Source organism: Ammospiza nelsoni, chromosome 5, assembly GCF_027579445.1.
Source record: "Ammospiza nelsoni isolate bAmmNel1 chromosome 5, bAmmNel1.pri, whole genome shotgun sequence".
NCBI classification, from domain to species: domain Eukaryota; kingdom Metazoa; phylum Chordata; class Aves; order Passeriformes; family Passerellidae; genus Ammospiza; species Ammospiza nelsoni.
This window is the reverse complement of record NC_080637.1, coordinates 66,023,924-66,092,991: the sequence shown is the minus strand read 5'-3', so window position 1 is coordinate 66,092,991 and position 69,068 is coordinate 66,023,924. Positions and strand designations below refer to the sequence as shown.

Genomic DNA, 69,068 nt, shown 5'->3' with positions numbered 1-69,068 from the left:
CACACACACAAAAAAGCACCAAAAAAAGGCATAACCATGAGCACGTTGTTTGGAAGGAAGTTCTTTCAGATTCTCTCAGGATGTTCAGACTTTCCGTCTCCTCCACTCAAAAACTCAACTTGACAGGTAGACCAAGCTGGTATAGTTTTGGGATGATGAATCCAGGGTTGAAACCACCTCTCTAGGAAATAGTAGAAAACCTCTCTGGTATCTCTGTCAGCATGTCTGATGTTTTGAGACAGTCCGGAAGACATTTCATAAAACAAACTTCCGTGGCTCATTGCTTTAGGTTGATTATTCATATTTTCCCCTTGTTATAATGTTTTCCTAAATGCATTTCATTCAACACAGTGTTTCTCTGGCAACAAATGGCAGCTCATTGTTGAATAGCAAGCATTGCTTTGATGGTTTGAGTACTTCAGTGCCCGTTTGCATAGCAGAATCCTCTGCAGATCTAACACGGCCAGTTCCTTCTGTCAAAATTTTCAGGAGGCTGAGCTTTAAAAGTGCACAGCTTTCAACAGCAGGAAGATGAGTGCTTCATCCCACAGAAGTGTGTGAGGTTCAAGAAAGGCTCTTGTGTTGTGGTGAGGCCAATGAGGACTAAAAGGCTTTGTAAAATATCTTCACACACATGTGCAAAGGCACCTGGGGACAGCTGAGAGCTCTCTGCTTAGGGCACTGGAGTGGGTTGGCAGAGAATGCTTTAGCAGAGGTTTAAATCCAGATTTTATATCCCAGCTGACAGCCCCAATCAGTAGGCTATCACCCACCCTGAGGTTATTTGGTCAGCCTCTCCTGTCTCAAATCATTGTGGTCTATGGGTTTCCTCCTTCCCATGCAGTAATCTCTCATACATGGTAAGAGGATTTCCATGTTAATTATTTTTGTACCAAAAAAAGTTATACCAAGATTTAAAACACAGTAATTTTAATTTGTTTTGTGGTCCCCCCAGCTACTGAATATTCCAGCCTTTTTAAATATATGTGTTTGGCCAGGCCTAAGACTCCACTGGATTTCTTTGTGCTGGTCTGCTGTGTCTTATTGACGGCTTATTTTGATGAAGGCTGGCTGTGAGTCTATAGGCAGATCTGCAGCTTAGTCTTTCTGTCATTACAGAGCAGTCCCATTTATCTAAATAAGTAATTTTTCAAGGAAACAAGGGTTCCAGGTGAGTGCCAAATCACTGAAACTAGACTTCACAGAAAATTTCCATTCAAAATTTAGAAGCAGTTTTGAGAATCAAGATTATGCTAAATTAAGATGTCCCCATAAGAATGCTGGTTTATGTAAATGGTAATTTTGAAATTAAATATATATTCAAAAGGCATGTTATGGGTGTTTGTGTTTTTCTGCAGACACCTGATAGGTGAACATCCCAATCTGAGCAAAGAAGGATTATTATTTTGCCTCTGAGAGAAAAATACATTGATGAACCCAGCTTGATTTTGGTAGACAGGAGAAACTTCAGGAGGATTTAAATGAGGATTCTTCCAACAGATCAATTCACTCTCACTAAACTATGCAATAAAATTTCTGTGGGAACAAAGATATGCCACTTCAGAAACACTGGCCACACATTTGTTGTCATTAACATCCACCCAGGATGCTTGGAGCCCCAACCCTTACCTCCTTAGTTTAGGAACATCCTTCCTTGCCATTGGGAGCTCTTGGGTACCTGGCCAGCTCTTCTCCCACCAGGATGAGAGCTGACTGAGGAGTAATTAACTGGACACTTCCATTTATCTCCTCATGCTGGATCAACATGATAAAATGAAGGATATGTGCTTAAAGCACTTGAAAGGCAGTAAACCTTAAAGTGGCATCTAATCAACCTGTGGAATTTTTTGCTGTGGGACATGGAGACAAACAGTTTGAGAGCCAGGGTAGGATTAAGCACTTGAATAGGAATAATACCTGTAGTTAACATGTGAGGTTAAACTATTATGAGGTTTATCAGTTCTTTTGCTTCTGGGCATAAACTGCCATCTCAGCTTGTGAAAGAGCTCCTCTCTGCTCCTGCCTGTGGCTCAGGGCCCTTTGTGGGATGCTTTCCTAGGGTGTGGGGCACCTGAGCAAGCTGGTGCCTGAGGGGAGGACAGCAGAGCAAATGGTCAATAAAACCTGCACTGGGTCTGGTCCCCCTGCTTCTGAGCTTTGGGATTCCACAGCCCACGTGGGAGGAAAGCAGCACAGCCAGTGGGCTGCCTGACATTAAATCATGTTCTCAGAAAATTGTCAAGGTTGGGTTGTGATTTATCATCCGGTTACTGCACAGCCACTTTTCCAAACCCTCCACTATGTGTGTGTGTCTGCTTAAAAGGAGTTAAACCCTCTCACCATTTGTTATGGGATCACACTTGTCTGCACATTCTCTCTCTGTCTTTTTGGTAAAGAGAAGGTGGAAGAAAATGGCTTGAACATTCCTGCCTTTTTGAAACTTTCCATACTGCTCTCTTCACAGACAGATTATATGTATGCATGTCATGGCTAGAAGTAAATGCACAGGCATTAACTACAGCAGCAGGTGTTTTGGGGATTTTTCACCTCTAGAATTTTTGCACAACACCATTAAACAATTAACTGTTTGCCCTCAAGGACTGGGGTTTATAAAATGGAACACTTTACAGCAAGTGTGGTTCTGACTCAGAAATGCACCATTTAGATGAGAGTTTTTGTTCTCAGACTTGCAGATTAAGGTTAAAACTTTAAGGTTCTGGTTGTATCAGAGTGAAACTTTGGATTTAGACTGCAAAACTGTGTTTAGGCTGCAGGACAGCAGGGACAATAGTGTTGGTAAGGGTGTTACACTTAAATACAGGGTAAAAGGTGGCTCTCTTCAGGCAGACATACAGTGCCTTCAGATAGACTTGCATGAGCATCTCATGGTTTTATCTCACAGAGATTAAAAAGGGGAGAACATTCTGGCTGCTTTGAATGGTTAATGCGATCACAGTGCTGGCTGAACCCAAACAAAAGAGACTGATGCTTTTCCTCCAGTTGGCTTCAAGGAACTGGTCAAGGTGTTAGATATGCTGATGCTGAAAATGGGGATAAAGGGATGAGGAACCCAATCTAAACACTTCTTTTATTCCTGTACTCCATTCACTGCTTTATTCCTGAAAAGGGCAAGAGCTTCCATCCATGGAGCCCCTGCACATCAGTCTGTCCATGAGCTCCACTGAGCTCGGTCCTGGGCTCACAGTGCGCCTGAGAGGTGTCTCTTGTCTCTTGCTGTCCTGAGTTGCTGTCTGGATTCCCAGGCTGTGCTCCAGCCCTGTTTGTGATCCTGTCTGAGCTGCAATATCGCTGGCCTTGTCTTTGTCTCTGTCTCCACCAGGTGCCTTGAGCTCCTGGATGGAGCCAGGCAGTGTGGGCAGCCTCGTCTCCAGCCCTGTCTCCCAGGGCTGCTGTGTTGTGCAGTAAACATGGAATAATCCAAGGTGCACTTGGCATTGTGAGGATAATGCCTGGCAAAGCCAAAAGCAGAGAGGAAGGCAGGGAGAGCTGCAGCTGGGCTGATGTGCTGCTGGTTAATTCTCTCAGGGATAATTTACTCCCTGTGAGCCACCCAATGGCATCCAACTGTGCCTAGTTGGTCTAGTTCAGACATGCAGCTGAACAATGTCCTGGTTCCAGCTCTGTGCCAGAAGGGCAGCTTATAAACCCTTCCCAGACAATGCACAACCTCCCTCTTCCTTCCCCTGAAACCTCCCGGGGCTGACATGTGCGGGGGCGGCGGAAAAACAGAGGGAGAGGAGGAGAGGAGGAAGGCTGAGAGGAGCAAATATCCCTCACCAGGCACTCCCCACAGAGAAAGAGGTTGTGATAGCAAATGGTGCATTTTATGGCAGAGAGGAAATGCATCAGCTGTGGCCCCTTCCCAGCGCTCTGGCTACCTGAGGAGGAGGAGGAGGAGGAGGAGGAGGAGGATGAGGAGGAGGAGGAGGGGGTCGGTCCCTGGCTGTGCTGGCCAGATGAGACGGCTGCAAGCTGGGAGGTGTTGTCCCTGGTGGATGTAAAACTCCTACAGGTGCTTCCTGCGCCGGGCTCCAGATGATGTAGCTGTGTCTGGAAGTTCTCAGGTGGCAGATCACCCCTGAGGGACCACCATGGCTCCGGAGCTGGGCAGGGCTGGGAGCTGAAACAGAACTCTGCTTTCCTGGCCTGCAAAAAGGACACAGCCTGGCAGCTTCAGTTGGTGGAGTTTCTGGCCATAGAAATTGTTTCTATTACTGGAATAGTTTCATTTTGTCTGAAATGCACTTTGACCCTTGCCTTGAAATGAACTTATTAAAGCTCATCTCCACACCTAAGGGATGGTCAAAAATTTCCACAGGAAAGGTCTGTGCCATGATATCTCTTATGAACTCAAAGAAAAAGAGGTTTATACCAGGTCTGACAAAGTTTGTATGCAGAGATTTAACCCTTTTGCCAGGAGGAGCCTTTTCTTTCCCCCGCTAGAGCTTTTTCCCCCCTTTCTGTTTTCTTCTTCATTCTATTTATAGCCTGCTCTGGTTTAAATTTCCTTGGCCATCAGACAAGTGAGCAAGTCTTTTCTCTGCTGATCTTACAGCAGAGTTTGTTTATGCATATACAAGATCTCTAATTACAGAGCAGTGTGATTCCCCACAAAACATCCCCTGGCCTCCACTCCTCAAATTCATGTAGGACTTCTTTTCTGCAAGGCCAAACACACTTTTAGAGTTTACAGACAAAGCTGTTTTGTGTATATATGATTTTCTCTCCTATCTTAACCCTTTCCTCACAAAAAGAAAAAGGAATGAAAAAAAAATAAAGGAGACAGGGCAGATGGGAAATCTTAGACTAAAGAGCAGATCACATTTCAAAACACTGTGATCTAAAAATAATAATTTTGCTTTCCCCTTCCCTCTCTTTCTTTCCTCCCTGCCCTTCTGTAAAATGTGATTCATTTTCTCTGAAGAAAAATTCCCATCCTGGGAATTTATGAACCACACAACACTTGAGTGAGACAGATTTTATTGCAAGGCACAGTTCTGATTCTGTGAGTTGGACCTGGGCTGGGAGCAAGCCTGAGGTCACTATTGTGATTTGTGCAATGTTATGTAACCCTGTCCATGCATGCACAAACATCCCTGCCTGTGTGGTAACAGGAGAAATGAGGCCAGAATTCACGGCCATTTATGCTGGGAATCAGCTGCTTTCATGGATTTCACATTAATTAATAAATGTCTGGGCTTTGTGGACTTGCTTCTACCTCTCAAAGGACCCTTCCTCCTGAAGTTTGTGGGTCTACCCTTCTTATGTGAAGATCAGAGGTTTTCAGCTGTGTGAATTGGACTGGGCAGTTTGGGTTGTTGGTTTGGTTTTGGTGTGTGGGTTTGGCTTTTTTTTTATTTTTTTTCGCTTTCATTGGTGTTTTTTCAAAAGCAAAGAAGAATTTTGCACCTTTTCGAGCGCCACTCCGCTGCAGGTAAAGAATGTAACAGCTTGTGAGAGTGCAGCCAGAGCCAATAATAATTTGACTGACATGTCCTGGCACTGAAATGCCTATTAAACCTCACTCTGTCCTTTCAAGGTGGAGGTTTTAATGCTGGGCACTTGTTTGAGCTGAAAATTCCCTCTCTTTATAGACCCAAAGAGCCTACATCCATGAAAGATTCTCAGAAGGATCTAATATTTCTATGGATGATAGAATAAATCCTTCAGTGCTGCAAAGTTTCCAGGCCATGGAAGTTTCCAAGCCCAGTACATGTTTCCATATGTAACACACACTTTTCCACACAGGATCCCAAAGATTTCTTGGAAAACCGTGGAGGCTGGTCAGCTATGATAACGTGGTAAGTGTTAGGAAAATCCATATTTACTTTTAAGAATCTGTAGGAAATACAGCAAATTTCCCATTGGGTGTTAAGTGTGGATTCTAGGAATTACAAAGCTTATTACAGGAACAAATAAATTCAGATATTTGATGGGCATGATTTCAACGAGGAATGAGCCATCTCTATTTGGAAAAGTTTGACAAGATGTATGCTCTTGTTTTAAAGGCAGCTTCTTGATTTGATGTAAGATATGCACACTTTTAAAGCCAGCTCCAGAGTAAAATCACTGATATTCTTTCCATGGATTTGAGAGAGTTCCAGTAGGTGGGAGGTTAGCTCTCCTACCTACACTGCCAGTAACCAAAAGAGGTTTTTTTAAGAGCTGTTTATTACATGGTATGGTAGAACAAAATTTCTCAATGCAACCCCCTGTCTCCTGCAGCTTGCAGTGCTAGCACAGGTTTGTGGTGCCTGCTGGAAGCTGCCTGGGTTCTTAAGGCAGGATTTTAAATGGAGCATCTGTTTGTTTCCTTCTTTACACACAATGCAATAAAAGCTCCTAAATAAATAATACCATCTAGAATAAATCAGCATCTAGAATATCCTGCAGAATGAGAGCCTTGATTTGACACAGGTTCCTGTGTATATTTCAGCAGGATTAAGGATGCCCTGTTACAGAGGGCACTGTGCTTGTGTAGGTGTGTGGGCACAGAGATTATAGAGGTTGATAGCCCAGCTACAACTTCTGCTTTCTTCCTGATTCGTGGCTGGAGCTTTTTACCTCTAACTGAGCAACATCAACTCAGTGGTGATTCATTGGGTTCCTACAAGTGCTTTCCAATCCAATGAATAAATTAATCCTGGTAATTGCATCAGTGCTGTGTTGTTGGTTTTTTTGTCCCCAGAATCCAGAGATGTGTAAAGTTTTGGGGCGAGATCTTGCATTCACGAATCTCTCTCTGTACAAACCCACTGAAACAGCACAGGGATGAAACAGCAAGGATCTGAGCTGTCAGATCTTTGTAGACCAACAGAAAATTGGCACCTCACAGCTATGCAACAGCTTTTATTCCCCTCTTTGCCGAGAAGTCAAATGAAATTATTTAGGAGGGTCCAGCTGTAGGAACTGAGCCAAGCTGGGCTGTGTCCCTGGATCCTGTCATGGACAGAAGTGGCAGGATTCTCCTGGGGCTGGCACAAAGGAGGTGAAATTGCTCCAGAAGCACCTGCAGAAGGCTCTCAGGGGAACTGGGTTCCTGCATTGGGCAGGACAGTGACTGCCAGACTGGTATCAAATATTTGTTTATGTCATCCCTTCTCATTGATCCTTTGTGTGTGCACCCCACTGAGGACTTTGTGTCTTACAACAGGAGGGGCTGCTGGGTGTCTCTGGCTCTGAATAATAAATGATCAGGCAGAAAGAGAGCACAGAGAAACCTCAGAGAACCTGAACTTTTCTGCAGCCCCCCAGTTTGCAAAACCCCACATTTATGCAGCAGAGAGGAGTGATTGTTCTCCCACAGCAGCAGCACCTCACTGCTCTGCAATTTGCAGTGCTGTGGAGTATCTGCAGGAAGAACACTAAGACAGTCTTTGTGGTGGCCATGAATTTGATTAATCATCCACATAGCTGTAGTTCTAGTTGCATTCTGATATTTCTATCTGTTTGTGCCACAAGAAAAATCGTTATTTCCTAAAGCAACAATAATTTTTGAAGCTCACCTCACCTAAGCAAGCCTTTCTTGAGGAAAATATTATCTTACTTTTCCTTTCCAGTGCAGTGTAACTACCTAAAAATATTTTTAAAGTATTATCTATACTGTAAAATGTAAATATTTATTTAGATTAGAAATTTTTCATGTTTGGCTTGTAGTTTTTAAAATAATTCTTTTATTTTGCAAAAAGTGCATTTATATAAGAAAAGGAGGGAAATGTAATATAATGAAAAGTAGGATTAGGATATATGTAATATAAGGGATATATATAATATAGGATATAGGATAAATGTAACATAATGAAAACTGAACTGGGAAAAATGAAGTTTAGGATGCCACAAGCAATACAAAGCTGATGATTTCTTTCAGTCAGGCGAGGTTGCTCCTAAACCAATGTTGAGTCTCACTGGGGGTCTGGGTGGTCTCAGATGTCCCAGCCCAGTTACCCCTTTCTGTTTGTGACTGCATTCCTGATACCCCTTAGGCAGCTCCACAAGGCAGGTGAGAATGTGTCCTGATGGATATTTTCAGGAAAGGTTCTGGATAGATTTATAGAATGTTTTCCTACTTTTTCCATTGATGGTGGATCCGTGGTTGTGTTGGGATCACAGCCAATCTCTGAGGTCTGGCTGGTGGGAATGGGGGGCAAAATGAGCTCCATCACTTGTGAAAACTCTATCAAGGGAGCCCAGAGCAGCCCATTCAACTGAGAAAAAATCTGTAAAGATTTTAAAATCTGTAAAGTGAGGGGAGATGAGCCCCACCCCTGCTCCCACTGCGAGCATGAATCACAAAATTCAGCTTCCACGTCTCTCTCCAGTATGGAGCAGATGTGGGCAAAAATAGAGCTGATGGCATTTATTGTGACAGCTGATGCTGGTGATTTGACTTCTTTCATTAAAGAGATGACTAACCTGCAATTTGTTTTTAGATTGTCTGGATTATTTGGACCGAAAGTCCTCGGGGGATTTCAATTCTGCGCTTCATCTGGGACAAGGAAAAGGGCAGGCATGTGGAAAACATGAATATAGGAACCTGCAGGTTTCCCATGCTCTGTGGAGCACAGACTCAGATGCCCCAAGGAATCTGGTGATACAGAAACTCCCCTTTGGTTTCAGGGAATTGCTTCCTCGAGCAGCAGCAGGAATATGCAGGTGTCACATTTCTGTGCCAGGAGAAGCAGCCACTCTCTGCCTTCCTGGGAAGAGAAAGATCAGGAATGCTTTCACATGGATTTAGGTGGTAGGGGAAGACATCCCAACTCCAGCATCAGAAATCTGCAGGGAAACTCCAGCAAATGCAAAAGCTGCACATTTATTTAAGCACCTGTTGGTTATTCACACTTGAGCTGTATCCTGGGTGCTGAGCTCTCCCCAGAATTCTTTCTGTGGTTTCAGAAATTCCACCTTTCCCACAGCAGTGTGTGCTAGAGATTGGAGCACATCTCTCCACTGTCTCTCCAGAGACGTACCTCTCTTCAGGGAAAAAAAAAAATAAAGAAAAACACTGAACCTTCTTTCTTCCACACTAAAAGACCTTTGTCCCAAACCACACATGTAGATTTTAAACAGAAAATAATATGAAAGCACAGTGCTTCCTTTATAGCGGACCTTATGTGCCTTATGCAGCTTTCTGAGTTCCTGTGTCCATGGATTTATGATGTGCTCTACACTTTCCACATTCTCAGTGTTGTTTTCCCACATTTGAAGGAGAAATGATCAAGAGATTTGTGCTGGAGTGAAATTTATTCTGTCTTAAGCTGTGTAGAGGTTCCAAATTCACCACAGCATGGAAAATAGAAATGCTGTAAGCATCTTGGGCCCTTCCCAGGCATGCAGACACCATGCCTTCTGCAGAAATTAACATTACATTCTTGCAATTACTTCTTTTGTCAGAACTGCTTTTGCCTCTCATAGATCAGGTAAATATGAACTGAAAATATGCTATAATGCCCAAGGGGTCATTTCTGCATGGGAAAATAACCCCCAGCCCGGGGAAAAGTTGCACAGCTCTGCAGAAGATGGAGTTTGTATGGCCTTTCTGGTTATTTAGAGTGAATTACAGGGGTGAACCTCCAAGGGGATCCTTTGTTGAGGGGTAGGAAGCTGTAATTTAATGTTTAAAAAAAATGCTGTGGTAAAACAGCATCTCACTGTCCAGTTTCCTCTCTGTGTGTGTGCTGGGAACTGAGTGACCATCGAGGCTCAGGTGCTGAAACCACTGCTCTGCTGAGAGCACAAGATGGTCCTGCCCCACTTCCACAGCAATTCCTGCAGGGAGCACTGCCAGGCTGGCCAGCAAGGAACCAGCTGGGTGACCCCGAGTGTTCCTTGGAAACATTGGCCATTTCAGCCCTGCTCCAGCTGCCCATTGAGGAATACTCCAAGCCTGCTGGAATTCCTCAGCGCTCTGCCAGCTGCCCTTTCCACGGAACAAAAAAAAGATCAATCACCAAAGCGAGTGAGGGTAATGACTGAACTCCTTCCTCCTCCAAGATTAACAAAACAGACACACCAAACTAAAATGAAACCACACTTGCAATTACTCTTTCCTTAGATCACCTATTAAGCAGCTAACCAGCTCCCAAGACACTTGTGGAGCTGGGACCAGCCCTTACTCAGGATTCCTGGGCATTACTTACACAGAAAGGAATTGAGACTTGATGAGGAACCTCTCCTTATATATCTATCTGGTCTTTGAACAAGTAGTTCCAACTTGACAAGCCTTTTGCAATTCATAACTTAATTAGGTTGCCAATTTCTAGCAGCTATTAAAAGATTACTGACCTCCCCTGGCTAATTTTAGAAATATCAATGTCATTTTGGCATGGCAAGGTAGAACTATTTTCTGATCAGAGAATACACATAACTCCTTAATGACTGTGCTGGTGCTTAACAGGCTGCAGATCTATTTTTAGTAATGAAGAAAATCTTCCTGCCTGGAATTGTTGAACATGCACTAATGTTCAAACGTTTGTACATGACCAGTGCACAGAAAAGTCTATGATTTAAAGAAAAATATAGACAGATAACCAGACTTCATTCTCTTTCCTGTGTTTGCTTATTATCCATAATTCATTATTAGCTCTCTAATCTGGTCAGAACACAACAGCAATCAATCAAACCTGAGGTGAGAAGCGGGCTGGGGAATAAACATGCCTTACTTTGGCTTGGAGGAATATTGTGATTTGCAGCCTAATATTTTCCCCATTCCATTCCATTGCTTTTCCTTTTTGTTATTCTATGGGGATTTGTAGACTCCAGTTGCTGGCAGCTGCAGTGAAAAGTGTTCAGTTTAATTCAGTTTAGTCAGATTCTAGGCAAGCTCTAGGCTGTGCTTCTGTGGCTACTTATTCTATGGCCAAACATGAAGTTCCCTTTTGCTTACCCATCAGGAATATGCAGGATAGAATAATTCCCTTAGTGGAGTCTCATTGTATGAGGCATTAATTTTTAAACATGGTTTTAATTCTAGAAAATATTAAAGCTAATAATCTGTTGAGACACTGAAGAAGCTTTTGTTCAAAACATTGGTTTACATTGTCAGCTGGTGGTGGGGTAACTGATGAACATTTCTCACTGTCTCACTGTGCACTGAAACAAAAAGCCTGAAAATCAGGACTGAACACCACAGTGTTAAACAACAACCCCCTCACCTGCCACTCAAACACTGGGCTTCCAAATTTTACCTTAATGGAACAACTCAGGGTGTCAAGGGAGAAAGCATTGCTCCTGTGAACTTTGGTTGCTTTGATCCTTGCTAAGCAATGGGCTGTGCTCAGCTGGTCAGTCAGCACAGGCACTGCTCTTTTTCTCTCAGACCAAGCAGTGGTGGATTCCTCTCTGCCCACCTCCTGCTCCAAGGCCAGCAGAAGCTGCAGAAGCAGCACATTCAGCTCCCTCCGGAAGGATGTCAGTGCTTTGCTTGGTTTGAAAGCTTCGCCTCGCCCCATGGCCAGCCATCTCTCTGCATGGGCAGCCTCCCAAGGGAATTTTCTCGAGGTCTTCTTGGAGGAAAGATGATGTCACAGATCTGGCAAGGGGAGGCAGTCATACCTCGGAAACCAGCACGGCTTCACCACACCCACAAAAGAAAATAATAACACGGATGGTGAAATTGGGGTTGGAAATAAGGAGCGCAGCGCTGTTAGCATAGGCACAGCACAAAGGAGAGCCAGAGAAACTGGCATGGGGACAAACTCTGCAGGGATCTGCACAGAGGCAAAAGAGTCCTTGGGACTAGTGGGGAAGGTGAGATGCAGAGGAAAAGCCCTGCTGCACTCTCAGTCATTCTGGTGCCTCACAGCAGACGGCACTGCGGAATTCCCATGGGCCGCCGTGTTCTTGGGCTGACTCAGGAATGATGGAAAACCCCTCCTTTTCCTCTCCAAGGGCTGTGATCAAGGTCATTATTACTAAAAAATTAGTCTAATAAGATAGAAAATGGGTATTTTTAATAAAACTCCATACAACCATGCAAACCCAGAAAACATGAATGGGAAATAGCCTTAAAAGCAGAATATTGGTGAGCAGGCTTTTTATTTATCACATTGACACTAAAAAGTCTATGTGAGCCTTAACTATTTGTAAAGGGAACAGAAAACTAATGTCGATATCAAAAGGTAAATAATATATTCAGGAAGAAGGATAAAAAACCCCACCCCAACCTTTCTTTCCATTGACTAATGAAAGACTTTTGACTGGCAGAGGCAGGCAAAGCTGGGCAAAGCCATTCCATGATGGGTTTCCAACTGGACCACAGCTGCAGCCTCAGGCTCATGGAGTTCTGGAACTCAAGGAAACATCACTTGCAGGGCAGTAGGACTTCCCAAGGCCTGGAATGGAAAGTGCAGTTTGGACAGGTAAGATGGAGCTGGCAGCATTACCTGTGACTGTAGGGTCCTGTCTGTAGAGGACTTTGAATATTGAATTGACTAAACTAATTGACATCTTCTCTGTGGTCTGACTCAATGCACATAATTATTTCTGAGTTGTATTGTGTCCACAGTGACTGCAGATAAATGGAATAAGGAGTTTTTCATGACACCCAATGCCCTTAAAGTGCCTTATACTGCTGTCTCACTGCAATAATTCCCCTGAAAAATATTCCTTTCTATGCATGAACGCTATCTGTGATTGTACGTGCAAATCAAGGACACAGAATCGCCCTGACATTTCCTAGAACTGGGGTTTCAATGCAGAATTTCAATTTCCTCAGTTTAACCTATCTAGTTTACAAGCTTATGCAATCCTGATGTGATTCTTTCCTGCGGCTTGTTGGTTTGGGTCTTTTTGATTGCCACTTCTCGTTACCTGTGTTTATGAAAAGAAGATATCAGGAATCTGATAGATTGTCAATCTGAAGATTGACAGGAATAAAAAGAAAAGAGCAATTTTGTTTTGTTTCTAGCTGGTTTGACAGCAGAACTGGTCTGTTTGCTAGTGGACAGCACAATGCATGAGCGCAGGGTTACCCTTCTAACAGAGAGGGAAAGCTTGACAAGGAATATAAGAGGCCTCTTTAGCCAGTCTGATGACAAATTCATGATCTGTTGTGGTAAGGCCCTTCAGAGTGGGAGTTTTCAGAAGTCTCCAGCTCCTGCTATTCTGTTTAGAGCACAGAAGGCACAGCAGGAACAGCAGGACTTTTGGCTGGATCAATTTAGCCTTTGGTGCCCTGGCTGTAGGAAACTCAGTGACCCTTTGCAAAACTCATCCTCTGTTTGAACAAGTGCACTTGGAAAAGGATGAATAGCCTCATCATGGCTTTTTCAGGAAACCATCATCTGTCTGTCTGAAATGCCTCTCCACGCTGTCATAGCTATTAACAGCCTTTCTTACTGTAAACAGTATTTTCCTATCTTTATTTCTTGTTCGTATAGTTTGTATATATAGAAGTTCTGGTGTATAATTAGCTCAAGTGTATCCTGAGACACTTGATCACTTTTTCATCCTGCTTGTGTGACCAGGCAATTGATGGAGTAATAGAAATGTTTCTTTTTCCCCATCTCTTTTTGTTTTTTTTTAGTAAGGAATGTTCACCACAGGACCAAGGGCAATTCCTTTGGCACATTTGCCTGTGCTTTCTGAAAATTCATTTAGTATCATTGTTTAGTAATGAATTCTCTGATTAATCTTCAGTAACAGCAACCACAAGAAAAAAAACCACACAGCTTCAAAAACTGTGTGGGCAAATTCATAGCAGAAAAATCTACTAAGGCTATTAAATACAAAACCAGAAAGTCCCTAAACTGCAAATTGCTGGAAGTTGGAAGAGTGTTCCAAGGAAGTATCACTGTATCTTTTGCTTATAATTTTCCCTGGGCATCTGCTTTGGCCAGATTTGGAGACAGGGTCCTGAGCCAGACAGATCTTTGGTCTGACTCACTGCTCTTACAATTGTATGGAAGTGTCAGGAGAGAGTTGTGACAGATGCAGGGATGCAGGTGAAGGTGTTGTGGGTTTTATTTGGTTATAAATAACACATCTTTTTTTCCCTTTTATTTCCCTCTCTCTTTTTCTCCCCCTCCTCCTTCCCTCAAGTAATTATTTTGCTGTGTTTTACTGTGAGAAGCCATTTAGCTTCAGTCATTGTTTTGCCAGAGCTGGCCTTTGCAAATCCAACCTAACAGCAAATGCTGTGGGGAAAGAGAAATCTCTGTATCCCTGGAGGAATTAAAGCTCTCAGTGAGAATTCAGGGCTCTGATCCTTTGTGTAACCACAGCGTTGCTGCTGAGCTCCTGCTCTCCATTAGCCTCCCGTGCAGTCGAGGGTTTAACTTGGCAGAACTCGGGGTTTTCAGAGAAATTGGTTCAGCTCTTTAACCATCACGTTTACCAGCCCACATGCAAAATCCCTAAATATCAAAAGTCACGGATACTTTGAAAGCACATGAAAATCCATGACTTGCATGACAGCTGTGACAAAAATGCAGTCCTTCTTATTGCCTTTTTGTTTATGGTCTTTCAGCCACTTCCCAGTCTAGAAATTCAAGAGAGTTTTCAAATAAATAAGTTAAGCTTAATTGCAATGCTTTGAAATCTTTGCTAAAACTCAGTTGCAGTTTTGTCTTCATCCATAGCTCCTTTGAGCTACAAGATAATAATCATGATAAAAATACATTGTTTACTTCAGAAGTCTTTATTTTATATTTTATTTAATTTATTTACTTTTTAAGAGTTCTTTTTGCATGACTGATATGCAAGAATTTGAATTTACATATTTTTTCACTCTTTCTTTCGAATAAACTAATATGAATATCATCCACTGCTAGAAGTGTAAAGTTTTCAATCAGTTGTGTGTCTTCAAGCGTGAGTGATGGTGGATCAAAAGAAAATTGTGAAGGCTGTCAACATAGATGTCAGCTCACAAACAAATTCAACTATCACAGGTTTTGAGGCCTCACACAGGGATCACCTCACTCTGTACTAATGCCCACACCTAATGCTGATATCAGCAGCCATTTAAGTTCTTAAATTAAGTTCTTAAGAAGAATTATCTGGGCAATAATCTGAATGTGACAAGGCCCATTGCAGCTCTTATCTGGGAAGGGAGTGAGGGCATAGAGGGAAGGTCCCCCAGTACATCCTGTTCTGGGACATGTGAGCTGTGGCCTTCCCTTCCCTTCCCTTCCCTTCCCTTCCCTTCCCTTCCCTTCCCTTCCCTTCCCTTCCCTTCCCTTCCCTTCCCTTCCCTTCCCTTCCCTTCCCTTCCCTTCCCTTCCCTTCCCTTCCCTTCCCTTCCCTTCCCTTCCCTTCCCTTCCCTTCTAAAGAAGTTTTTTTTTTTTTTTAAATTTATGGCAATTTTCTTTCTTATTGACTTCTTTTCCCCTCATTTTGTGTCTTGGTGAAACATTCTTATCTGCAAGAGAAAAGAACAAATTTTCCTGTTTCTACAGCTATGTATTTTAGAATCACATCTTTGAGCGATTCCTCCTGAAGACCTGTTGGCTGCTTTCTGGCTTCAACTTCTTTTGGAGAAATTGTAACCTGTTGGGCCTTAATTATAATGACTCCAAGATTCTCCAGCTGCCTTGGATTTTACTATTTCCTCTTGCTATATTTCTTCCACTACTCCACCTCTCCTTTGCCTCCAACTCTTCTGCTCTTCTTCTGATGACCGGAATTAAAACTTTCACTAGCAGAAATTATGGCGTGCAGCTGTGCACACCATTTGCTGATTCCAGATTCTTTCCCTCTGTTTATGCTTTCCACACAGATTGTTGCTGCCACTGGAAAAACAAATTAAATGAAGCTGGCACCCGGCTCACTGGTGAGACTGGCCGTAAACAGCCTGGGGAATGTTGGAGCGGGGAGATGGCCCTAAGAAACTGAAATCAAATAAAAAACCCCAGCTGCAAAGAGCCATTTAGCACAAATGCCTAGAAAATATCCTGAAGGTGAGGCATCCCAAAGGGGGATGACTGTGGGCTGGATTTTTATTGAGTTTAATAAGCTTTGGTGTCTTTCTCCAGGTTGGGGAGGTAGAAGGTTGACTTGGAGGCCTTGAGGAGGATTTCTAGTAAAGCGTGATTTCCATCCTCCCATTCTCTGCAAGCTGTTTTGCTTGCTGATTAGTTAATGAGTATGTAGAATAAGGGGAAACATTCCCTGCTTTGTGTTAACATCCACATGTGGGTCTGCTGAGATATTTCAAGTCTGGAACCCGACTGGCAAAATGTTGGGCACCTTCCAGCGTGTGTCTCCAGCTGCATGTGAATATGCATCCCTGAAATGCTAGCACTTGGCAGCCACCAGGGTCTGCAAATATTAAAGTATTCATTCTTGGACCTACCTATATGTTTATAACTTGCCTCCCCCAACTGTGTGTGAGAGTCCAAAACCAAAGAATCCCCAAATACCCTTTATGTGCTCCCTGGCACTCACTCCCACACACACTCGTACGTGCATGTGCATGTATGCATAGTTATTAGTCAAAAATACATGCAGACAGACCCAAAAAACAAGGCAGAAAGGAAAGCTGCTTTTGAAGGGGACACGGCTCACAAGATGCAGCATTTGCAGCTTGATTTTTGTTCTTGTATTTGACAGCAGATATTTCACTTTCTTTCTTCTTTTGTAAGGTATTCTGAGCTGAAGAAGAAGTCACCAGAAACTTGTGGAGGGCAGCAGGGCACATCAAAAACTGAGAGAGAGTCTATGGGGTGGGAAGGAAGCTGCAGGGTAAAGAGGGGGTACTTCCAAAGGGAAGCAAAAAAGCAAACTTGTGTGGGTTTTTGGGCTCTTATTCCAAATGAACTCGCAAGCCTCCTCTCCTGTGGGTCCTGCCAATTGATTTCAGCCATTGCAAGTGATGATTGCTGTGCATTCCTCTGTCCAAGAGGCAGCAGGCATGGCTGGAGAAACGTGGGATCTAACAGCTGGCCGGGGGAAGGGTGGAAAAAGCAGAAAATGACCCCCTACATTTGAAAGGTGTGAAGTTTCTTGCTTGTCCCCCTTGCCCCCAGAGCGCTTCCTTTCCTCCCTCCCACACACACATTAATAAAGCAAATGAGGATTTCGAGCTATGCAGTTCTTGGAAACAGGCTGGAGAGCTGAAACCAATGTGTGATTCTCCTTTTAGGAACGAGTCCCATGTGCTGTGTACAGGGCTGGGACCTCTCTGCCAGCTGGGGAAGAGGCAAAGTCTGAGCTGAAAGTTCCCTCAGTGCTGGGAAAAACAGCAGATTGGTATTATATACGTAAAATATAACATAATTTTGTCTTTTGCAAAAGTTCCCATCCAGCAAGGCACCGAGCTGGGAGACCCTGAGCAGAGCAGGACGCTTCACAGTCAGACTGAAGATGGTAAACACTTAGAGGAGATAAAAGTTTGGTGTTCTTTGGAGGGAAACCTGGTCAGAAGTCAAGCTTTTGATGTGGACACAAGCCTCACCTCCTGCCTTGCTTCTGCAGCCAGTGGCTCCAAATTCCAGTAAAGTCAGACTGAAGATACAATCTCTTCTCTCACCCCTTCAGCCCCACAGCCATCACCACTACCACCACAAACTGGCTGGTGCACTGGAGGTCCTGCTTTCATCTGACTCATTCTCCTTTTCTGTCACAGTGACCTCCAGTGGTTCTCTTCATTTATGTCCTTCATGCTGTGACCCTCCAAAAAATTGGGCTCATTTTTCCTTTTTTTCTTTGTTTTTTTTTTTTTTTTTCTAAACATCCACAGAGCAAAAATGTGTTGAAGGGATAAGTCTTTAAATAAGATTTTTATTGTTGCTTGTGTGGGCACTGGATTCCTCCCCACTGAACATGAAGAAAAAGCATGCATCTGTGAGACTGGCGAAATAATTAACTGGTGAAACAGAACCATTATTTGTGACTATTAAACGAATGAGCAAAACTGTTCTCAGATCTGCCAAAATGTTCACATAGAAAAATCAGACTGCTCAAGGGGAGGGAGGGGGTGAGAGGCTTGGAAAAACTGATTTGCTGAAGTTTGAGGCAGGTCAGGGAAGACTGGGGGAAGGGAAGGGACTAACTTCATCTCTGAGGTGGTCCCACTTTCAAGAACTTTGTGAGCCCTCTTTCTGGAAGTGCTTCTCTTTATACATTCAGACTTGGCTGGCAGCAGTCACCTTGCTTGGCCTTCCCTTATTTAAAGAAACAGCTGCATATGTCAGTGTTTTTGTTGCCTTTACTTTGTACCTTGTGCCAGAAGCTCTGAAGTTATAAGCCTGCTCACCTTATATGTACAGCTTGTAAATCTGTGCTCTGCAGAGGGCTGGTGGGACAGCCCTGGAGGACAGGGATGAAAGGGGAGGGCATCAGAGGCTGAGACTGAGACACCTCTGTAGGCAAAGGAAAGACAGATCAACATAGACTGGAAGAGAAATTGTGTCGAAAATCAGTCAAATGCCGTCAAATTCGGACGGGTCCTTGGGTGTCACAGACATCTTTTATGAAAAATCTTTTCTTTAAGATTTTTCCTCCTGAGGAGCTGGGAGGCCTCAGGAACAAAATGTAAACATTGTTTATCTGCTGCTGTGGAATGCAACAGGTAGATCTTTAATTGGCCCATGTTAGTTGCTTCTAATTAATGGCCAATCAAAGTGAGCAGTCCGGACTTTCTGTCTGAGCCACAAACCTTTGTTATCATTCTTTCTTTGTCTATTCTTAGCTAGCCTTCTGATGAAATCCTCTTTTCTATTCTTTTAGTACAGTTTTAATATAATATATTTCATAAAATAATAAATCAAGCCTTCTGAAACATGGACTCAGATCCTTGTCTCTTCCCTCATCCTAAGACCCCTGTGAACACCGTCGCACTTGGAGGTATTTTTTATTAAGGCAATGCTACCAATGAACCCAAAAGAAGGTTTCCATGACTAAAGGCCCTTAAATATTGCCCCACAGCCTCCCTCGCCCTGCCTGTCCATGCCTCACAACAGTATCAAAAAACAGAAGTCTGGTTGTTTAAGAAAGATCCTTACAAATGAATTTATTGTCTGCTGTACTGGGGGAAATCCACACATAAATTCCCCAGCCTGGAAATGCCTGCAGTGTGCAGTTTGGCTTGGACATAACTTATGTGTCTGATCTGCTGTGACCTTCCTTATTCTTGATAGCCCTGTCTAGTGGCAGAAGGGTAAATATTGGTGAAATGAGGGATGAGTCCTGAGAATCCAATGTGAGATCCACATCTGGTTTCTGGGCTGACTACTGATATTTTTTGAGATGGATGAAAAAGCCTGCCTTGAGACAAGCTTGGTCACAGCAGCAAGCCTGACAGAGCTCAAGGAGTATTTGGACAGCACTCTCAGGAACAAGTGTGACTCTTGGGGATGGAGCTCTGCAGGGCCAGGAGCTGGGCTCAGTGATCCCTATGGCTCCACCCTTCCAGCTCAGGATATCCTGTCATTCTCTGATCCTGAGGTTCTGTGATGCTGGGATTGATTCTGTGGTTCTGCGACTCTGGGATTCGCTGATGATTCTGGGATTTTGTGGTTCTGTGAGTCTGGGTTTCTGTGGTTCTGTGACTCTGTGGTTCTGTGACTCTGGGATTCTCTGATGATTCTGTAATTCTGTGATTCCATGGTTCTGTGATTCTGTGACTCTGTGACTTTGTGACCCTTTGACTCTTTCATTGATTCTGTGACTGCGACTGTCACTGTGACTCTGGGATTCTCTGACTCTGTGACTCTGTGGTTCTGTGACTGTGACTCTTGAATTGTGACTCTGTGTCTGTCTCTCTGTGATTCTGGGATTCTTTGACTCTGTGATTCTGTGAATCTGTGTGACTGATTCTGTGACTCTGTGACCGTGACTCTGCGACTCTGTGACTCTGTGACTGTGGCTCTGGAATTCTCTGACTCTGTGACTCTGTGACTCTGTGACTGATTCTGTGACTCTGTGACTCTGGAATTCTGTGACTGATTCTGTGACTCTGTGACTGTCACTGGCTCTGTGGTTCTGTGGTTCTGTGGTTCTGTGACTGATTCTGTGACTCTGTGTCTCTGGGATTCTGTGACTCTTTGACTCTGTGACTGATTCTGTGATTCTGTGACTCTGTGACTGTGACTCTGTGACTCTGTGATTCTGTGATTCTGTGACTCTGTGACTGTGGTTTTGTGACTCTGTGACTGATTCTGTGACTCAGTGTCTCTGGGATTCTGTGACTCTTTGACTCTGTGACTGATTCTGTGATTCTGTGATTCTGTGACTGATTCTGTGACTCAGTGTCTCTGGGATTCTGTGACTCTGACTGTGACTGATTCTGTGATTCTGTGATTCTGTGACTGTGACTCTGTGACTCTGTGGTTCTGTGACTCTGTGACTGTCACTGTGACTCTGTGACTGTGGTTCTGTGACTCTGTGACTCTGGGATTCTCTAACTCTCTGACTGATTCTGTAACTCTATGATTCTGTGACTCCGTGGTTCTGTGACTGTCACTGTGGCTCTGTGACTCTGTGGTTCTGTGACTCTGTGAGTGATTCTGTGGTTCTGTGAGCCTCCCCCCTCTCAGAGGCAGCCGGTGTGCAGTGAGCACATCCAGCAGTGCCCGGGGACAGCTCCTGCTAACATCAACAAAAGCCCTGCAGGGTGTTTATAGTGCACTCAGAGCAGCATTCCTTTCTCGGTACCTAGCAGACACTGCATGTTCCCCGAGGATTGTTCCATGTAATCCCACCTAGGCTCTCACAGATCAGACCACTGCTCTTCCAGGCAGCTTCCCTTTGCGCTGCCTTTCCTCTTCATTTGCTAAAATCACCTGGGAAGAGCCAGGCATTCTCCTGAGCTCCTTTGTTCCCAGTATTTTCATTAGATCCTCGGGCATGGTTTTGATTATGCATGCATATGCTCTTACTACAATGCTGTTTAAATAATAACACACACAGCAAAACGTTCATGTGAGCGTGCTCTAAATTTACTTCTGATTTTCAAACATGAGACTGCTACGTCTGTCTCTGTTGGTCTCTGGCTGCTGGCTTTTTTTATATGTGTTACTATTAATGGTCCCAGTGGGTTGATCTTTGTCTGATAAAAATGTCTCTTAAATGGATTAAATATAAGTGACAAATCAACTGTTGTTAGAACTGCTCTTAACTCCAAGTATTTACTCCATGTCATCTTATCATTATCTGAGCAGCTCAGATGCAGTCATAGTGATTGTGATATATTTATTTAAAGTTTTCATTCTTGCGCCAATAATGAGCGTCTAAAACTGAGAAAAGCTGAGAGCTCTGGATCTGCTTACCCCTATGGAGTCCTGATGTAGGAGTAAGCACAATACAAAAATAAAATCCAAAATCAGTAGATGTCAGCTGCATTTCATTAATGTGGATATCATTTTCTGTATCTTATTTCATGATCTGATGTTTCAGATATTAACAAATCTACTCCGTCCTGTAAGGAACTTCCTGTGGCCATTGCACAACATCCAGGCTGCTTGGGAAGAGGCCTTTTGAAGCACAGCTTCTCTGGATCTTTCACACTCAAAAATCCCAAACTTTTTTAAAGTTTTTTTATACCAATGCCAGTTTTTCTCAGCAATCACTTGGAACTGTGTGTGCTTCACGTGGCTGTCAGGAACTCTGTGCTGGCTGTCCCAGGAGATGAGCCCACACATCCTCCCAGCCTCTGGAGCTGGCTCTTGCCTTCTCCTTCCCCCCTTCCCTGCAGGGTCTGTGTGTTGTTGTGGTTTTGCTGTGAGTGCCTGGCAGGTTCTGTACCCAACAAACTCCAGAGCCTCCCTGTGAGCACTTGTGCCTGTGAGAAACCCTTCTATGGTCCAGAACATGCAATCCTTACTTATTTATGGGTAAGGAATGATGTGGGATTCATATTAGTACATTAGACTCAAACTGCTTGAGGCTGTGCACCAACCCAAAATGCATTTCTCAGGATATTTGGGGAGTTACAAGGAGGCTCATCCTTCATCTCTGGTGATTTCATGTGTGTGAGCAGAATGTCATTGCTACACCAGAAGATCCATCATTATCCCCAAAAGCATGATAAACCCATTTTATCTTGTGAAAAATGTATTAAGCCTATGTGCTTTCCTGGTAAATCTCTCCTGGTTGTTATTGGAACAGGAGCAATGCAAAAGGTAGAAAGGAGAAGAATTTGTTTACAGGCTCTTCTTGCCTGCTGGCACTGGAAACTGTAGACATTCTAAAGTGAGTACAGCAAAGCCCTAAATCTTCCCTGTTTTGTCTCAGAGTTCCAAAAGGAGACTGCCATAAAGCCTGACTGAGGAATTGGCCACTGAAGCTCCAGTTGTCCCAAGGATGGGACATCACCCCTGTGCTCCCTGGCCTGGGTGAGAGGAGCCAGGGGCAGTTCCCATTTCACACTGAGGCTGATCTGATTGCTGACCTGACAGAATGTTACACAGACTTTTCCTCTTACTGGGAAAAGTCTGATCTGGTTTAGAGTTCAGAGTTAGCCGCACCAGTGCTTGTGTGTTTGCATGGCCTTGCAGCTAGTAAAGGGTGAGGGAGGGCAAGAACAAGTTTATGAAAACAGGTAAAATGTCTAACAGTGTGAAAACTTGAGCTGAATCAGAGTAGATCTTCACTCCCCTAGTGCAGTGATAAAATGGGGAAAATGCATACACAAGATAACAAGATGGGATCCTTTTTACTTTTCTTGTCCCATAGTTTTCTTCTTGAGTGACCCAGATCTTGTAAAATGTATTTTTAACAGCGGTAATCCCCACAAATCCCTCCTGCCTGTGACGTGCTTGTAGATGCACAGCCATGGCAAAGAAGGTGGTTCCAATACATAATGAAGGATTTTCCTCAGTGAATGTGTAGGGCTTTCCTGTAAGTTCCACTGGAAAAAAAATTATTCCCTTCAAATGTTCAGGAGTTTTTCTTAAGGGAACTTATCCACAATATGCAGAGTGGCCTCAAAAATGCTCTCTGAAGTCCTGGCCTGTATTTAGCACAGCAGTGAGCCTGTGAATGTGCAGAGGATGCTCACCTGCCCTGTCAGAGGGCAGAATCCAGCTGTTGGATGGTCCATGGCATAGGCATTGCAAACCACTCTTTTGGATCACTCGCACATCTGGAAAGAAAGGCATGGAGAAGGTTAGATCATAGACATTTTCCACAGCAAATTAGTTAGCATTAACTGCAGGAAAAAATTATTTGTGAGGAGAACTGTCCAGGAAACCAATTAAAGAAGTGGACTCGAGGGGGTGTGTGTTCAGAGAACTGTGTGGGAAGCTGTGTGCATAGCTTCCACTGAAGTCAGGGTCCACAGGGGCTTCCTGGGGGATGGATGGATTAATTGGAAAATGTCTTTAAGCATTGTCACCTTTATCTGGGTGAATATGGAACCTGTCACTCATTACCTGATGTCTGTGTTGATAGCCTGATTAAAAAACTGGGATAAGCAACCACGGGGGAAAACCAACAAAACAAAACCAAACCAACAAAACCAAACTAACAAAACCAATCAAACAAAAACCACCACCACCAAAATCAACCAACCAACCAATCCATTTAGGGGGAGAGGGGCAGGCTATGCACCAATGCTTTACATTTCTGCCCCAAGCTTTTCACACAGCTCACAAACCTTCAGAAAAGTGGGCAAATCTGACTCCATTTGGAATAATAACTAGGATAAAGAAATGAAATTATGTTTCCAAGGAGTCCCAGTGCTCTCCCCATTAAAATTGGGGATGAATGCATGTGCCTCTTTCCTTGCTTTGTTCTTGAATCTCTTTGCAGAAACCGGTGGTGGTTTCAGTAGAGGACAAAATGTACTTTTTAGTGACTTTGTTGCTCATCTGACCCAACTCCTCATCCTGATGGTTCCCATTTTATTTTGGGAGGTATTGTGTTGTAGTAGCTTGTGCTTCCTCTAGTAGTGTCTCTTTTTTTTTTTTTTTAATAAATACAGCTCCTCAGACTCCACAGAAACTATCACAGCACTTTTTCTCTGCAGTAAATTACGACCAAATAACAAAATGTTTCAAACTCTTAAAGGCTGTAACCGAATACAGCCAGCAATCCCCCCCTTTCTGAATCACTGCAGGAAAGCCAAGTTCTCTGTGGTGGCTCAGCAGATCAAGGGCACTTACTCACAAGTGAACAGGCATGATCCCTGCACTGTGGCTGCATTGTGTTGGGTCAGCGCTGTCCGCAGGTTGGGAACGCTTCAAACCAAGCCAAGCAGCTCCTGTGCTTGAAATGCCTTCCTTGAGAGCATGAACTGCTCTGGCTGTTTTCTGTGCGTCTCCAAGGCCAGATAAATGTCTGTATTTACAAAGGACCACGAAACAAGCTCTGTGAGAGGAGCTCTGCTGCTGGAGGAGCTCCTGTGCCAAGCGCACGGAGCCTGGGAAGGGCTGTGATGGAGGGCCAGCGCAGGGCAGCTGCTGGGAAGAGCTGTCAGCATCTGATGTCTCTAAAACCACTTTTGAGTTCTGTAGTAAACACGGGGACTGCTGTGAAACCAGAGATGTGGTGGGGTGTCAAACCTTGGAGGTCCTGGGCAGGAACAAAGTTCCAGACTGTGCTGGTTGGGTCTGGGAGGAAGGACTGCAGCTCAGGGCACACCTGAGTGAGGCCACCGTCCCCTGGTGGGGCACTCTGGCCTCACTCTTTGCAAATTACAAATTTATTTTCTTTACAAATTTCAAATTTCAAATTTCAAATTTCAAATTTCAAATTGCTTTTCTTTACAAATTTCAAATTTCAAATTTCAAATTTCAAATTTCAAATTTCAAATTTCAAATTTCGAATTTCAAATTTCAAATTTCAAATTTATTTTCTTTACAAATTTCGAATCACAAATTGCAAGTTTCTTCGTAATTCTGACTCGCATTTGGGTTTTTGCAATTCCGTAATCCAGAATTTTGTAATTCTGAAATCTGCAATTCAAATTACAAATTCCTTCGTAATTCTGACTCGCATTTGGATTTTTGTAATTCCGTAATCCAGAATTTTGTAATTCTGAAATCTGCAATTCAAATTACAAATTCCTTTGTAATTCGGACTCGTATTTCATTGTAATTCTGACTCTCTAGCTGAAACCTTGGAAAGGGCCTTTCAGGAGATTTGAGCCAGATTTCTGTGTTTAAACGTAAACTAAGAAAAACCAATTGTGTTGCCCATGGTAAAAAATCCTTTGGAATTTCTTCTGAGGAGCCCTAGCACCTCTGTGGCTCACAGAGGAAAAAGTGGAAATTTGGAAGGGCATCCTCTGCATGGTGAATGCTCTTTTATCACCTTGAGGAACATCTGGGCATGCTGTAAACCTTCAAAAAATCACACGAATTCAGTGGTATCTCCTTTATCAGCAAAAGCCTTCATTATGGTTCAGCTCCTTGCATGAGAGGACTTTCTGTGCACATCCCACCACCCTCCAGGAGGGCAGACCCTGCCATCTGAGCAGGCTCATGCTCAGAGATGATGAAGGCAAAGTAATTTATGTTTCATTCCTTTAAACAATATCCAGATAAAAAGTCAATCCCTTATACATTTTTGTCTTCAACTTCATTTCCTTTTATTCATTTTCCTAAGAGTATTCCCAATGGACTAGGTATTTAGACACTGTTGATATTTTTCATTTTTGATCATGGAAAATCTATAGGTTTCCTTTAGCCCTTTTACAACAAATTTTGTCCATATAAATCTGTAATAAACATGATTACATAGAAAAAATCAGGGTTTTTAATCTTTTTACAAATTCTCATTTGTAATGTATTTTTGCTAAAATATTAAACAAAAATAATTTTCCACTAACTAATTGCAGGGGCTGTATTAACAAAAAAAAAAAAAAAAAAAAAAAGAAAAAAAAAAAAAAAAAAAAGAAAAAGAAAAAAAAGAAAAAAAAAGGAAAAAAAAAAAGGAAAAAAAAAAGAAAAAAAAAGAAAATAAAAGAAAAAAAAAAGGCAAAAGAGAGGAGGAACTTCCCCACTCTGTTCTGGCTGCTTTTCCTGCTGGGAGTGGGGCAGGGAGCAGAATGAAGCTGGTGGGGATGATGTACAGATATTTCATGTTCTACTGAATGACCTGTTCCTAGAGGTCATTCAGTGAAACATGAAATATTGAAGTTTAAGCATATATTTTGAGCATTATTTCTTTTCTCCTCCAGCATTTGGTGTCATGGACATTAGAAAATAGCAGGATAAGTCCTGATTCTTAGGTCCTGACCACTGTAGGGGTCTTTGAGACTTGTTAAACCTTTAGGGGTTAAGTGAAACTGAAATATCTGGGAGAAACTGAAATCTAAGGGAGATCTTACCCCCCACCACAAGAAAGGCAAAGCTGCTCTAGTTTCTCTCAGAAATGGGGATATTCAGGATTTATTTTCCTGTAAAGCTGAGAGCTCAAAAAACTATTGCACTCAGCTTGGTGGAGTCTGCAGCATCAACTTTCAAACCAGAGTCTGTGAAGCACAGGCTCCACACACAGATTTTGTAAGGCCTGTGCAAATATCTTCCAGAAAAACAGGACTTTTGCTTAAACTCTCCAAAACTGCAGATTTTACCTCTAGGAAACCAGGAAAAAATCACAAGTCCTTAGTAGACGGTGGAAGGATACAGGGCAGAGCGGAGACACTTCAAAATCAGTTTTCCTCTTATGAGGAGGGCAAGGTTAAGCACTTGGGTTTTTGGTTTGGTTTTTGCTCTTTGGGCCCCTGTCTGCCAAGGCTCATCCTCTCTGATGAAGATAAATTGCCTCTGACCACCAGAGATTTCAGTTTTAGCTCCAGCTGGGATACGCTGGTAATCCTGAGATACAAAATTGTTTTCTGAACGTGTCGCAGTTAACTTCAGTTATATAAATCCAAGCATTAGCTGGATGATATAAATAGGCAGGATGTGCAAGGAGGCCAAGTCAAAAATGTGCAGAAACCCTGCCTTTTTTCCTTAGTGCTGTGCTTCATCATGTATAATATTTTTCATCTGAAAAGGAAACAGGACGCATGTGCTCTGTGGCTGCTGAAATTAACTGGACATAATGAAGAGTTGAATTTCACACTTCAGAGAAGCAGATTGGGAAGGATGGGTCATTTTTTTCTCAAGTTTTCCTGCTTTTAGTATTTTCTTGGAGGTAGTTTTTCTGCAAGATTGGGTAGGGAGCAGAAATACATCTGGTTTATATTACATGATGGCTGTACTTTGGCAATGGAAAAAGATGGCACTTAAAAAAAAAGGGAAAGAAGAGGAAAAAAAGGAAAAGTTTGGCAACTACAGGACAGAGCAACAATTACAAGAACTATCTCAAAATTCCCAGGATTTGTAATTTATTTTTCCATGCTTGCCTTTTTTCTGGTGCTGCTGGTGTTGAAGAAGCGGGACAGAGGAAATTCAGTTGGACTCTGCGAAGTTCAGATATCTCTGTGAAACAATTCCCTTTACTCAGGCTGTCCCCACAGCAGTTGCTGTGATTTGAAAGGGATAAAAGCAAGAAAAAGGGATAGACCATGAGTTTTTTCTTGTGTTTCCTTCAGCCAGTGGATATGAAGTCTTAAGGGGGTCTCTCTCTTAGCTGGTCTCATCCATGGAGAGCCAAATTTGGGATTCTGGGCCTGGGCAGCTTTGGAATCTGTTTCCCTGCACTGGGACCATTTTTCCACCCCCAGGTTGTTCAGCGACCAAACTAACTTGAAATAGAGCACTGGAACAAAAACACGTTCTGAGTGATCTTTAAGTGAAAGCTAATGTGAAAATGTGGGAGTTTAGACCAATGTAAACACATTACATTTAAAACAATTTTCAGATGTAGAAAATATAAAAGAATTGTTCCTGCCCTTGAAATTACCCAAAAAACGCATTTTTCCTTCTGAGTCAGGGTTTAATTAGATTATATTTTATTAGACATTCTTTACAAATTTTAAAATACTGCTATTATACATGCACAAAGGAAAATCAGTTTGGACAATTGTATGTAGGCATTCATTTAAATCAACCACAAAACAGGAACATTTTATGTCAGTTATCAATGTACTCAATATGTATATCTAAAGTGCATTATGTTACAAAAAATATAGAAAGTCAGCAGCACCAAGATACGTTCACAAAATAAATACACCAGTCAACAAAATAAATTATGGTAAATGGGACAATAAGAATTGTCTTAGCCTTAGCCAAAAAAAAAAGGAAAATTCACAATAACCAAATGTGCAGTTTCAGAGAGCAATGGGGGGAAAAGGTTTTATTCTGAGCATTTACAATATTTACAGGTAATAAATATTTTAATACTTCCCATATGTTCACTATTACAGAATACTGCAATGTGTCTTCCAAATATCTCTTGCTGAAAACGTCAGCGCCTCCTGCAAAGACAAGAAGGGACAGGAAAAACAGGAAAATTAATTAATTTTCACTTTTTTACTTCAAATGTGTGGACATAGAATCAATATCAAGAGTGCCACAGACTGTAACAGATGTGCCCTGCTAGTAACTATCTGCCAGTGGTTGTTTGACCATGTCACAGTTTTAGACATTTATTCAAGATCTCTGTTATGTTTTTCTCAATGCAACCCCTCTAGGAGTGTGATGACCCACAGTTTGTCACCCTCAGAGGAATGGAAAGGGGCTTTTTATTTATTTATTTATTTATTTAGAGCCTCATGCAAGAAGATTCGTGATGCTACAGGCAGTAGAATTGTATCACCCTATGATAAAAATGTCAAGTGCTGAAAAAAAAAATACAGTAGTCCTTGTAATTCTGCTGGGGTGTGATGCCATGTTCTGATTAAAACAGCGTCATGGAGCTTATTTGGTCTCTTTTTCTCACTGATAGACCACCCCTTAGGCTGTGGTGCATGTGAGCAAATCACAGGGCTCGGAGCAGGCACACCCTTGATAGCATCTCCTCCTGTGCCTGACTGAGTGAAAATAACCCTGAATAATAACCCTCTATTCCTGAACCTTTCTCTCTTGGAGCCAGACAGCTTGGTCCTGAGAGAAAGCAACCATGCCGTGCTGTCCCCCTGCAGCTCCTGCTGCATCCAGCAGTCAGCTGGGAGCTTTCCCGGGGATGCTGCAGGCTGCTGTCAGCTCTCTCTCCCCATGAGAACAAAGCAGAGCTTTCAGTGGATTCCTTGTACTCCAGCACGAGGTGCTGCAGGAAATGCTGAAGGGTTGAGGTGCTTTTTCCCCTCCTGTCCCTGTGAGCAGCACATGTGTTTTTTAGGGGTTCCCTGGGAAACACCCGAGGGTGGAATGTGGAGATACAGGATGGAGTGGGGATTCCCTCTGCTGCAGGACTGATCACCAGAGCTGGGGGTAGCATCCCCATGGGATGTGAGACACAACAAAACTCAGCTCCTGGAGAGTTTAAAAGGTTTTCTTAGCATGCACATTAAAAGGGAAGGTACATCTATCATTTGGGAGTTTATCCATTTAAAAGGTTTTCTTGGAAATTAAGTAAGAGCACCTTAATTTAATTTAAATGGAAATATAGATGGAATGTCCATGAGAAATAACTTTGAAAGTGCCTGGGATGGAAAGGCTAGCATGAAGCTCCTCCTCCAACAATATTAAGGTCCATTTCAGGATATACTCCAAGAGGTGTAACAATGGCACATAATTAATACAGCATGGCTCTGTATGTGTGTGTGTCTGCACTACTCAAGTCTACTTCTAGGAGGGTGACATTTTCATTTTAGCCTGGATTTTAGGCTTGGTTTTAAAGTTTAAGCTCAGCCACATCTTGACAGTGGGCTCTGTACTAATGATAATTTGCAAGCTGCATTCTGTGATTTGGACTTAGGTTTAGCAAGTTTGGCTTCTTCTATGAGATACTCCTTGTAGTAAGTCAAGAGATCTAGAGTTTATATTATTGTTGTCCATTTATTTTAGACCTAAACCCAAAATTTTGCTTTCAAGACTGATCAGAGAGAATTGACATGAAGATTTAATCCAGCAGAAAAGAAGCACAGAGATACAGTGAAAATCATGCTCAAAGTTTACATCTTTTGCCAGCCTACTGAGATAACCAAAAACTCAGGTACTAGAAGTTTGTTAGGGCTGAATCAACATGTTCTCTGTAGTTGTGAAGGAGGAATTCCCTTTTCCTTTTTTAAAGTATTCTCCTTGTTTAATAATCTCCAATTAATTATCTAAAATGCAAGTCATTTTTAGGAATCTGTGAGAAATGCTGCATTTGGATGTTGGGCTCCACAGTAAAGCTGAGAGCCTTCAGCCACCCAGACACACTTCAAACAGAAAGGCTGAACTGAGAAAATCAGCAGGGTTGTACCTGCAGCTCTTTTATATATCCCATTAGATGGACACCAAAGAAGGCACAGCAAGCAAATGAACTGCTGAAATTCCCTAGGATGGTTTTTTCTACATTCTAGATTTCTTTTATGGTCTGGGATACCCTGGCCCATGGTCAGGGATACCCTGGTTTATGTCAGGGATACCCTGGTTTATGTCAGGGATACCCTGGCCCATGGTCTGGGGTATCCTGGTTTATGTCAGGGATACCCTGGTTGATGGTCAGGGATACCCTGGCCCATGGTCTGAGTGCCCAGCCCCAGGTGTTGGCAGCTCCTGTAGATGCCAGCACGAGCTGAGGCGATGGAGCACATGGCAAACTGTGGCCTGTAAAACTAAACCCAGGTTGGATTTTCAGTAAATCCCACAGCTGGTGTCTCTTTCCAAGGGATTTGCTGCAAACAAGTGGCACTGCTCAGATGTCTCTCTTCTGCCAAGGTGAAGGGCAGGAGGAGAGAAAAGGATGGAGTTTTGCTGATGAAATGCAAACATTTGAGGAGGAATGAAGAGTGGAATCCTTGGCTTTGTCTCTAAGTGTGCAGATTTCCACTCAAGCTGAGATGACTGCAAGGGGATGATTCACTTGGGACATCTAGGCTGATGTCTCCAGGCCACTGCCCTAAAAGCCCTTTGCTGTCATGCATGAGGGAAGCCTGTCCCTCTCCAAGAGCAATGCCAAACATTTTTAAGCAGCAATGTAATTGCTTCACAAGGTGGCAAAAGGATGGAGCTGAATTAGAAAATCCTAATGGCAGGGAAAATATTATGGTGAAAGGCCGATCTGCGTTGTTTGCAGATATTACTGAGAGAGAATTTTTCCATGTTCTCCCCTAAGGTTAAACTGTGAAATGAAAAACTGTAAAGCAAGGGTAGGAAAGTTGCCAAAAAGGGGAGGTGTTGAGAGGAAGGAGACAAAACTTCTCCATTTTATGGATGCAAGGCCTTAAATAAAAGTCAAATCTCTCAATTTGCTGAGGCCCAAGTGTGGGACCAAGATATGATGTGAGATGCACTAAGGTTAAAGCAGGAAGGGAAAATTAATTGACTGTGATGTGTTTCCTTTTTACATGATTACCTTCACTTGCTACTCAGCTTCAGGAAGCAGATTTTGGCAATAAGTTGTTTATGTGAGTTGTGTCTCATAGGAAAGAAATGCTCTGTCCCCAGTGCAAGGTGGGAGAGGCACTTACCTGCAGAGACTGTGCTCGAAAAGCCACTGCCAGGTCATGAGCACAAAAATCTGCTTTTACTCCCAATTTGAGCAAGGCCTTGGCCTCAGCCTCTCCCACCAAGGGATAACAACTTCAGTTAAACACATGGCATGCTCCCCAAAAGAATACAGCAGAATTACCTTAAAGTTTGATTGTGTGTAGTAACAGAGATGTCCAAGAGTGGGCTCTCGGTCACGACATCGCCGTACGAGCCAGGATTTAGCCAAGCTGAGCGGGTTCGCCTCTTTTTCTTCTCTTGCTCCTTACGTTTTCCAGGCTTTGCTTTCTTTTTCTTCCCTGACGCCTTCAGGGGCTGCTCCTTGTAGGTCTGTGATTTGTTTGTCTCCTGAGTGAGGTATCTGCCCTCATCCTCACTGCCAAAGCGGACAGGGTAGTTCTTGGTGTTGGTGGCAGGTTTGGGGTTCGGTGACACCTCCGACGTTGCACGGATCTCCGCAGTATTGACTCCTTCGATTAAATTTTGGAGGAATATTCTTCTTCTTAAGTCTTGGATTGACTTGCCCTTGTCATGCAGTAGCTGGTGCTCTGATACAGCCCGTTTGCTAAAGGGAGAAAAGAGAGGAGAGGGGGAAAAATGTTTAGGATTTGGTTATTGCCCAGTGTTTGGCAAAGCTCCTCTCTTCTCTGGCTGTGGTGGCCACAGTGACCATGTACCAGGCTTGGAGACATCCAGTGAAGCCAGACTGCTGGAGCAAGTCCTGCTTCATCCTCAGGGTAGCTGCTGTCAGCAGAGAAGAGAAAGACCTAAGCGGGTAATAATTCTCAGCTGACCGATCACACACCACTGGAGCTGGATTAGTCACTGCCCTGTTCTAGGAAAGCATCATGACTCTTAATATATCACACTTGGGGCAGTAAAAGCAGGAAGGCAGTTCCTATCTCTCCTACTCAGAGACAGAAAAACTAAAGGGTCAGATAATGCAGCAAGAGAGGGGAAACCCAGCACTTGTGCTGGAGCTGGAAGCGGTGTTTATACAGCGCCATTCTGGTGATTCTCTTCTGCTCAGTCATGTACTTCAAAAACATAAACAAGCACATAAAAGTGCATTTTAATCCTACATTGAAATAAGTGCAAATGCAGGAGTGTAAGGGAAAAATATTTGAATTTGGGTGCCTAAAGCACAGGCACTTCAGTCCATAATGAGCTATCCAAGGAGGCAGCCTGAGCATCAGCAGAGAAGAGCCTCAGCCACTGCTGTGGATTTACTGCTTGCTCACTTGTGTCTAATTATGGCTTTAGATGCCCTCCTAGTATTGCTTGAAGTGTGAATTTTTGGGGCCAAATTTCTTGTATGCTGTGCTGTTTGAATTTTGTGCTAACCCTCTTCACTGAATCTTCTTCAAGAGCATCCTTGTTTTTTTAGAGTGGTTTCTCCAGAGTTCATCCTGACCTTTTGGTACACTGAGCTCTGCCTTGTTTTCAAGGAACTGGGAGCTGAGTAGCTATCTGTCTTTTAGAGATGTTGTACTGGCAAGGAATGTATTAAACATCTGAGGAAAGAAGCTACAAATGACACCTGGATAATAAATAACCAGGGAAAATGTGAGAAAATACATGCCTTTTTCTTGAAGTGGAATAGATGCACAGCTGTGCTGCGAACCACAGACAGAGCACAAGCTGGGATTTTAGCTATGTTCCCATGAATACAATAATGCAGTTCATCCTTCCAATTGCTCTACTCCAGCATGCAGAGTTTGGCCATGGAATCTCTCCTCTTGCATCAGGATATGGCATGTGACTGGATTCTCACTGGCCAAAGAAAATCCATTCACTGCCTTGCTATTCCTACGATCATTTGGTCAGTTAGCTGGATGAGAAGTGGTTTCTGCATGCAGGTGAACTGGGAAAAGACACATCACTGAGAGTGAATATTCCTTCCATCCCATCCCTCTTTTTCCTCCTCCATTTCCAGATTTGAAAATGCAAAATATTTGGGAGTATTCTGCAGGTTCTCTTTCTCAGTCCCCTCAGCCAAATTCGTCAGGTTTATGACTTGATCAACAGCAGAGCTATTGGTAGTTGGCAATTTTAAGCAGCTCTGTTCTAAGAGCATCCCCTTCAATTTCTGTCTTGTAGAGTATTATATAATATACTTTTTGAGTATTGGGTTCAAGTAATGGATTGAAGTGATACTACATCTCTATTGCTCAGTGCAAAATTCAAACAGCAGATTTCCCCCATTCCACAATGAGACCGGAAGATGACTGTCAAAATCTTGCTCAAAATCAGCTCTGCATACACAGAGGCTTGTGAGTGCATGTCATCAAATATTGTCTGTGGTTTAAGCATCCCAAAATCAGTTTTGGATGACTTCAGCCTTTAGGACAAATATTTTATGCCCCTCTTCTAAATGTCCCTAAGCAAAAATGCAATGTGATAATGCATTCAGCTGATCCTATATTGTCTTTCCCTTCAGTGCAGCTGTGACCATTAGCACAAGCTTGTGATCTGCCTCAGAAGAAGTTTTTTGAACAAGAGCCATCTCCAACACCCTTCTCATTAGGGTCAGTCTGAGTGGCAAGCCCAGCACCCTGTGTTCACCCTGACTGCCTCTGTGCTGCCTGTCAGGCTGTCCAGTGTGACTCAGGTTACATTCTGAGCTTCAGGAGCCTGTTTTCTCAGCAAATTTCCATGGGAAATGCAGTTCTGCTTTCACCCTCCTAGTTCATAGAAAGTGTATGAAATCTCTCTGCTTTAGGGAGTGTAAACCAGTGTCTCGTGATGAGCAAAGCTTTCCTACTGCTTCTTGTGAACTACCAAGGATAATTCCTTCTATCACAGACAACCCAAAGCTGCCTTAATCCTCTAATGTGTATTTGGTCAACTTCCCCACTGTGACAAAATCTCGACTCTCCAAAGCCTGTTATTAAAGTCCTCTTGATTGAAAGCCTATTCCATTTTACAGAGCTGAGAGCTAAACATTTGGTTCCAGTACACACAAGGCAGTCAGAGAGCATTACAAGATCTACATCTTGAGTGAGTATGCATTTCCAAAATAATGCAGGGATTGACGTGTGAGGCACTGGTGTGCCAAAGAGGGAAGGCTTCTCTTTAAATGTCTGTATGATATTTAGCATCAAGTCTGGCCCCAAATAACATTCTGCTATTCCAGATGATTGTATAACATTATGTAGTGTTACATTTCACATGACTTCTCTTACTCAGCCAGACTTAAGGATTACATTTTGCCTACCAGCTTCCTTTGTATACTCTAGACCAAAAAAACCTCCTTGAAACAAAGATGTGGTAGATACATATCTCTGTGACCTCCTGCCTCTTTCTGCCTCAGTTATTCAAACAGCTCCTGTGTTTGTAAGCCATGGAGAAAGGCTTGCCCAAGAGGACTGATGTAAGGAGTGCTTCATAATGAAGATATCAACAATATCTCACCCACACACTCAGAGCAGGAAGGCAATGGAGGCTGCAATGATTGCATTCACATATTGGCCACAATATGGAAAAAACCATCAGGCTGTTAGGGTTAAGATGACCCACTAGAGGTCCCTTCCATCCTTCTGTAAAACACACCTCTCCTCCAAGGAGAAGGATCCTGTACCCAAACCAAGAGCAGTAAATGCTAAGCTTACATGTGGCAGACACTTTTGAGGGAGGGATGTTGATGGTTTGTACTTGACCAGAGCATCCAAACTAATTACTGGATCCAAGTACACTGTGTACACATGAGGCTGAGTGTCTCCTCACGGGGAGAGCAGCAGAAATCCATGACTTGTGACTATCCTGACTTCACGTACTTCCAGATAAGCTGCTCTTTTCAGGCACATTCCTTTTGGTTTTTTTTTTTTTGTTTTTTTTTTTTTTTTTTCTTGAGATATCTAGCGTTTCTAAAAGGCAACATTCTTCAAGCTACCACTTCTATCTCAGAGAGCTGCTCTTATTTAGCTGTTATTATCCTTGACTGTTCATGTTGGGTCTGATCCTAAATTCAGCAAAATAACTGAGGAGGATTCAGTCAGCTCTCTGTATTTTGCAAGACTGTGAGTGCCCTTGCCACTGACTCCAAAGGGAGGGAAATCTGCTCAACCTATCTCAGGCTTCAGAAAAATATTTTGAACAGATCTAGGGACACGATGCTGCGATGTCTGGACATGATGATAAAAATATGTAATTTCATTTTGAGACATTACTGGTTTCTCAGAAGTTCTTTAGCAGCTAAAGCACTCCTATAACAAATAACATGTCTGGAAACCTTTTCTTGGGAAAATTTGCTGCTGCTTGCCATGAGATATTTGCTTCAGCAAAGTCTGTAGAACTAGGCCTATGTAATTTTGATTATTTTTGCATGTCTATAATAATGTGCTTCAGTATTTTCATCCACTACTGGCTGAAGTTTTTGACTGAGAGAAAAAAATCTTGAAGCCTAAATGAGTTATTAACCATTAACTCTAGGAATGGTTTGTGGTGATATTAAAACAGGACACATGTTTGAGTGTGGTGTCTGTGTTTGTGCTGTGCCCACAAACAAAACTACACGAATGCCACTAACTGACAGCTGACCGGTTTCTTGTGTGTATTTTACATGCCAGAGCAAAGAGGGGGCTGAGAAATACCTTTTCACTGGTTAGCTTACACTTTTCTTCCCCCCTGTCAGGACAGAATGGGGAAGTTGGGAATCCTGACCTTGAAAAACAAGTGTTAGAACTACGCTAACTTCAAAAAGAGAAAGAGTACTTCTCTGCAAATATTTTTCTTTTTTTTACAACCAATTTTGGCTTAGATCCATTTCAGAGTTTCCTAGCCAAGAAAATAACAGCATCTAACTGCACTTCAGCTATTTTCTTTTTTTTAATTTATTTTTGAAACTGAAGTTTGATTTCTCTATACAATATGGTCCCAAAAGAAAGAAACAGCCCAAGAACAGCTTTCAGGAGTACAAAGCAGTTAAAAGTTACTGGACTGAGAATAATACACTGTAACATTATCAGCAATAACATGTTCTACACAATTTGCTGTAGGAGATTTGTAATAGCTCTCTGCCTGGTGCCAAACTTTAGGTGTGTCTGAAGTCGCTTCACGTGGGGTAATTATTTTTTTTTTCCTTTTGGGTGTTTGGGGTTTTTTTTAAACTATCATTATTATTATTATGTGTGCTGCTTAACTGGCAGAGGAAATGCTATTTGGAGATCTTTTCTTTATGTATGCAATAAAACATTTACAAGGAAACCCATCTGAAATTGTTTGCTGTGTCATGTTTCCCTGTAAGTTGTGATCGGATTTTCCAGCACTCTTTCTCCAACTTGGCCTCCTTTGGAACTGAATAACAATACAGCCCTCCCCAGTGTGGCTGAGGTGTTTCTTCCTTAGAAAATCTGATGCAAGTCCAGAGAAAGCCAGCGAGTTGGATGTGTGAGAGAGCTGCTCCTGCATCAGCACAGAGCCCTCTCCTGCACTTTGTGTACGGGCATTACTATAAACCAGGCTGATTATTTTGGAAGAAGCAAAAAGGTCATTTCCTGAACAGACTGTCTTAAGTTACACTATCATTTATCAAAAAATATGCCTCTGCCTATAAGTAAGATACTGGACTCCCTTTGGAGTTTTTTTCCCCCTGAAGTGGCAGAAGTCCAAAGAAATTGTTCAGTACCTCAGTGTCACGATGTCCCTCACTTCTGCGTGTTTCCCCTACCCCTATCAATATTGGCTCCACGCCAGAGCCCAGGAAGTGTCTGTAATTCAGTGTAACACACACACAGCATTTGGATAAACCGGGATGCTCCCTGCCAGGGTCCCGGGCAGCTGCACAACAATCACCCAGGTGTGTGTGAAGAGAAGCCCCTGAGCTTTCACATCGCCTTCCCCGGAGCTCTGTAAGGTCAGACAGCTGCAAAACGCCCTTTTCCTTCCCCAATGCCTCCTCCTGGCTCTCAGGTGAGCACCTGGGACAGGTAACCCGGGCAGGTAACCCGGGCAGGTAACCCGGGCAGGTAACCCGGCTGCGGAACCTCCTGGGCTCCCTCCTTCCCTCCCTCCATCCCTCCATCCCTCCTTCCCTCCATCCCTCCTTCCCTCCATCCCCACGGCCCCCGTCTTCTTTCTTTAGAAGAAAGAGGCGAAGAAGAAAAGAAAAAGAGAAACTCACAGTCTGCGGCTGATCCCCTCGACTGATCTCCCGTAGGAGGGCACGGAATAACTCAGCAGGAACACCGCGAAACTCCACTGCTGGAAGAGTTTAGCGAACATTGTATCCTCGGGGGCTTAAAAACCTGCAAGGAAAGAGAGGTCAGTCCCCAGGGACAGATGCGCCAGCGCCGTCTGCAAGGAGTCCCCGCTCCGGCTCTACCAGCTCCGAGGCTCTGAAGGAAAAACAAACTTTCTGAGCTCTCGGCTCACTCCTTCCAAACTTCGCTCTGTCTCTCTCCCTTCCTTGCTGTCTGCCTCTCCCTCCCTCTTTCCCTCCCTCCCTCCCTCTCTCTGTCTCTCGCTGCCCGCAGGCAAGATCTCTCTCGGTATGAGTTCAAAAAGCATCCAGCTCTCGTCTGAGCGGGGTTAGAGCGGGGTTCAGCGAGCTCCCTGAGCCCTGCTTAGTTCTAGTCCGCTAAGCCACCCTCTTAGGGCTCTGTGCTACAGCAGAAGCCCTCTTTGCAGATAAGGAAAGATTCCCAAAAGTCAGCTCAGCTGCTCGCTTCCCTGTAAACACGCGCGGACACACAAAACACACACACAGGCTGAGGCGGAACGCATCCCCACATCTGCCTTTCAGTAATACCTCTGCAAAAATAAAAAAAAAAGGTCAGGTTCGCGTCTCCAGCTGCCGGAAAAGTTTTGGTCCCCAACAAGGAAAGAGACAAGCGGTGACAAGGAGAGAGGGAAGCGGTGACCAGGAGAGAGGCAAGCAGAGGTCTGGAGAGCCCGAGCGGTCTGGGAGGAGCGGCAGCCCCGGGAGGCTCCGGGGCCGGGAAGGTCGGGCTGGGAAGGGGCCGGGAATCACGCTTGGCTCGGCAGGTTGGACTGGGCTGCAGCCCGCGATGTTCACACGCTCCGGAGCAGCCTCTGGGAGACCTGCGGCAGGACGGAGGCTTTTGCAAAGAGATGGCGCCCTAGGAACATGTGCGGAGAGAGCGAGAGCCCGGGCGGGACACCCGCAGCCAAAACGGAGACCGGGAGTCAGCGCTGCTCCAAAGAGGAGCGAGGAAAGGGAAGCACCCGGCAGCACACGCACCGAGCGGACCCCGAGCGCTCCGAGCACGCTCTCCGCATCTCCTGCAGCCGCACTCCTCTCCCGCTCACCTTCCAGCTCTCCCTTTCTGTGTTTACCCCCGGGCCAGCGCCTCCCCAGCCGCGGGGATTCCTCCCATCGCTGGCAGCGCTTTTTAGCTCAAGCCCCCGAGCGCTGCCCGGGACTGCCGCCGCCTCTCCTTGTACCTACCGTGGCTGCTCGCCGCTCCCTATTAGCTGGAGGGTCGGCTCCTAATGATGCTAATTAATTGTGCGGCGAGGGGGGGGAGCGCAGGGGCAGGGCTGGGGGGAGGACTCGCGCTCTATGAACACAGGCGCTCCTGGCCAAAAAAGTAAACCAGTGGAAAGTTTTCTCCTCCTCTCCCTTTTTTCCGCCTTCCACTTCGCCCTGCTTCTCAGCCTGGCCAGGGCGCGGGGCTGTGCGGGGACCGGAGCCCCGGCTAACCCGGGTTAATCCCGGTTAAACCCGGTTATCCCCGAAACACGGCGGGCACCGACACAAAATTTGGAGGCACCAAACTTTTCCATGCCGGGACAGCACCGCAGTGAAAGCGACGGTGACGCCTCTCCAGCCTGTTGGCGCTGCCCCGCTGCTCCAGGGGGACACGGGGACAGAGCCAGGGCAGCGCTGCCCTCGCCCGCAGCCCCATCCCGAGGGAATGCCCTGCTCGCCCAGCTCCCCGCACACCTGGGAGCGCCGCTCCGTGCCCGCAGCATCCCGGGATGCTCCCGGAGCCCGCGGAGCCGCTGACAGCCTGATTTACAGGGAATGCTTTCCCAACACCACCACCAGCCGCAACAAAACACACTGAGGCGTGCCGGCTCCTTCTCATCCTGCCCCCCGAGTCAAAGCAGGCGCTCCGGGAGGGTTGAGGCGCAAAGCAAAGCGGTCTTCTACCTGCAGGTTATTTGAAGTTTAGCTGACGCGATTTAAAAGCCCAGATTCCACACCACACAGGCAAATGAAACACCATAAAGGCTGAAATAGAAATCATGCTGAAAACATTAAATCGTTTATGCTGTAAATAAATTCCCTGAACGCCTGGTAGGCTATAAATTAAAATGTATAGCTAACAGGCGTCTTTGATTTACACTGCCCTTTCGACTAATTAAAAATAATCGTGACATCCCCAGAAAACAACCCCCATAAACTCATCAGGTTCATTGCTCATGTTAAAAGTAAAATTTCCATCAAATATTTTTAGAATTTTCTCTCCCCAGAAATTATTTCTTAAAAAAAAAAATACACCAAAAACCAACACACATCATCCTTTACAGACTCAGGAAAAGTAAATAGCCTCTATAAACTCAGAATCCTGAAGTTTCTTCTCAATTTATCACTTCACCTTTTCCTTGAGTTACAGCTGTCTGTGCCTCTCAGAGATCACTCTGGCCAACAGTGGTTGCTCTTCTCAGCAATCGCTTCCAAAACTATGTTCTATGCTTAAAAAGGAGAAAAATGAACAAAAAAAAAAAAAAAAAAAAAAAAGAAAAAAAAGAAAAAGAAGGAAAAAAGAAGTTAAATGAATAAAAAATTTAAAAATATAAAAGTCAATGCTTTTCAAAAATCCAGCCTACAGAGCTTTGATTCTGCCTGTAACAGCTAAAGGCTAAATAAAGGGTGTTAAAAGCAGGTGCTTTTCTCCCTTGCTGCTCTTTTTATTATGAAGAACAGAAGCTTCCCCTAATATATATAGGGAGGGAGACCCTTCTCCATTGCTTTTACTGAAAAGACCAAACTTGTGACATCACTAACCACCTTCCTATGGCTGAGTTTGCCTCTTCTCTGCCTCAGTGGGCTTGGGAGAAAAAAAAAAAAAAAAAAAAAAAAAAAGAAGAGGGAAGAGAGAAAAAAAAATTAACAAAACCCAACTATGGCTGTGCTAATCTGGCAGGGGCTGAGCAATGCCAAAGGATTTTGGGAGAGTCACTGTCACCCCATGCCCCCCTTGCTCCCCGAGCGCTGTTATCCCCGAGGGTGCAGCAGCGTCTTGAAAGGAGCAAACTCAGGTTCCCGTGAGCAAAATCCTGGTCCCAAGCCTCACCGCAATCCCGAGCCCTCCTCCGTGGGCAGGATGGGCAGAAAAGCCCCCTGAGCTGGGGTTTAAGCCTTCCCTTCCCGCAGGATGCCGCGGGGGATGCTCCACCTGCAGCATCCCCCGGTGCGCCCGGCCTCGGAGGGGCGAGAAGGGATGGGCTGGGCTGGAGCACGCACCGGCTTTGGGAGCTTTAGCATTCCACCCCCCACACCTGTGCCGAGCACGGCTGCGCTCCCGGAGCCCCCCGGGCACGGCTGGTCCTGTGTCGGGGACGGGAAAATCCCGCAACCTTTGCGGGGCTGTCACCTGCGGGCCCGGTAAGGGCTGCCCGCCCAGGCTGTTTCTGCGGCCGGGATGCGCGGGGGGAGCCCCTGGTTCTGTGTGCCCCGGGAAAGGCTCCAGCCGTGCACAGGTGAGGCAAAACCCCGTGTTTGCCCTGCTGGCTGAGCCCTCTCCGCCGCGACAAGGCAAACTTTATCACTTTAAGTTTTCTGACTCCACTATCTGCCGTCTTCCCGCCTCAAACACAATGAGATTTTGGAGGGATGCCGCGCTTGGCTTCTGCCTCCTTTTTTTCCATGCGTATAAACAGGCATAAATCAGCTTTTCTACCAGGAGGTTGACCCGGGAGCTTGGCTGGGGAGATAAGTCCCTTTCCCAGGTTTTCCCGAGCGGGGAATAGGGCCAGGGGCTCTGCCTTGAGCTGCCCCCAGAAGCCGCTCAAGGAGCGAAACAAAATCCAGCGAGGGCTGGGGCAGGTTCAGCTCTCAGGGGAGGAGATGCCCTTGCAGCCCCAGGGAGAAAGGGAAATAATGACTAAACCCCCGCCCGGCGCTCGGAGACGGGATAAATCCTCAGCTCCGCGAACTTCCCATCCCTCACCTCCGCGAAGTTCCGCCTCTCCCTCCTCCCTCTTGTTTTATTCACAATAAAGCATTTTCGTCATTTCCCCTCCCGGATTTCTATAACCTCAGTTGCACCCGTCCAGGGCTTCGGTTCAGACGGGGAGTTTCACCTCCCCAGCCTTCCCGGGGTGGAAAAAAATGGTGTTCAGCACAAAAACACCCAGGCTGGAGAGCCTGGCGGGGAAGGGAAGGGAGCGGCACCACAGCGATCGCTGGACTCGTCCTGCGAGGACCAGAAATCCCCTGGTTTGCCCAACCTCTCCGATCCGGCGGGGTTAAAACCAGAGAGCTCGGCTCTCTGCAGGCGAGGTGCGAAGCCCCGGAATATTTTTCCGAGGGTGGGCTTGAGGACAAGGCTGCGGTGCAATTGCTCGCAGATTGGGGCAGACTTTGTAGCACACACGCATTCTAGCTGCGCTCTGCAGTGCTTATGAAGGGTGCTCTCCTCTCCTCTGCCTCCCCGTCGGGAAAGAGAAACTCCTTTTTCCACGTCTGACATGGTGTCATCTTCGCACTGAGTGACAGGATTGCTCGGGGAGAAGGAGAAACGCGCTTTTCCCCTCCCCATCAGCAAGCCCCAGACGTTCCGTGGTGCTCCAAGCGAGCACAGCGATGTCCTTTATTAAACAGAGATAGAGTGGCTGCGCAGAGCCGCCTCTCGCACCCCAGGGGCGGCCGGAGTTCCCCAGCCCAGCTATTGACACAACGAAGCCGTTTATTTGGACAATATGCATTCAATTTAGTGCACTCGAGAAAGGGCGGGCGGGGCCGGGATGGGGGCAAAGCAAAAAAAAAAAAAAAAAAAAAAAAAAAACCCACAAAAAAAGTTGCGTGGAACCGAGGAGGAGAGAGCTTTGCCAGATCTTCTGTCTGGTTCCTAGAACCCGGCAGACGGAGCAATTTTCGGCGGCGAGGGCGAGGAGGCGGCGATGGATCCCGGGGCGGCTCCGTGGCTCCGCTCCAGCCCCGGGGCGCTGTCCATGGTGGTGCGGCCATGGCCCGGAGCTCCCGATTCCCTCTCTGGCCTTGACTCCAGCTTGAAACACACCTAAACACACACCGAACTTTTCTTTCTTTTTTTTTTTTTTTTTTTTCTTTTTTTCTTTCTTTTTTTTTTTTTTTTTTTTTTCCCCCTTTTACCGAATATCTATCAAATACCAACAGGAAGAAACGTGTCTGGTCTGTTTAACTCACACAAAACTAATACCAAGCTGGGCTGGCTAGAGAACAAGAATTCAATTTAAAGAAGAAGAGGTGGAGGGGGGGAAAGATTTGTAATTTGTTTTTGCGCTGTGCTGGAACAAAATCCATCCCTTTAGACACTTTTCTGAGACGAGACAGACTCACCTCCTGCCTTGGAATGGCTTAGTGGTTAATGTACTCATGCGGGCTGTGGGACACCAGAGGTCAAGTCCTCCCTTTCTCTGATTCAGAGTCCTAATTCCTGGACTCTCAGTTTCCCTCAGCTCCTTCCCACCCCAGACTTTTTTACATTTGTGATGAATTGATATTTTCCAATGGGTGAAAACTGAATGCTTAATAAAGGAAAAAATCCCACCAAACAGTTATTCTGAGAAGTTATTCTTGGAATTTTTTTTGGTTAAACAAAGAGAAGTCCAGCCAGCCATCATACGACCAATGGAAAGGAATTGAAAGCTGAGAAAAGAAGGGGTGAGCTAAGAAAAAGTCTCCTTCTCTGGTGGCACACAGGGCTGGTGTGGTTAAGACATACTTTCTTTATCCTATCTTTATCTTATCATCTTTATCTTTATCTTTGTCTTTGTCTTTGTCTTCGTCTTCATCTTCGTCTTCATCTTCCTCTTCGTCTTCCTCTTCATCTTCCTCTTTATCTATCTTTATCTATCTTTCCCTTTCCCTTTCCCTTTCCCTTTCCCTTTCCCTTTCCCTTTCCCTTTATCTTGTCTTTATCTTTATCTTTATCTTTATCTTTATCTTTATCTTTGTCTTTGTCTTTATCTTTATCTTATCTTTATCTTTATCTTATCTTTATCTTTATCTTTGCAGATCATTTGGGCAAAAAGGCTGTGGCTTTCTCATAGCCACACAGGGCTAGTATAGCTGGGGTGTGTTTTCCTTGGATATGGTTTTGCTCGATCATTTCCATTCCTCTAGCTCATGGAGCACAAGAGAAAGTTGTAGTTTGGATCATCTAGTCTCATTTGAGTTCTCAGCTGAGAAGACAGGCTGCCTTTCCACGCTGATGGAGAGAACAGGTTTGTGTGAAGCCTGAAGTCATGCCTGTGATTCTGGGCAGAAAGGCACCATCACAAGCTCTACCTTGAGCATAGCCTCTATTAGCTAACATTTCTGAAGTACATATCTTTGTTTTATGCATTTTGGTTTTGTTAACCTAATTATTTTTGGTAATCCCCTGTCTGCCTTCCAGGAATTTTTCTGCTTCTTGCTTTAAAAAGTAGAGATGACTGCAACGGTTAGGTGCATCCCCTGCTTTGACTCAGATGTGCTTTCTTCCTTCCTTTGCTCCTATGCAAGTAAAATGATCCTGTATTCTCTTCTTTCACACCACATTAATTATCTGCTTTCATATCCCTAACTCCCACTGAACAAACTTCATCTTTAACCTCTTCCCAGAAGTCATGGGATCCAGTCCAGCTCTCATTGAAACCAGACTGCTTCTCTTTGTGCACTTCATTTGGATGGTGGTCAGCATCTTATATGGCCATCCCTTCTCTAAATATGGAATTTCCTTTAATCTCAGTGTGGTTCCTTTTGCAGACATGATGTCCCATAGGTTGTGAACTCTAGGCTGCAATAAGCAAAGTGGAATGACCACCTCACTTGCTTTAATCAGGCCTTGCACAGTGAAATGTAGCCTGGAGAGCTGCCCATGACACAATGTATAATAAGCTTGGACAGTAGGAGATGTGAGCAATCATGCCTTTTAGGATTTTCAATTAACCCTTGCAGGTTAGAGTTCTAAATTTACTAGATTATCAAATTTGAAATTCAATTAACCTGAAGAAATAAGAAAGGATAAACTATAAAAGCTATTAGCTATTATATGTTTATCTCAAGATAAGGAAAATGTTTCTTATAACAACTTGCCTTACACTGAGATTAGGTTAATTGCTCCTTCATCTCCAGATTTCATCTCTCTTAAAACTAGAAATATTACTCTGTGTGTTTGATCTGACTTAGAAATGGTGCTCTCTAGAAGCTGTTTTCTGTCTGTCAGAAATTTAGACTATTTTTGCCAGATGCTTGACAAAATTTCAGTGGCTGTGGGAAATGGAAGAGTAAAGGTGCCCAAAAGAGTTCTGGCTCTGGGCAGGACTGGACATTTACAGGCAGAATTCCTGGGTTCTGCTGCTCTTATTGTTTTTCCAAGCCCTTGAGACGCCTGGAGTCTAACGTGGGTTCTGGAGCTGGCAGGTGAGGGAGTGAGAGCCGGGAGTTTTTCCTGGATGACTCAGGGCTGGCCCCACACAAGGTGTGGAAACAAAGCCAGCTGTGCCTAGGTCAGCCTGAGGACAGCTCCAGCAGGGAGCTGGAGGTGGCTGTGCTGCCAGGAACTGAGGTCCAAGGCTGTAACACACACCTTGGCATCACAGGTCACAGCATTACAGACCAGAATAACAGCAAGGGCTTGCATTCTCTTTTATTGGAAATATTTAGGTTTCTCAACAGCTTTTCAGGTTAGAAACACTATATTTAGGTTGGTTTCCCATCTTTGCCCTGTAGAAGTGCTGCCTTTGCTGTCTGACTAACTGGAATTGCCCTCTTGGATAAGCTTTGTCCCTGCAGCAGGGCAAGAAGACCCAAAGGATCCAGAGGTCCCCTGGATCCTTTTCTGCCTCTTGCTTTTGGCAAAGGGCTGTAGCTGGGCATGGAAAGGTGATGAGCTCCTTGCTCCAGCTCTGAGTGATATATCACTTTTGAAATTATGCTTCCACACAGACAGAAAAGGCTCCTGGGCTTTCCCACAAGGAGTTAATTCATTCAGGGTGTGAGGCTGTTCTAGTCCTTTCCAGGGACTGTTTCAGACCCAAGGCACTGCAGAAATCCCTCATGTGAGCTCAGACCCAGCAGAGCTCCCCATCACTTTCTCGTGTTCCACCTTTGAAAGCACAGCACCGAAACTCCCTCAGGAACCTTGTGCCAAGAAAAAAAATGACATTAAAGTGGAGGGATCCCATTTGTATAAAGAGCCTGCAGGACTCAGGGAGAGGGATGTCAGATCTCATTGCATCTGCATGGCTTTCCATAGAGGCTCAGGAATGAATAGGGAAAAATTGTGCAACAGGTGGTGAAGCTTCTCAAATGGCTCCTTAACTGGTTATCTCTGGGATGCTTTTGTCCTCTTTTCACCAAATATCACTATTTTTGCAGGCTGAAAGGTCCTCAGTGATAAGAAAGGCCCGTCCTGTGACAAAGGCAGGGTTTGTTAGACTCATCAGTCCTGTCATTGCAGCCAGGCTGTGTCAGACCCTTTGAGGGCACACTCATAAACTCCTTTCAGGAGGCCAAGCACCACAAAGGGCTGGGTATGTGTGTGGGAGGAAGGGAAGCAAACTTCATTTCAGTGACTCCAGCTATCAGAAACATCAGCAAGCTGTGCTGTGGAGGCCACCTGCACACTGTGCAATCTGTCTTCCCAAGAGCTTCAGAGCAGGTGGTTTTTAATCAAGGTCTCCAGGTGCTTGTTTGTGAAATTCTTTGTTTCGAGGGACAGATGCGCAGTCAGGGGAGGAGGAGAGCGATATCTCTGCAGACCTCTGGAATCCTGCACTCATTAGTAACTAGTGATGATGTGCTTGTCAACACCTATAGGAAAGCCAATTTGTACTAAATTATTTAAACCTTACTCAAACAATGATCTTATTCGAGGTGCAGGTGCTCAGCTTCAGGCTCAGGCTTGTATAAGCTGTTTACTTGTTATGCCTCAAAATGCATTTACTGACAAAAAAATAAAAAAAAAATGTGAGTGTAAGAATGCACAAAGCAACACCTTTGTTAAACTTTAAGGTCTTTTCCCATAAACACACAGAAGCTGAACTAAGACAGTCAAGTTTTGCCAAGCCTCTGAGATCCCCTGAATATTCTAGAGAGTTTTGCACAATATAAAATATCTCCAGGCTGCCTGTGAGCCACAGGACTGCTGCACTTGGTGCTGTGGGAACTCCTGGTTTACAAAAATATCTTCTGCTTAACAACCCACTTTAAGGACAAGTTGCAACAGGGGAAAAAAACAAGAAAAAAGGGATAACAATAATCCCAAATCAATTTCAGCTAGCTTTGTATCAGCTCAGCCTGCTGTCTGTAAATCAAGGCAGGTAAAGCTTCAGGTGAAATTTAAAGGTGTGCATGGAAATGGTTTAATGGTATAAAGGATACAAGAATTGATGTGGATGACCAGGCAGGGAAAGAGGGAAGTGCTATTAGTGTGAACACATGAATATAGAAAGAACTGAACAGCCAGGTAAGGCCAAGTTCAGTTGTGAAAGGATCTAAAACAAGGGATAAAAGGTAGTTTGTTTTTTATTTGGGTTTGTTTGTTTGTTGTTTATTGGGGTTTTCTATTTGTTTGTTTGCCCCTGTAGAAAATAAGGGGGAGGAAGCAGAAGGTTCTGAATTATATAAATTACAGGACTGAAATAACTAGGAAAAAGGATGATTTGGACAATTCCTTTAACAGAGCAGTTGATAAATAATTTGTAGTGGATGAGGGTTAAGATTTAGGGACGAAGCATCCTGGTGAAAGCTTTTGTGTTCAAGATATCTTCTGAAGATGTTGAAAGAGGAAAATGTTTGAGCATAGAAAAAGAGTTGAAAGAAAAAAATGCCTCAAGTCCCCTTTCAACACCACCAAAATGAAGGTCCAGAACCATCACCCTGAGAGAGACTGCGTGTTTGATAAGACTTTTATCAACAGGGAGAAAGAGTAAAAAATAGTGTGTGGACTTGGAGCTCCACTGGGATTTTAACCATGTTAAGCTGAAGTTCCAGACCATACAAGTGAGAGATGGAATGAAGGGTGGAACTGGACAGAGGGAGTTTCCTGTATCATCATTCTAAAGGCAGTTTGAGAGTGAATAAAGGTTCTGTGCTCTGTACTGTGGGTCTCAGTCCACAGTGAAGTTTTATTTTTTTGTAGTAATGCAAACACACAACAATCCCAAAGGAAGGGTTATGACAGCACAATGAAAAGAAAAGCTCAAGGAAAGGAAAGTGGGAAAGGAGGAAAGATCATCTGGATATGGTTCTAAATGGCCAGGTATAGGAATGTAATGAAACTCAGTGCCCAGTGCAAAGAGGAATTTAAACAAGGTGTTGTGAACAGAAGAAATGAGCCATTTATGAGCATGTGGATGGAGAAGCAGATTTGGGATTTAGCCAAGAGAAAGGGGTTGGAAACTTATCTGAGAACTGCATTAGCCAAAAGATGAGGCTAGAAATCAAACCAGAGACAGCTGTGAACAGTATTAGTGAGAAGAATTCTAGGACTTGTTTTGTTTTGTTTTGTTTTGTTTTCCTTTGGTGTTGCAAAACCCACACAACCTCCTTTGCAAGGGGAAAGAAACAGGAATGTTGTCAAGTGTGGGTTACCTAAAGACAGGAAGAACTATAGCACGTTTAAAAAAGTGTTGTGACTTTTTCTGTCTTATTTCATCCCATTGGTGCAGGAAAGAAATATTTTGCCAAGTGCAAAGTTCACAGGTATAAAGTCATTCTGCTGGAACTGTGACTCTTACATGAACCTCAATCAACTACAGCTGGGTTACAACTCAACATTTTTGAGTCTTCTTGTTCCTGAACTTTAACCTTAGTATGAAAAGTTGGTATTTTCTCTGCTTTTATTTTTTTTAATCTCTCAAGTCTATCATTGCCCTTTGTGGATATCTCTCTGTAATAAGTTTACCTCCTACAGTTGGTTTATACCCTGATTCCCAAGCTTTTCCATCCTGACTTTTAATTTTTTGTGTACAAATTTTGATTGTACAGCTCAATCACACCCTTGTGTTATCAGAGCTATTTTAGAAACATCTCAAGTTTTACATTACCTGTTGAAGTAATTCACACAAGGTACCAAATCTTTCAAGTTTCTCCAAAGAACCAAACCACATCAGCCTGTTCACTGACCTGAAACCATTCTCTCAAATCCCATTTAAAGGTGATTGCTTAATCCACCCTCAGTACTGGAAGGTTCCCCAGTAATATTGGCATGGGGACATATAGATGAAGTTTTTCTGAATTTCTCTCATTGTTTCCAGGGCCTTGTTGGAAGCACATTATAGATAATGCAATCACACCTTTAAGTCCCAAAATTTCCTTGTACAAAGTTCCATGAAATCACTGCAGTGTGAAGGAATTCTGGGGCTTTTATCCCAGCCTCTTTCACAGAAATTTCACTGTAGGTTTCATGATCTTCTGATGAGTCATGTGAACACAGCGCTTGGTCATAAACAAAATAAAAATTTGATATATTTATATTATCTTGTTAATTTTGCTATCTTTTCCATCCTACTGTGCTTTTTATTCTACTTATACCACCACAGAACAGATAAGCTTTGATGGTGTGAGAAAGAGAATGAATGGCTGCTTACTGAAACAATCAGTAACAGGGGAGCTGGCCTTATTAGAATAAAAAATTAAATTATATATTTCATGTGGAAAATTAACAAAACCAATCTGAATGTCAGTCTTTGCTTTACTCCAAAAGTTCTCTATCTCCCCAAGTGTACTACAGCACAAGCAGCATTATTATAGCTCTGTGATTGGAAACAGTTTTCCCCAAGACTCCTTTTGACTTTAGCAGTTGGAATCTGGTTTTATTTATCATCTATAAAAGCTCATTTCTGTAATGGAGGCTGTTTTAAAGCATGAAGCTGTGTCTACTTAAGTCCTGAAAGATAAATAATTTAATTGTTATTTATAACATTGTCAACAAGTTGATTATTTAATCAAAACAGCTATTTAGTAATGATAGGAAATATAGCAAGGGTCACAGTAAGGTACAGCAAATTCTTAGCAATAAAGAAAGAAGTCTATTGAGATGGTTTCTTTGCTAATCAGATGCATGCCAAATTTTCAGCCTCAGGAAGTTCATTTAGGTTGCAACGAGGCAACAGTATATGGATATATTGTTCAGTTTCATTTTTTTTCCCCCACAAGCAATGACAGAATCCTCAGACACAGTATGACAGAATAGGAGGGAGGATCAGAGAAAACGATTGTAAAAATGCCTGGAACCAGAAATCTATTTATTATTAGAATTTATGAATTTAGAAGTTAAGAATATCTTTTTCCCCCTACAATTTCTATGTGACTACCCTTTTGCAAAGTAATGTAAAGTGTTTGGAGATGTATCGTTTGAGCCGCTGACATAATTAATGATTTCATTAAGAGCATGAAAGAAGGCTCTTGTATTTCTCTGGCATTAGCAAGCCAAGTTCGTGTCCGAACTCTAATAACCAAAGTTGCTCTCGCTGATCGAGACTGTTGGTCCTCTTGTTGCAAAATAAAAATTTGAAAGCCAAATATTATACTGGGCTGAGATACTTCCCAACATGTCAGGAGTGTGACAGGCTTTAAATATGAGCAGCTACTATGGATTAAAGGCTGGCAGAAAACTTTCCAACATTTCAAGGAACAATGCAAATGAGAAGATCATAAACAAGGTCTGCTTCCAGAAATCCAAAGGAACCCAATTTAAAAATTGCCACTTATCATTTCCAGTTTTCATATAGAATCCTCGCTTAGGTAGCCTGCACTCCAGAAATAACGCTGATCCTCGAAAATCTATGGGAATCCTATGAAAACAGCAGTAGGATTTGTTGGGAATGAACCATGAGTTTGGGACATTGGCCCTTTCAGCTGTGCCCTGGCTGCCTTTTCATCTCACCAGAGTCAGGCTAACATCCTGTGTAGGATTACAGGAATTTGGTTTCTTAACCTTGATACCTAATGAACAACAAGGATACATGAAGTAGACATGGGTTTCCACAGATGCAGGTGCTACAAAATCCATACTTTGGAGGAAAGGGGGAGAAGAGGAAGGCAGAGCTGTGCCCTGGACCAAGCAAAACACACTGGGAGTGCAAACATCCCAGGAAAGGGAGATCCATGGGCTCAAGGCAGGGACAGCTGAGCTGCTCTGCTTCAGAACCAAGCACAGCAGGGGCTAAAATATTAAAAGGGTTGGAACCTGCCTAAGGATTGAAAGGCATTGCAGGACTACATGGAAAACTTCTGATGCTTGCCTGGCCCCAGACAGTGTTAGCTTCATCAATGAACATTGAAATCACACAGTCCCTGTGTCAGATGTCAGACTTCACTATATATTCCTCAATTTCATAAAAAACCCAACTTATTGATGATGTTCTGGTTATGAAATCAATGCTGGAAATCACACTGAGCATATGCCTACAAGAACTTGCTTTAAAATGAGCAGTCACACACTAAAACAGGAGCATGGGCCGAAAGTAAGCCAACTGTGAGACTGGGTAGACACTGAGGGGAAAAATAACCCTATCTCATATGCATTTTGCTAGTTTCATGTTAACGTGTATGCTCCCTTCATCTCTGCACTGATTTGAGGAAATTACATTTTCATGAAAATAAAAGGCAAATGTGGTAGTTCTCTGTGTGCGTGCATTATTTCATAGGACCTACACCTACACACACCTTGACATTTAAAGTCTTCAAAGAGCCTGTAAATCATCCTGTAAAATCAGAATCAAGGTGCAGCACCAAGGTGTAGCTATACCTTTGGATTTCCTGCAGCAGGACCCAACAGCAGACGCAGACATTAATATAAAGTGAGTCACCTTCCCAATTAAATTCTCCTGTCTCTCAATAATTGCTGATTTAGAGAGAGACTGGTAGATGCATTGCACCACCAATAAAAACTTATTTTTCCTGACTTCTACTCAAACATTTTCTGGACTTGGTTAAAGTGCTGGCCTCCACAACATCCTGTGGTTGACTTCCACAGTTTAATTATTATGTAGTGCGAAAAAGTGCTTCCTTTTGTTTTTGTGTGGAGGGAACAGAATTCTCCCTCATGTTTTATGTCATGAGAAAAAGGGAACAGTAGTTTTCTGCTCATCTTCTCCTTGCCATTCAGAATTTTATAGACGCTATTATATTTCTCTTCTGTCATCTCTTTTTCCAGCAGGGAAGTTGTAGTCCTTTTTCTTTATCTTCCTGTGCAAGCTTTTCTTTATTTAAGTTGTTTTTCTCAGTAGAGTTATGCCCTGCATCTTTTCAACTTCTGCTGTGTCATAATTGTCAAAGGACAATCAGAATTAGGAAATTATTCTGAAGGGTGCAAATACACCTTGAAAGAATATGCAGAACTCATTTTGCTTTTTCTCACATTTTTGTAGGATTTAATTTCTGTGGCAATGTCCAGATACTCGTGGCTGTTCTGCAGGGTTTGTTTGCAGCTTTAGTGCTTCTGGTCCCACAGGGTTTCTGTGTATTCTGTCCTTTGGGAGTACTTATAAAGAAAATCTCAAATTGCTTTTCTCCTCTAAGCAATCCAATAAGAAGAAAAAATATGTATTGTTTTACTTATTTGCCTGTTAGATCCAAAGAGGAGCAAGCAAAGGAAATGGAAAAGTATAAATTACGCCTGCAAATTCCTCATGTGTTTTTCAAAGCTCTTGAAGGACCATTGTCAGGCATTACCTTTATAGGGAAATTAGATTCCAGAATCTATGTTTACTAATGTTTCCTTGGAAGTTCTGTTTTTAAAAGTCTGTCTTGCAGGTTTTTCTTGGGTGTGTGGTTGCATATATATATATATATATACATATACATATATATATATATGTATGTGTGTGTGTGTGTGTGTGTATGTGTGTGTGAGCTCACTGGCCTTGTGCTGGGGTTAATAAAATATGAGGTCATTCTTCCTTGAGAAAGGGTTTTGTGGTCTGGCTGGAGGAAAAAAAAAAGCCATGCTCAGCATTTTAATCTGTCTCTTGCTGGGGGAAAGCTCAGCTTTCTTGGGAAGCCCACTTATGACAGAGAGATCTGGGCATGGAATGGAATCCTCTGCTTCAGGGCGCTCAGTCCTAAATCCTCGGCATTTAAGGGACTGTTTCACAGGAAAAGAAAATGTCATTTGTCATACAGATGTGGGTCTAGATGGGCTGGGCTTTAAATGTAATATAAAAAATATGTTTGTTATGTATTTTGTATGTGTATAGTAAATATGGAGATTTGTATATGCTTATACTTGTTACACACATTATATAGATATAGATATAGATATAGATATAGATATAGATATAGATATAGATATAGATATATCTATTTGCTAATAATAGTAAGTCTGGGATGTAACAGGGAACTCTTCTGTCTAGGAAGGCCCTCTTGGAGGTAAACAATCAAGGTAGGGTGTTTATGCTCACTCCACTTCTGAAAATCTGACAGAATTTCAGATATTGCTCAATTCATGTTATGAATTTTATTCCCAGCTTGTATCCCCTTATGGTGGATATGTGTTACACCACCTCCATGAGATGCCCTTGGAAATCTGCAGCCACAACTGCAATGTTATTATTTGATGCCATTAGTCACATCAGCAGGATACTCAGGAACTTTTCCAGGTGTCTGCATGCAAAATGCGTAGCTTGGATTGTGATTTTTAGCTGTGTGAGTGCAAGACTTTCCTTGGAATGGATGGGAGCTGTATGAGTTCAGAGTGCAGATATACATAAATGAGATTTGCTCAGATAGAAACACAGCTAGGGAGGAAATTATCTAGTGGTAGAAAGTGGGCACAGGGTGTTTCTTCCTGAAGTGCACATTAGTTTGGGAAAGTTTTAAGCAACAGAAAATTAAAGATTAAAAATGTGCAGAGAAGGAGAGGGCCCAGGACTGATCTCGTTAGTGAGAAAGGGTTGGCAAAGGGTTATGAAACCTCATGTCTGGGACTGCATCTTGTGGTAAAGAAACATTCACCACAGCAACCAATGTGTACTGGAGTGAGCTGAAAGTCCTTTCTCCCAGTCAAGCCACTTGAAATGAACTTTTACGATCCGAAATGCCAAACTGTGCTTGTGTAAACTGCACGTCTGCACCTAGAAAGCATCCATTGTGAGGTTTTCCTGCTTTCTCCCAGGGTGCCACACACCTAGCAGTGCACAGCACTGGTGAGTGAGTGAGAACACTGACAGGTGTGACTGTAATGCAGGATTAAATAATAAAAACCTTAAAACCAAACTGGCGTTTAATGGCGAAGCAGGCTGACAGAAAAATAAATCTATTTTTGCCATATTTTTCTCAGCACCATCAGGCCCTGACTACGTGCCTCTTTCCATTTGCTCTGACTTCAGAGCTGGGCTGCAGTTGCATCAGGCTCCTTCTCAGTTGACACATCCAAAAAGAAACACCTCATGCAACCACACGCTGAGTCAGTGTTGGCTTTAATGGGAAAACAGGAGTTGATGCCCTTTAGGCATTCAAATAATAGCTGAAGTATTAATCATTCTCCTTTTAGTGCAGACACGAACAAGCCCTTTCCTTAAAGTTAAATATATTTATTTGAGCATTATTTCTGTGTCATTACTGATTCAATTCTCCCGCTGTGCTAAATGGAAAGTAGGAAACTATTAATTAAAAATTTTTAAAAATTACTGCTTTGTTAGACTGCGAAACTGTGATTAATGGTGTTTTAACAAATTGTGAGCAGGTTTTTAAAATTTTTGTTGTACACAATTCTACAAGAATTACATTATATGTTCTATTCTTGAAGTATAATTTATCCTGTAAGAACATCTACACTTTGCAATGATATTTCTTCCTTATGGATCATCTTCCTTCAGGGGCCTTCCCAAATACCATACAGACTTAAAACATAACTTGGAGATCTTAACATGAGTTTCCTTTAAAGCCCAGGGAATGACTTGTGTTAGCTTTGATGCCTCTACATTACCCCCAGATATTATAACTTTCTTAATTGTTAACACAGGAGGGTATCAAAAAGCATTTCAACACTGCACATCAGTATTCCATAATATTTAATGAAAATAACACCATTCTAAAGCTGCAGCAAAATTAAATGCAGTACCTTGAGAGAAGTTTGAGTGGGACATGAACATTATTTTTGCCTACAGGAACTGTGGAATTTTAGGTACCAAAAGAGCTTTCCTCTACCTCCTCAAATCTTTGTGTGACCTTTTTTTGTATATATGGATCAAAAGAGTAGTTAAAGAAGGTTACATTAACAGGACTTCTTGGGAAAAGAGTTTGGAACATTGTCTTGAAATAATTAATCTACAGGCATTGCTGGAAAGTCAGTAAACAATAATCCCAGAGGTAATCCTAATAGTCTCAGCCAGAATGTGAATTTTTAATTTCTAGACCATTCTTTGCAGAATTCTTCCCTTTAGTTAGATGGATCATGGAAGTTCAGAAGTCCTCTCAAGATGGCCTTTGAATATCTGCTGCTCCAACGCACTGTGTTTGAGATTTTTACACAAATGGGCCTCGAGATGACACAGAAACCATGGGAATTGTGTTTTCCTGTCCCCTGCATCCTGATGCCTTGAGGGTTTGCTGTTGCTTCCACCTTCCAGAAGCAACAGGGCCTCAGTTCACTGATTTCTGGTAACCTTATGCTGCTCACTTGCTTCCCATCACTCTCTGTTGCTGCTCTGAGGGTCTACTGCAAGCACAGAAATAAATGAAGGGAACTATGACCACATGCTTGATCGTTGGAGGTGTGCTGGTTTTCCCTTCATCTTCTCCACCATTTTTTTCTCTAACATTTTGTGTATTAGGTCCAGATTAATTTGTATTTAGTTCAGATTGTCACATCTTCAGGGGGAGCAGGAGCTGCCTCATTTTCCAGATGGACACAGGGTTCCTGTGACAAAATAGTAATGTTTTCCTGCCATTGAGTTCTGCCATACTTCAACTTACAGAAAGCAGTTGTGAATTTGTTGGTTCTCCACCTCTGGAAGCCTTACAATGGAAACTAAAACCACAGCCTTCTCTCATTAGCTATATGTATGCAATTTCTCATTAGTTACAGGCATTTAATTAATAGATGCCACAAAAAAAAAGCTCTACTCTAAACAGTCATTTATCATTCCCCATTGATAACAATTCCTGCAGGCCTAACAATGCAAGCAATTTCCAACTGAGTGTCATGAGAGAGAAAGAGGTCATTCAGTTCAGTACAAAATGTGAGCTGGACATTTGAGGGAGATGCACAGGGAGTTCTAGTTCCTAATTTTAATTTTAAGTGATGTCTTTATTACATATCTGCTTGTAACCCTCCCTCTTCCTTCCATTCAACTCTCTTTTCTTTGTCAACAGCTCCCACACTGCAGACACCTCATCCCAGTGACTTGTTCTTCCTTCCTTGTTTCCTGCCACCATTCCCTGACCCCACACTTGCTGTTGGATTCCTGTGCCTATCACACCCAGTCCCCTTGGTGGACTGGCAGAGGGATTTTGCCTCTACCAGCCCAAGGCATTGCCATGCATGGAGATGCTCAGGGTGCAGCGCGGAGGCAGACACAGCAAACCTCTGGGGGTGTTTGCTACTTGCCAAAATAACTCTGGGTTCTGGAAAACACAGAGAAAAAAAACCCAAAAAAATGATGATTTTCAACACCTCTGTTATTTGTCCAAATTTGAATTTATTAACAGTACCAGTGAAAGGCATGACACTGGCCCTGGGGCAATCCCCACTGGTGCCAGATTTCGAAGACAAACAATGGAGGTGTTAACGCTGTTTGAAAATGGATTGAAAGAATCTTAGGATGGAAAGCATTGAGCAACTTCCATCCAGGGGCTGCTGCCAGCTCCCACTACAACAACAGGCTCGTCTGTCTCACCATGCCCAGGCACTACAGGACCAGATTTGGGGCAAAGTGGCAACTGCATCCCGATTTTGAGTCCTCTTTCAGCTTTTCTCACTCACTCCCTTTGCTGAAGCAAACGGTTCTTGTCTCACAGAGTGTGTGGGACAGCTTCAGCTCAGCACCTCAGAGGGATGGGCACTAATGGGGTGTGGGGAACTGCATCCCCTGGCAGAGAAAACAGCCCCAAAGGCTGTGCAGGCTGCTTGGGGCTTCTCTTTGTGGATGTTTTCTCCTCTCTGGTGCATTAGGGTCTCATTGAAATGTCATTAATCAGTCTCTCTTCGGCTGTGGGGCTGGATTCTCTTCCCATTTATATCAAAACCTGTCTGGTGTCCAGCAGTGCTTTCTGTCAGGCTGGGATGCCTACCTGGGACAAATGGAATTAAGCAATCCCACTCTGCTTGAGCATCTCTAAAAGGTGCAAGAAACGCCCCACAGCACATACAGTGAATGACTGGGCTCCCTTCACAGCTTTGTCTGGGGATGAGTTTCACTGGAGGGCTGAATTTGGCCAACTGTCTTTCAGTTTCTATTTATTAATCTCATTTAATTTAATGACAGGAAATGAGTAATGAAATTCAGCAGTGACAGGCTGCTTATTTAGGCCAAGTGATTCGCATCTGAATTGAAAGGGCCCCAAACCATTACTTTTCCATGAGATTTTTCTCTGCTGCTGGCTAATTCAAACAGAGAAAAATTTTTTAAAAAACCCAAAACTTTAATGAAAAATTTAAAGCATCAATGGGAGGCAATACTAGAAGGTGTTAGCTCTTTAGAGTCTCCCACAGTGGGTTCTGATGGCCATGTCCCCTGCCACCAGTGGCAATGGGATGGTGTTTATAAGCTGGCCACTGTTTGCAGCAAGATGGGCAGAGGTGAGCTTGCAATATTTACTGCTTCTCATAAGTTCCAAGAAAAACATGCACACCTGCTGGGATAATGTCTAAAATGTTGATTTTCAGTTTGTTTCCATAGTCCTTCATCTGTTGTATGTCCTTTCTGAGCCACAATGAGGGGGAAGGAGGAATAGAAGAAGCCAGATGAAGTGAGATATTTTTTTAATTTAAATGTGAAGGTATTGCCTAGAGGTATTTTCAGCTACAACCCGAGGTTTTGGAATAGGAGTTTAATTGAATGTGATGTCATAAAATAAATAGAATAAATTTATGAATTGATGGTCTCTCAGTCTGGCTCTCAGTGGGTGGCAGGTATCTACATTAAAAAGACCATCAGGACTGGCACCTCTCTTGGCAGTGTCAGCCAGGAACCCAAGCATTAATTTGGCATGGGGATTACACTGTCCTTCAAGGTGGTCCCTCCAGGTGATGCCTTCAGCACCGTGTTGCATTCATGAGGGGAGGTCTGGGGGTGGCACAGGAGGCAGAAAGGACTGTCAGTGCCCCAGCAGAACCTGTGCATGCACCACTGAAAGCTGTCTCATGCACCGCCGTCAATCCGACATCTGTCACCACCACTAAGTGAGCTATTAAAACTTCAAGGAAGTTGTTTGTTTGTTTGCTTTTAATGTTTGGTGGGATTTTTTTTTTTTTTTTTTTTTTTTGAGTGCTGAAGGGCCTCTTGTTAAGAAAGTGCTGGTGAGATCAGAAGGGTTTGCTGTGCCATATTAAACAGGGTCCCCATGCTGCAGGACTGAGCTCTCTGCTCATGCTGAACACTGAGTGAGTGCTGGGGCTGTGGGATGCTCCAAAGACCACAGAGGAGCAGGGATGCCAAGGATCAGGGCTGGCTGGAAGGGGAATTGTCTGAGAAATGACAAGCAGCTTGCTGGAGTTAAGCCTTGAAGGGAATTCAGGAATACAGGAATTCACCTACAAGGATCATTGCCAGAGCAGAGTCTGGAAATGTAGGTCCTGCAAATGTCTCCTGACACAAGGATACAGGTAACAGGGCTTACCCCCACTTTTGTAAGATGAAACTGGCCCTGTGTGGGTGGGGACAGATGTTGTGAAAGCTGAAGGGCTGTAACCAAACCCAAATAAGCATTTGCCTTTATGGCATTCCATTGTAACTCCAAATTAGGGTCTGCAATTCCAGCTGCTGCGAATGCAATAGCAGGCTACTACAACTCTGCATCCCAATGCAGTTTCTGCCAAGATCCTCAATCCAGATGTACAGGGTGAAGCTGATTTTTTAAAAATCACTATTTTTTAAATTTTATTTGGTAGAGGGTGAAATCTACACCTTCGAGCAGAGGGGAATTTTCCAGCACTACCCCTCAGTCTCCTGGGGTTTGGGTGATATACTTAGATAACAGATGGTGAGGAAGGGGAGGGAAACCATTTCCAACTGATTTTTGTTGTCTTAATGAGGGTAGCTTGAAAAATAACTATCTACACATACCATCTTTCCTATGCTGAAAAAAAAAAAGACTTTCAAGCAACACGTAGCACAAGAATTTCACGTAGCTCTATTGCATTAAGGTACTTTGCCCAGGCAAGCATGATTGTAGGGAAAACTCTGCCTGCCCATGTTCATTCATGGATTCCTGTGACTATATACATTATTATTTCTAAATATAAACTGTATCCTAACAGCAGTCTTGATTTAAAGAGGTGATGGAGACAGAGGAGTTGTATGGTCTAGGCATTACTCACTGCTAAAAAAAAAAAAACAAAGCAAAGAAAAAAGCCTCATGAGAAGCCTCAGAATTAATACTTGACTGAAGTAGCAATTGTCATAATTATGCCAGGTCTGCACTATTATTTTACACCTCCTCAATACCATGTGAAATTATAGGATTCCAGTGAATGGTGCCATGACCATTTTATCACACAAGTACATTCCAGTTTCTACTTTTCTTTATTTTTGGTATGATCATTGCTCCCCACAGTTTGAAAAAAAGAAAATTAAAAGGAGCTGGAGAAAGTAAATCTGGGACTAAGTTGTGCAGTTCTCACTTCCCTGCCTCCTTCTCCTCATCTCAGGTATTTTATGGTTAATTTTTGAAGAATCCTCTTGAAATGCCAATTATGTCTTCTAACATTTATTCAATTTAAATAACAGCTATCAAACTTTATTAACAAGAAAAGAAAAGCAGCACGTTATAGCCTTGTTAAGCCATGCTAATGAACACGTGCTGAGTCTTGGTTTCTGTTGAGGTATTTTTTTATTTCAGAGTAGGTTTTGTGGTTTGGAGATTTTTGAGGAGGAAGAGAAGGAGGAGGTGGAAATGGGGGGCCTCTGGCCATGGTCCATCTACATGGAAGTCTGGGAGAATTGTTTTATTAATTCTTTTTTTGCCACACCTCTTCTGAATTATGTTTTTGTCTTCCCAAGTCTTAATCTTTGCATCATCTACTGGAATGCTCTTGAAATTCTGCTTTGTGGCCACACTAAAGAATTAATCAATGAGTATTTCCATTAATGCTTGGCATTTGCTAAATCTATAAATGTCTCTGTATTTGCTTGTGTATATGAAGACAAATTATGAAGGAAACCATTTTATAAACAATATATATTTGAATAGCAGTGAATGGAATTGCCAGGGAGGAAGGAATTCCTGTTTGTGCTGGAAGTCAGAATGGGGCTCATGCAACACCTAAGGTTCAAAAATAATCTTAAGGTAGAATTCCTGAGATTTAGCATACATAAATATATAATAAAAGTCCAGGTAGATTTCCTCCCTTGCAATAAGTTGTGGTGGGCTAGTCAGAAAGATTCTAAATTATCTGGAAGGTTATACAACAGGAGCTCTGCTATCAAAACTATATCTTGTATTTTCAGGAGGAAGAATCCCTTGGTGACTGATGAGGGCTTTATGTTTCACTTGGGCTCCCAGGCAATGCAGGGACTCAGTGCATTTACTCATTTTGAAAGGATGAGAGACTGGTACACTACACAAAAGAGCAGTCAGGGTCTCCAAATAGATAAACATAAGCATTAAAATAGGTGAGACCCAAAACTGTACAGATCTACTCTGTCTTGACTGGAATTCTACTTGAATATTCACTTCCTCAGCCTTTTCTTCTCCTCCCTTTTCCCTCCTCTCCTGCTCCATTCCACTTCTACTTTTCTTCCTTTTCTCTTTCTTGCTTCCCCCCTCCCATTTTCTCTTCCCCTTTTCCATTTCTGCCCTTTTCTCCCTTTTTCTCATCCTTTGTCCCTTTCCTCACTATTCTTCTTTGCCCTTATTATTTTCCTTTTTTTAAAAAACCTTTATAATGTCTTTTTTCACTTTTTTTTTTTTTTTTTTTTTTTTTAAGTTGAGCATGACTTCAAACTAGTTTGGGTCCCTCCACTCCTCAGGAAACAGTGTCCAGTGTCTCCTTCCACTGAAAATACTCTGTTGCATTTACTGCGGAGCACGGAATGTCAGAATTCAAGGACAAGGGCACCGAATGCATTCCCAAGGTGGTGGAACCCCCTCTGATTTACATGGCAAACTTGGCAAAAGGAAGTATTTAACTCCCTACCCCCAGGGAAGGGTGGATCAGTTGTGTTGCACTTAGTTCAGAGCCTGTTCAAATACAAAACTGAGTGTGCTGGAAACAGGAAGCTTCTCAGTTTCTGTTGCTGTTTGTCTCTGGTGTTGAAATGTGCCCAGGTCGTGTGGCCCAGCTCAGGAGAGAGTCCAGAACACCACATGATGGGGCAGATCCTGCTGAGTGCCACCACACAGCACACACAGGACAATGAGGGGAACAGCCCCAGCCAACCCAGGGCTCTAAAAGACTGGTCTGATCCCATTCCATGGCAAGACATCCCACTGAGAGGATGAGGGAAAGGCTGTGGGCGCTGCTTGCCTGGACTTGGGTAAAGCCTTTGACATTGTCTCCCTCAAAGCTCTCCTGGCTGCTCATGGCTGGGATGGGTGGACAGCCCGCTGGTGAAAAAGTGGCTGGATGGTCAGGTGTGGTGTTGTGAGAGTCCCCAGGATGAGGTGAGACATGAGAATTTGACTCCATGTTCTCAGAAGGTTAATTTATTATTTTACGATATGATATTATATTAAAAGAATTACTATACTAAAACTATGCTAAAGAAAGAGAAGGCTTAGCAAGAATGATAATGAAAGCTCATGACTGACTCCTCAGAGTCGGACACAGCTGATGGTGATTGGTCATTAATTAAAAACAATTCACATGGAACCAATCAAAGATGCTCCTGCTGGTAAATGATCTCCAGGCCACACTTCCAAGCAATCAGATAATTATTATTTTCATTCTTTTCTGAGACCTCTCAGCTTCCCAGGAGAAAATCCTGGGCAAAGAGGATTTTTCAGAAAATATCATGGTGATAGTCAGGAGCAGAGGGTGGGAAGTGGGGTTGGGTCCAGCTGGTGCCCAGGCACCATTGGTGCTCCCCAGGCCCGTTCTGTTCTATGTCTTCATCCATGATCTGGATCTGGTTGGACTCTGATGATCTTAAGGGTCCTTTCCAACCCAAATGATTCTGTTCCATTAGAAAGTAAAGGCCTTGGAGATGAAGAGCTTTTGACCACCCCAGGACCTGTTGAACAGCCAGGAGCAGAGTTGCTGAGGAGGGGAAGGGAGCTGTCCAACCACCCTTGGAGATCCTCATGCACAACACACCCATCGTAGATGATACAGCGTGGAAGTCAGGAATGACATTGAGCTGTCCTTCAGCTCAATGATTTGCATTCGTTTTGAAAGAGGTTTACTTTTAATGTCAATAAAGAAACATTAGGGAAATATGTGTGAGGGAATGCGCTGGAGGGCACCTACAACCGCCTTTCATTGTTTGCACTTAAAAATGCCCTAGAAATTTCAATATGGTGGTGACTACTAACTGCAGTGAACTCTTGATGGATGTTTTTTCATTCAAGAGCTTTATTAGTTGTCACTGAACCAGTTTTGTTAATTTAATTCTCAAACATTTCAAAGCAGTGTTTTTTTCCTTCACCTCCCTTGTTCCTCTTCCTAAGATTCCACAGACACACGTGACTTCACTGATTTAACTTACAGACATGAAAGAAAAATAACTCTTTTTCTTCTATTCTGCTATGGCAAATAGAACAAAGACAATTAGTTTATGTACAGCACCTCTGTGTAGGCAGGTCCACGTGCATTTTCCTTCTCTTCTATTAAATCTTTCTGGAAGGGTATAAGCAGAGAACTGTAGGTTCTCTCTACAGTGGTACAGAGAACCTTGTGAAATATTTATTTTCTGCAACTGAAAGAACCAATAGAATCAACCAAATTAGAGATGGCAGTAATAAAGATAAAAAGATCTGTTCCTTGCTGATCATATTAAAAATGTTTTGGAGAAAGTAGGGGAGGGGAACACCTGAGCATAAAGCTCTATGTGCTTGTTCCAGTCATGTTTATGTGTCCTCTGGTGGTTTGTTTTAGTAAACCCCTGTTTCTGCCCCTATAGAGAGAGCTCATGAAATAAAAACACCTTTTCTGTTCATACTGAATTTGAATATTTAATGGAGCTTAGATGCATTATGTTGGTGTGCTGCTCAGGCACGCATTTCTCCTAAGCATTGTTGGATCATTTTTGCTAAACTGGAGTACAACTTGAAGGACATTTACCAGGTTTCAAGAGCCAGTGGGTATTAGCTTGGCTCTGTGACACAAGAAAAGATTCCTGTGTTACAGATGTATGGTCAGATTTAGTTCTCAGACACATAAAGGCTGAATAAAAATAACACCCAAAGCGTCGGTTTTGCTTCCCGTGGCTGAGAAGCGCCCTGCTCGTACCAAGCACTCCCACAGCAGCGAGCTGTGGTTGTGGCAGTGACACAAGCATGGTCCTTGTGAGCTCCAGAAGCTGGGGTCACAACAAGGGTTGCTTTGCAGTGGGGGATTTGGGTCAGTGCTGCTTCCAGTGGAGGCTCTGGTCACGCTTCCATGGCATTTCACTGCCTACTACAATAGCCACTTTCCCAGGGATTAAATGTGTTTACATTTGTGGTTGCTTTGAAAGCACTGTGAAGCCTTTTTGTTTAATTAAATTAACATCTATTCTCCTTAGTGAAACATAATGTGCATTCTCCCTTTATATTCATTCCTCACCTTAGGCAATTTGGATAACATTGTTGGGTTGTTAGCAGAGATTAGCTTCACATAGGATTGTGCTGGCTTTGCGAAATGTATTCTTTCAGATCTTTTCAACTCTTGAGTTTGTTTGGTAGTGAATGAATAAAATGTATCATCCTGTAGGCTAGAATTCACCTAATTGCCATCTATCATATTTCAAGGGAGCTCAACCAGATAAGTTATTTCCTTACACATTAAATATATTGCCTAATCTTTTAATTCCTTAAAACAAAAGAAGTATCCTGACTGTTCTGTGTGGTGCAAAGCAGAAAGTTTCTTTTTTTCTCATGGCCCCTGTCTTTTTTATTTTCCCCCTTTTAAAAAGTAACAATAAGTGTTCGGACTTCATCAAGTTGGTACATGGTGAGTTCAAAAGACTGCAAGGAATTTAAAAAAAGGCTTAATGGATATTTATAATAGGCAGAGTTCTGGTTTATTAATTAATAACTGTCCTGGTTCATTATCCTCTTTGTATTTTATGTGGTCCATTTCCCTCCATATAAAATGTAGACTTGCAATACGGGTTTGCTTTCACTGTTTCACTTCATCTCAGAGCAGATGGAGATGCCATTTCCTTGAATGAATAAAAGGATATTAATCTGTGCTTCACACAATGTTTCATTAAGAACACCTCTGTGCAGTATCAGGGGAGAAACCAGTTGTAAGAACCAAAAAAACTTAGACCTCCTCTTTTTTTTCTCGCCCTGTAGAACAGGAATTAGCAAGAAAAAGAACTGAGAAACCAGTGTATGGGCATTTCCTAGGGATTGATAACTAGGAAAACACAATTTAAAATGTGGACAAACATGAGGGACTTTATTTGAAAAATTAAGGCTTAAAAAAACACTTTTATTTTCCAGTTTGTCCAGTCCTCAAGTGGCTGCCATACCGATTGAAGGGATAGCATTTTTTGAAGTAATCCAGTTTCCCTTTAAATTTGCCACAGTGAAAGTAGTTTTTGAGAACCTTTTGCCAATTTTTAAAACATCATGATGGCTATTTCTCAAGAAATGGCTGAAGTCATTTCTATTCTGAGTGATTACAGAACAGTGGTATGGGAAATCTCATAACTGACTCAACGTCAGTTCGGGTACGTGGAAGAAATGGGATTTCTAGGTAATACATTTCTGGTGCTATTAGGCAAATCCTGCTCGGAACTGGATGAATATAATCCCAAGGATTTGGTGTCCTTACCAGATTTCCTTCTATTCTTCCTCTTCTGACACTGTCACTGCCTCTTGCCAGCCTGTCCATCAAAAACCCAAACAAATCCACTTTTCTTCACCTGCATATTCACCATTAGTTGCTACTTCCCCTTTCTGAATGGCATTTGCAAAAGGAAGAAAAGAAGAGATATTTCCTTGTGGCATTGTTTAAGGTTGAGGAGAAGGAGCAAGAGTGACCTGTTGGTTAATGGAGACACTGTTTATTTTAAGATGTGGTTCATATTATTTAAGAGAAGCAAGTACTTTGCTGCAGACTTGCCTTCCACTCCTCTGCTTGGGCCAAATTCTTCTCCTGTGCTCCAAGTAATTGTATGAACTAAACACAGAACCTCTGTCCCTGGAGTCACAGGGATAGGATCTTTTATCCAAAAAGAGATATCAGGAGAAACACTTAGAGAGCAAGTGGAGAATTACCTGCCCCTAGTTTAGTGCTTGTTGAAACTGTTGACCTGCTGAAGTGGTTCCTTCTGCAGAGCTACATTTGTTGGGAGGAAATAGGAATCAGTAGCAAATTCTCAGAAACTGAAAGAAGAATAGAAAAAGGGATTAAAAGAATGAAATGCCTTGGCCCACATGGCTCCTGCCAGACACAGATGATGCAGGCTCAAGGGATTGATCTGAAGGAGACAAAGCAGGGATTTGCTCGGGGATCTTGCAGCCTGTGTGAAAGTCATGGTTGCTGAGCAAAGCAGTTTTCCAAACATATTGGAGCAGTCCCTAGCTCTATGCTATTGAAACCTGGAAGAAGAAATGAAGCAAAGGAGAGAGGAAGGGCAAGAAGGAAGATTTGCTGATTTTCAGGACATATGTTTCTTATGCTACTTGTTTTCTATGCAAGTATCTCTCAGTAAGGGTCTAAACTTGGAGTCACAGCAGGGGTGACAGGCCTGTGTGCAAGTAAAGTTAATTAATTCCCATTTCTCTCACCTTCCAAGTCATCTTCTGATGTCAGATCTCTTCTCTGGGAGTAAGTGAAGGTAAGCCTCAAACACAATATGTGCCAGGATCAACCGAAGTAAGGTAGCACATTTCATTCCATCTGAGAGTTTGCTGGAGATGCCTTTGAGCAACTGTTGATTACACTGGATCTGCTGCAATGAATTCTTTCTTTTACTGACCCTAAATGAACTGGAAAGACCAAACTGTTATGGAACACATTTTTGGAAACAGTAGTACTGTTTCCAAACACTATTAAAGACAGAAGAGTTGATTTGCATCTCTGGTATCCACCAAGGTTCAGATGAATTACCCTCACAGTTTGTGTTTTTCTATTTTTACTTTTCTCTGAAAGTAATCTTAAAAGAAAAGGGCCAAACTAAGAGTTTTTCGAATCTTTTGAGGAGTGTACTAAACAGAAAGTTTAATAACTTTAGTGCTGCTGCTCAGACTGAGGAAATAGAGACATTAGAGACGTTGCTACATGGATACTTTGATTTAGCCTGTGCTTACAAAAGCTGGATGTGCACTATTCTAAACAAATCTCTTGCTGTTTAAAGAGCCTTTCAGTATAATTTAATGTCTCAAACAAATTCAGCGCATTTGGAAATTGTCAGTTCTACTGTACAAAGTGCTAATGTTACCTTGGGAGGAAAAGGAGGTGGAAAGTAAGGACCTAAAATGTGACAGAGGTAAAGGTCAGATCAGTACGAAGCTGAAATGTTTGATTGCAATTATTAATTACTTTTGTACTTGTATAAATAAGTAGTGCCCATGCAGAAGTGGCCCAGATCACACTAAAAGCAATTATGTAGATAGCATATCCCAAAAATGGGAAAGACTTTATACCTAGTCTGGCATGAGGCAGGTTAAAAAGCCAATACATTTAGTCGTAAGGCTTCCAGAAGAATCACTCCACAAAGAAATGCTACTTGAGTTTGCACATGTTGAAAATTATTGGATTATGTTTTCAAAATACTCAAAATTACATGTTGAACAATTCAGAAATTTTCACCCCTAGCACAGCAATTCCCTGAGCATCAATTGTATGTCTGAATATCTAAAATATTTACATATATGTGGTGATCAAGTTGATGGGTAAAATCTAAGGTTGGATGAGGGAGAAAAAGCAATAGTAAATATGGAGACAAACTCAGTTAAGTAATTTTTAAAAAGTAAATATGTGCACAAATTTAAAAAAAAAAAAATTTTTAGAAAACTTTAAATATATTTTTCCTTCTTCTTTGAGTATATGATATCCTATCTATTATAAATACATGTGAAACTCAAGAGCAGAATAAAACAGCACAGATCTTCCAGGCTAGGCTATTTTGGGCTATTTTTTAGAATAAATTTACCTACACTGGTCTTCGTGTTTAATTAGTTTTATTTTGGGCTCTAACATAGCTAGAAGCAACAGTTGTGTGTTTCACTGGGATGCTGGGAAATTCTCCCTTCTAAAAGATATAAAGTTCACTTATCTAACCCTGGAGGGCTTCAATTTATCAGACTTTAAGATAATTACCTGTTTATATATATATTTGTACATGTAGGTACAAAAGCTGTGGCCTGTGACAGAGCCCTGCCCAAGCTGAGCCTCCTGCAAGAATATCAGATTATTTTGTGGTTTCCATCTCCTATATTAAAGAAGATGGATTTGTGTGTTAGAAGCAAACTACGTGGCTGAAATTTAATTACTCTATTGCAACCCCTTCCAAAACAAAGGAGAAAATTTTCAGAATGTCTTCTGAAGAATGAGATAAAGTTGGTATTTGAAAGGATCACTGAGGCACTATAGGTAAGAGGTTACAAATTGAAAAAAAGTCAATAGTGATACAATTTCTAAAAGGTCAAAATTCCTACTAGGCTGTATGAACCATTTCCAACTCAGATTTTTCACAGGCTGAAAAAGTTAGCAGGACAGCTGCAGTAATGACTGGAGGCTCAGGAAAAAGAAAATGTAGAGAAAAATTGAATGAAGTATGCATGAATAGTCTACAGAAAAAAATAAATGAGGCAGCTCATCTTGATATCTACAAAAATTTCTATAAAGACAAAGGGAATAAATCATTTTCATATGTCTTTACTGGATAGGACTAAGGTAGGGCCAACTCAGTGGGGGAGTATTTAATCTGAATACTGGGAAAAAAACCTTCCTAATGTTAGGAAGAGTTGCTTCTGGAGTTTACTGACTGTGAGATAAGACTGGAGAGGCCTCAGCTGAGCTGAAGTTACTTGGTCCCGTTTTGGACACCAGGAAATATTCCATAACCCACCCAGGCCTCTTCCAGGACTACTCTGTATGACTTTACTGACACTTTGACATGTAATCCCCTCACAATTTTTCCATAAAGTGTTTTACAGTGATTTGATCCCAGGTAGTGAGATTATGCAGAATCACTCTTTTATGACCCATATTTAATGTTCCAGAGATATGCAAATTTCTGCTCATGGACCTGTTGTATTTTTTTCACAGAAGGTTCTGTGTCCGTAAAGACAATATAGAGTGGGTTTAATATCTGTGCTCATGCAAAGCACAAAAACAGGAGGGGAAGTCGGTTAAGATGCTGTCTTAATAATAAAACTTTGGCTGAAGTGTAGTCAGATAGTTTATAGCTGTGACACAGCGTTCCAGTTAATCTAACCATATGTAAGTGCTTCCCTTGGCCTCACTGATGTTCCCTAAGCTTAAGGTGAGTTAAGCTTTGTGATTTGACTGTCTATAAATGCATCTCCATGAGCACATGGTTTTGTTAGCTCTCAGGAATTTGATAGGAAAATGCTCTTTTTTCTTGCCTGTGGGACATGAATATTGTCCCTGCAGCTCAAGACACTGTCATACCTGCTTCTTGGCCCCAGTGGGAGTCATGATTATGAGTTTCCTCGAGCTGAAATGACATAAAAACATAAATGAGAAATATTACCTTTTCATTTTATTTAATGGAAAACATGCAGAAGTGCTCCTTTGGGAGACAGCCCTGAAATGGCTAATTTTACCGAGTAAGTTTCTAGGACTGAAAAATAAGTGTGTATGGCTTCAGCTCTTGTAGCTTTGGGAGGAAGGAGAGAGGCTAAACCCTCTTTTTTGATAACTTTTTAGCATGAAAAAGTCCTTTTGGTATCACGCCATAACCAAGTCCCACATTATTTTCAGTTATGAGCATAGATAGGTTGTGCAATTGAGATGCAGACAGCAAAAATAGATTCACTGAGAGTCCTCAGGTCTGCCTGCTGGAGTGTTTATGCAGCCAATAACAGGAAATACACGACTGCTGGAGCAGGACAGAGCTCAAATCGAGTGACTTGGTGTGCATCACACTTGCCAAATGCTTTTGGAGATCCAGGTGGCACGTGAGGACCCTGTTCTTCCACACCTAAGCACGCACATTCCTCGCCTCCTTTGAAAGCTGCTCTGGCTTTATCT

The 69,068-nt window shown here is 42.9% G+C and overlaps 1 protein-coding gene across 1 annotated transcript; it reads right to left on the bottom strand.

Annotated features, from left to right (window-relative positions):
- Positions 1-27,766: 27,766 nt before the first annotated feature.
- PTHLH (parathyroid hormone like hormone) lies at positions 27,767-37,794 on the bottom strand. The gene is made up of 3 exons (XM_059472844.1): positions 37,550-37,794; positions 31,571-31,993; positions 27,767-28,268 (listed from the first exon to the last, which is right to left on the bottom strand). The coding sequence occupies exons 1-3, from the start codon at positions 37,648-37,650 to the stop codon at positions 28,259-28,261; spliced, it is 534 nt and encodes a 177-aa protein (XP_059328827.1). The 5' UTR covers positions 37,651-37,794; the 3' UTR covers positions 27,767-28,258.
- Between the last annotated feature and the right edge of the window lie 31,274 nt (positions 37,795-69,068).

Excerpts from the sequence above, each read along its gene's own strand:
- PTHLH (XM_059472844.1), bottom strand. The coding sequence starts at position 37,650 with ATGTTCGCTAAACTCTTCCAGCAGTGGAGTTTCGCGGTGTTCCTGCTG. Across the intron at positions 31,994-37,549 it reads GAGGGGATCAGCCGCAGACT|CAAACGGGCTGTATCAGAGC; the intron begins GTGAGTTTCTCT and ends TTCTCCCTTTAG.